The sequence below is a fragment of the Labeo rohita genome, chromosome 4 (assembly GCF_022985175.1).
Source record: "Labeo rohita strain BAU-BD-2019 chromosome 4, IGBB_LRoh.1.0, whole genome shotgun sequence".
Taxonomy (NCBI): domain Eukaryota; kingdom Metazoa; phylum Chordata; class Actinopteri; order Cypriniformes; family Cyprinidae; genus Labeo; species Labeo rohita.
In genome coordinates, this window is record NC_066872.1 from 31,207,600 (window position 1) to 31,270,144 (window position 62,545).

The following is a 62,545-nucleotide window of genomic DNA, read 5'->3' on the forward strand; positions in this document are numbered from 1 at the left end:
ACTCAGGAATGCGGCTCGTCTTGTTGCTATAGCGATAGCAGTCTCTCCATACTTTTATTTTTATCACTGTCTGATGGATTGTGTCTCAAAGCATGAGCTGTAATTGTATGAGTGTGCATCTCTGTGTATTTGTGGGCTCTATCATCAGTGCACTAGTGATGCTTTTCTGCTAGAATAATTATGGTAAATTGAGTTCTTTGAAGCAGTTCGTCTTTTCAAAGGTAATTTGCAGTGACTCTATTAGCAGAATAATAGAGAAACTATGTATAACATTAAATGAATCATGTGCCATAGAAAGATTCTGAGCAGGCATTGAATTTTGGTGTTTTTCTTTGTTCTGCCGCTCATTTTGTGTTCTTTTATCACCCTTTCAGAAGGAATATTTCCACTTTGTAAAATTTGGATTGTTTTGTAGGCACTAGTAAGGTAGCACACAGGAGCTTTTGTTGTACATGCAGTTTCTCTATTGAACAAGGGTGATTTTTGCAGCCATTTATGTGTATGTATGTGTTATTGAAAGTAGCGTGTTGGAGACTGAAAATGTATTACAATAATGGCACTGCTGTCTAATATAGTAACACTTTTCTGTATTATATATATATTAGGAGTTACTTTGGTAGTAAAATGTATTACCAATTCCAATAATATGCCTAAAAGGGTTAATAGCTGAGTTAAATCATTTAATAATCTCAATAGGCCTTTGAAATTATAATGGAAAATGTTTATTTAATTATACCTTGTTTCACAGTATAACATCAAAATATCAGATTAATAAGAGAACAATAAAAAAGATACAATCAAAGCCTTCTAATACAAAATCATTTTACCACAGTGCTACATAACAGACCAGTCCTCTGTAGGAACTTTGAATGGCATATCATATGTTTTTACAGCATATCATAATATGTAAGCATAAAGCGCCATCTGCTGTTTGGAGATCAGCTCAACAGTAGGTTTTTGTGACCAGTCAGAAGGATGCCAGATGAGATAAGAGGAATATTACTCTGACTTATATATAAACAGAACTTTACAGCACAGTTACACTTATAAAGGCTTTATGTTTGTATATATCTGAGTTGGACTGGCCACTTAATGGGAAAAACAGATTGGATATTATGTTAAACACGAAAAATGAATAACAAAATGAAAAAGATAAGAAAAAAGAATAAGAATATTAAAGAAAAGACTAAAGAAAAAAATTCCAACTCCTTTGGTCTTTCTCCACTTAGGGTAATATAAAAATTCCCAACGCTGATCTGAAATTATAATCAAAGAAATACTCAAAATAAAATATATCATAAAGTTGATAAAGATTCATGTTAATCTTCATTAAACAGTGTAGGATTAGCAGCAATTATCAAGAAAACAGGAGATTTTCTCTCCCGTAAATTTAACATATGCAAAAAATATTAAAAACACACTTACGTAGAGTGAGTCCAGTTCTAGGACGGCTCCAGATTCTCCTTTAATCTTACAGATAACAGTATAGGTCTCAATCTTCTCCAAAACACACTGATACTGCTGATCTCCCTGTTGACCCGTCACATTCACCTCACTCATACTCAAATTCAACCTATCTGCCCTTTTCTGAGAAACAGAGAGTATGGTTTGGAGGTTATGAGTTTCACATGCCGATGTGCACTGATGTTAAATTCACTGTATCCCTAAACTCACCTTAATGTTCACCTGTAGATCATTTTCCACCTGTAAGGTGGTAAATGTAGTGAATTCTGGATCAGATTCGTAATACAAATTCCCACAGTCGACACTAAAGTTCCCAACAATCAAGTTTAAAGGACAGATTTCACGATAATAATCATAATAACTGGCAGAGTGAAACCACACATCCTGAGAAAGAGAGACATTGAAAATATAACTAATACAGAGTGAAGCTATATTTAAGCTTTGAATAGAATAAATAATGTTGTGTTTGAGTTAATAAATATTGACAGTCAATGAAGTACATTTAAAGGGGTCATCGGATGCCCATTTTCCACAAGTTGATATGATTCTTTAGAGTCTTAATGAAAAGTCTATAATATATTTTGGTTAAAAATTCTCAATGGTTGTGTAAAACAACACCCTTTTTACCCTGGCAAAATGAGCTCTGCAAAAATCATCCCATTCTGATGAATTGTTCCTTTAAATGCAAATGAGCTCTGCTCACCCCGCCCCTCTCTTCTCTTTGCTGCTTTGAAAGATTGTTTACTTTAGCCGCATTTAGCATGTTTAGCCATGAAACTTGCTAACTAGCACGTTATTAGGAAAGGTGATTGCGCAGATTCATAAAAAAAATGCTCACCTCTGCTGTAAGTGAAGCTGGATCGCAAATGATTTGCGTGAACATAGACGCACTTATGTAGATCGTGAGGTGCATTCCCTTCACAAACAAATGTAATCCACTGCATCTTCAGTGGCTCAGATGTCGGGAGTAAATGACGACCACTATGTTCATTATTACATCCAGCAACACAACACCTCAATCGCTCAATCTGATATATTCTTGTCTAACTTACATTCCTACTCCGGCATTCAAACAATGGAGGTCGGACTGTTACAACTATCAATCAACTATCGTGGGAGCGGCCTCTGTGGGTGTGACGATGTGAGAATGGCTCGATTTGAAAAAGGGGATATTATTTTGACAGATTAATTAAAAACCACTGCATGGATTTTTATCATTATAGGGTAAATTTGTACATACATTGCCAACACACATTAATGTTCAAACAACATGTAAAAGTGAAGTTTGCATCCAATGACCCCTTTAACAATTATACTAGCAACATAATTAAACAATCTGCCAAACTAGAACTCATGTTAATATGGGCTGTTTGACTATTGATATCCATATGTCAGATACAGTGCTGTAAGCTGCTAGACTGGATCCTCTTTAGGGTATAGCTCATTTTTAGCCTAATGTAGGTGTAATAAGCACACGTCTTACCCCTGAGCTTGTGTTGTATTGTGTTTTCAGCACATTATGTTGTTCATATGACTGATGACTGACATTAACTGACTCAACAAATTCCAGATTGCTCCCCTGAACATGAATCTTCCTTCCACCTCTGAAGAGACATTTAAAACAATTTCTTTCAAAAAGCAGACTTCAGAATCAGGGAAGGGGCAACTCAGTAATATATGGTTTAAATAATACTATAATTAAATAGTAGTCCTTAGTATTATATATAGAAACATATTAAATATTATACAATAAATAATGTATTAAATAATATATAGTACTTAAATACTTGACATGATAGAAAAACAAATGCATGTGTACTGATCAGACAGTGGTCTGAAATGGTCTGACCTGCTCCAGGAGAATCTGGGCTGTATTCCAGTACAGCTGGGCTGGGAACTGTAAGTGATGATGCTGTTACCATGACAACGGTCGTCAGGAGTAACAACACACACTTTCACTGTTCCTTTAGTTTCACTGGGAGGAATGTGGAACCTTAAAGTGTCACTGGAGGCATTAAAAACTGGAGATCTGAAGGAAGCATTCATGCACAAATACACATCATCATTTATCTGAATCTACAAATATTCATATATACCACAAACAAACACACAGTCTCACTCTTTAGAAATGCAGTTCAGATCCCCTTGAATACGGATTTTAGTGACAGATTCCAGGTTTCTTCCTCTTAATAAAACATTGTTTCTGCCATGGAAAGAAGCCTTGTTGGGCTCCAGAGAGAAAATCTCTGTCTCCTACAAAACACCAAAGGGTGGGGATATAAGATGCAGCAAAAAGTATTTTAAAAGACATTTAACATGACCTTTGACACTTACTTCATATCCTGTCTCATAGAGCACATCATAACATGCATCCTAAACAGTGGAGAAATAGAAACTGAACTTTTTATTGCTAGGTTTTCTTGAGTCAGTGTAATGATATTCCAGATATCAACAATAAATTAACATCACTTTTTATAAACATGCATTTCCTAAACAGTGGAGAAAATAAAATTCAATTTATAAAAGTTGGTTTACATTTGATCATTAATAGGTTTTCTTGAGCCAGTGCAATGATATTTCAGATATCAAAAATCTTTTAACATTTTTGTGTATTTGAACCCTTTCTATCAATTGCTGTATGATTTTTAGATCTATCTGAGGCAACACTGAGGGCAACTGATGGGCTATTTCCAAATATACAAGGGACAAATGAACAACTATCAGAAAAAAAACAATGCATTAAAAGCCAGGGGTGAAAACTTTTGAACAACACAATATTAAGGATCTTATGTATGTAAAGTGTATGCAATATGTTTTATGAATTCAACTATTATTTTATAAATTTGACTATTATTTAAACTTGTGTCTTTTATATGAAATATCTTATTCAGGGATAAAAAAAAATAACAATCATTTTGTATAATCCCTCTTTTTTTGAACATTTTGCAGAGTCTGCAAGGTGTATGTAAACTTTTGACTTCAACTGTATACTGAATTAATGGATTGTAGGTTGCACAGTGTCTCACCTGTATGTGTAACTGCTGTCCACGTCCATGTGCCCATTCACAACTCTTGGAGGAAGAGGACCAGCGACACCCAGATGAGATACACTGCACACACCTAAATATATTTAATGTCACATTGTGACTTCAACACACACCTGAAATGTGTTTAAACCACTTTCATGGCAATTTTTAAATTAATCATTTCTTTTAAAACCCTTTTTAGTCTCTGTTTCCTACTGTGTATAAGCAGCACTTGATACATTATCTTTGATATTCAGGCAGTCTTTCAGCTTCAACGTCTCTGTGATCTTCTGATCCCCAACAGCCACTTCAGCAGAGACATTTAAACCTAAATGGATTATCAAAAAGTTATGAGAATAGCATTGTTTAAAAAGTTTTCTGGACACAGACTGTCATTACTGCAAAATAAACCCAGACAGGTTGTTCAGGACTCTTCACATTGTGCAGACATCCAAAGTGGCTTACATTGCATACAGCTGGTCTCATTTATTTTGCTTGTATTTCTTTTTAGGAGGTACTTGGAAAAAAAAACGTTTCTCAGTTTATTATAAAATATATTGGATTCAGAAGTATCATGAGGTTTACTACCATGGTTACAGTTGCTGAGAGGGTGAAAGGAAATAACACTAAGATATGTAGATATGCTCTGTGGTCTCAGAATTTATAAACAATTTTCTCCCTACAACATACACACACACGCATATTATTACATTATTAAAAAGCACACTGCACTGACAGAGAACCAACCTCTAGTATATAATTGCTGGTCAGAAAAACTACAGTAGCAGTTTGGGAAAACTGCAGGTAGATCAGACCCATCACACAGCTTCTTGGTTCCTGTGGTGAAGGTGCATGAGAAGGTGGGATTTTCTGTGCTCTCCAGACTCAAGGAAAGATGTAGAGTAATCTGTGTAGGAGTGAGATTTTTTGGTCTGGAGAAAATGTTTTCAGTGCAAAGAAAAATGTTTTTATTTGAAGCTAATATAATAATACCTTGCTGGACGATTTATCTGCCCAAACCTGAAAAGAAACCAGCTGTTTCTGAAGAGACTCTTTTGGGGTGGACACCCATGAAGATTTCGAACATTCCTCATGGGTGGAGCATCTAGACAAGCAGAAATATATCATTTAGAGTTGTTATGCAAGATTGGATATTGATTTTTTAAAATAGCTAGCATATTAAATTCTTTTTTACTTGCAACAGATAACAATCTGACCTGTGTTTGTTCACACACCAGCCGCAGAGAGGATCCAGAGCAGCTCTGCAGTCTTTCAGAGTGCTGTATTTAGCACAGGGAACCACAGACACTCTTCTTAACTACATCAAAAAAAAAAAAAAAATATTATTTTCTCTGAACTCTACACACAAAACCACAAAATGCACACAACATGCAAAACATTATGCATCTTTTGCAAAAGTAAATACTTCTTTTAAAACGTTTATATCATAAAAATTGTGTTTTTGCACAGTAACTCTATACACAAACATAAAATTATCAGCCATAAACACTATAAACTACAAACAGGTATGATAAATGTAAAACACTACTCTCTTGTATCTTTTTCTTGTACAGTGTGCAGTGGAGCGCACAGGAGTTTGTCAATTTGTATTTGTCTCTATTGTAGAAAAGCGGTGACTTTTCAGTGAGTACACTTTTATACTTAAGGTCCATATTGGAAACTTAAAGGTACCTAAAAGTTATAAATGTACCTTTTGAAAAGCCATTGAGCTTTTGTACTTTTTTTTTCTGAGAGTGTAGATATAAAACTGACTTGACGTGTATGAATATTCAGTATATATATTTACAAAGGGCTGTAAACGGAAAGGCAAGGCCTTAAGTACGACTTTTAGTGAGTAATCAATTAAAAAAAGAATTGTAAGTGTTGACACTTTATTTACTGTACAGTTTTAAACCTCACCTGTTTCCTCAGAGCGATGTAGATATGTTTGAAACCCACTGGATCAAAGTGCATTTTGGGAAGCACTGCTCGTTCATCATCAGATTTGTACAGCACTATGGGACAACCTGCTGTGAATTTCTCATCCAACATAAGCTAAAAATACAAACAGCATCATTGTCCAAACTTTAGCCAGATTTTTATATGACTATGGTGCTTTATTCATGCAATTTAATAAACATTTAAAAAAACTAGAAAAATAAAATATGAGCTAGACCTTTATTAGTTGGCCATCACTGGTTCCTATGAACAGCACAATCCAGGATTCACTCCTTATTGCTGCCACTGCTGACACTGAGCTGTACTTGAACACCACAGAGAGCGGACTAAATTCACTACCACTCTGAAACACAAACAACAAATTTAAACTTTGTGTGACTTTGTGAACAGTACATTTAAGTTTATTGTGCAACATGTATTCTATTACAAATGCTATTCAAGTCTCAGTAAGGTAAAATACTGTTTAAAAAAATGTCATTTCCAACCTCAGAACCACATGGATTTTCACCATAAGCGCAGAACCCCTTTGTACGGCCTTGAACGTTACTGATGTCGTACAGAGCCAGCGCGCTGTTCTCCGGATCCTGCTGATTCTGTGCACTGAACACACCTGCCCAAATAATGTTGTTCACTGAGGGAATAATGGTGGAGGCGACGAGCACTGGACGAACTTTATCACTGCAGCATCGTATTGTTGCACCCTGTAGGGATCTGATGATATCTCTCTTTTTATCTTTAGAGCTGTTCATCCACAGAACAAGCACTTTCCTTTCGTGGTCAGTCTTTGCGTTGAGAAATAAGTAGGATTCTGAGGGCGAAACTCTCTGGAATCCGTCAACAAACTCCACATCTCTCATGGTGCTCTCAATGCTGGCCTCTGTCATTTCTGAAATTTTTGAAAAAATCCCACCTGGTTGAGACTTTACAGTGTTCCACAGGTTAACAACAGAATATCTGTCATCTTGAGCTTTTGCGTCGTCATCCTTCTTCCCAACCAAAAGGTATCTACCTGCTATGAAGGCAACAGATTTCTCATCCTGTCGCGGTCCTACCAATATATTATTTTCATAGTAAATTCTGTTTGTAATGTCATTTATATCAAGAACTTCACAATATCCATTTTCAAAAGTTCCACATGTTATCAGGGTGCCGTTGGCATCAAAAGGTACCAGTATGTTGACTCTATTGTGGTGAGGAGCATTAGTGATGTCTTTCCTCTTCTCCTCATATAAATCGAGTGTCATTTGATGTAGTTGATGGTCAGTAAGAACGAACAACTTACTGTTACCAACTACAAAGTCCTTAATGTCTCCAACAAAGTCATGCACATCACCGCAAATGCAATATTTAAAAAGTACAAGTATTCCAAGTAAGTATCTTCCCATCTTATTAAATAAGTAAATGAGCAGTTGGATAGGCTTACTTGTGTTTTTGATGACGAGATGTTGACACAGAGATCACCTGCGCTCATATGCATGTAAGGGTGCAGTGGGTGAATGTGAAGCAGCACTGTGAGATAAGGGCGGGGGCCTAACAACAACAGATAACTTTTGATTTATAAAACGAAGACAAACTTTCCAAACAGTAATAAAATGGTAATAAAATACACAAAATTAAATAAAAAAAAAAATCACAAAACCTGTCCCCTATCCTGTATATAAATAATTCACTTTGCAGAGGAGGGAAAAAGCATACATCTGTATATGTAAAAACAAATTAGGCTGTTAGTTTTGGGACATACTACTACTTAATTGATGATGTTATATCAAGCTAAATGGACTACTTGTACTGAGCCTCGTGACGCACTTCCGTTTTGAAATCTTACGGCTCAGTTATGTACATTTTCAATGCGCTGTAATCATATAGTTGACTTATTAAACGCCTAATAAAATGAGTGTTCGCGGGATGATTTCAAATTTGTAAATTTTCAGAGACAAGAGAAGACATATTCTGATAAATACTGTGTACAGAATTTTCCAAACTCAACGGAACGTGAAGTTTTAATCCAATATAAACCGATCTGAGAAAGCGGTGGCTGGTAATCATACGTGATCGTTTTACCACAGGGTGTCAGTGCTGTATAGTGGTTAGTGATGAAATATATTTATTTATTATTCAGAATGCACATACGGAAGGGAATTATATTTATAGTAACATGTCAGCAAGTTGAAGATGATTCATGTTAACGCAGAGAATATAACTAATTGTTTTTTTTTAAAGAAATGCCAGCCCTAAAATGTAGTAATAATCTGCGTTCTCATGAGAAACTGTCTGTATGTAACATAGGTGCGCTGAACACTAACCGGAAACTCCTGAGACGTAACAAGTACGCGGAAGTAGTTGTGCGTGTAGTCCATTATTCGTTTAACTTTCTGTTTCATGCAACGCATGGCAAAAATATTTAGCAGTCTCTCCATACTTTTATTTTTGTCGCTCTCTAATGGATTGTGTCTCAAAGCATGAGCTGTAATTGTATTAGTGTGTCCCTGTGTATTTGTAGGATCATCACTCTTTATTTATTTATTTATTTTTGCCTCTCAAGTGTAGAATACTTTTGATTGTTGTTTATGGCACTGAAAAGTTGCAAACAGGACGTTTTGCTAAAGATGTAGTTTCCCAGCTGGTTAATTTTTGCATGTTTCTGTATGTACAGAATGAAAACGTGTCAAAGCAATGGTGCTAATAAAATATTACAGCTCGGTGCACAGCATCTGCTATGAATATTGGTGAAATGTGGTTGTTATTAACCACTGTGCATATGCAAGAAGTACCATATCACTTAGCAAAGAAGTGGTTTCAAAGCATTCTATGTTTGATAAAATTAGGGCTCCTCAAGTATACAAGGCATTATATGTGATACATATCATATTCTGATCTGTATGTCAAGTTTTAAAGCCCTTTAACTGTTTTGAATACATTTACGTGTTTATTATATCATAGATATTTAGATATAAATATATTTCAATATATTATATATTTATGCTAATGCAAAAAATGTACATAAAAAATGTAGACAGTAGAAGTAATTTCAGAGCCACTTAAAGAGTTCAGTCAAAAATTAAAGTTTAACATTTAAAAGCTAATAAAAAAAATAATTTACTCACTCTCCAGTTGTTCCAAACCTGCATTAATTTATTTCTTCTGAGGTAAATCAACCATTTGGCTACCCATATTCTTCAAATTATGTGTACAACATAAGAAAGAAATTCATACACGTTTGGAACAACTTGAGGGTGAGCAAATGATGACAGAATTTTCATTTTGGGATGAACTATCCCTTTAATGCACAGCTAAGAAGGCCTTTGAGCTCTAGCCTCCATTTTAGAGGTAATTTGGACAGATACAGTATTACCAATTCATGCCAACGAGAAAATGAGACTAAAACATGTAGTTATTCATAGTACAAATGCACTGTGGACACAACATTTAGACAGAACTTCATTTCCTTCCTACAACATAAAAAAAACTTTTGCAATTATAAACTTCCACATACAGCACTTTTTATGTAGCATGTAGCAGAATGAAATATCACAGTGATTGCACTAGTATAAAATACTAAGCAGTTTCTACGAATGTGGTGGTTATGTCTAGCCACAGTGCATATGTGGGAAATACAATATGAGATGGCAAACTGGTTGTAATTATTCTGCCTTTGTTGATAAAAATCATATCAAAATGACCCTTGAACCCTACTTCATATTAATCCTATCCATTGTTAATGCCATTAAAATTAAATGTTTGAATGAAATTCTGTGCTTGAAAGGGTTAATTGTGTAACTGTAGTAATAATCTGAATAGGACTTTGATGAAATTTACCATGTTAAATTGTAGAGACCTGATAAATAATGCAGTACAGTGTGTGTTGTGTGCTCTGAAATGTGTGCTTTGATGTCTTGGAGAACTAATAATGTTTGTGTGAAAAAATGTTGTGTGTTTATGTCTGTGGGTTCATTTAGAAACAAACAAGACTATAACGGATTTCATACTGTATATTTGCCATATTTATTAGTAAATATGCAGTTTAACGCAAGAGACTACATTGATAACAGTTTTCTGATTAGTAAGAGAAAATTACAATTGTGTATGTGTAATGAAAAAAATCTTACAACCAATGTCTTTGACTATTGTACTACAGTACTAAATATTTGCCCTTAGCTGTTTATGCAGTGTATAATAAATGAGTAGATAGTGACGTATTGACCTCTTATGCAGACTTACTGTAGATGTAATCAACATTGTGTCATGTTTTCTTATGAAGTTTACATATAAATATTTGCATGTGTCTGAATCACATCAAATGTCTGCTGAATAGTTAGAGCACATAAAACGTATAGTGTTAATTAAAGCTGAAAAATCAATTAAAATGTAACATAAAATGTAGAAAATGCAATAGAAAAAAAGCATATGTCCAATTTATAAATGCATAAAAAACATAAGTATAAAAACTATACAACTCTCTAGTTTTGAGAAAGGAATTCTTAGTTCCCCTTCAGTCGTACTCTACGACGTTACGTCATAACTGTTGTATTTGGGGTCTCCCTTGGGAGGAAATCACCTCTGAGTTAACTGGAAAGGGCCAATGAAATTTGGCAAGTGGATTTTGCATGCTAAGCCACTCCCCTGTACATATGGGTATATAATAGAGATGCACGATATTGGATTTTTGCCGATATCCGATATGCCGATATTTTTTCATCTCATTTTGGCCGATACCGATACCGATACCGATATATATCATTTTATTTGGAAAGTTAGTTTTTAACAATAACTTATTTGTTAGGATTAAATAAATAGTAATGAGTGGTTTACATTCAATCCCTTCTTTTTCATCAGTAGACTAGCATTATTTATGATCTGAATTTTGTGAATTAAGTTCACTTTTGCTATGTTATAAGCCGAATTTCGGATGCTTTCACTTTCGAATTCGCAATCTGAATACAACATTTCAAAACGAAAACAGAAAAGTAGAACTAAACTGGGTGACTGTGAGGGTGCTTTGCGGGACATGAACAGGACATAATTCATTGCTACAATTTCTTAATTCGTTCCTATGATTTATTAATTTATTAATTTGTAAAATGAGGGAACGAATTAATATGTAGCATTAACGAATTGTTAATTTATTCCCACGAAATATTTTATTTCCCACCCGCAATTTATCACAGTAAGAGATACGAAAACATGGATTAAAAGTGAATGACAAGAAAATAAACCTAAGAAATTAAAGGGTGAGACGGTGAGGATTTGGGAAAATAAAAATATTAAGTTATGTGGCAATTCGTGACCAACTGGCAAAACAGTACACTTTTTCTGCACAAGAATACCAACATGTTTACCTTCTCTGGTTTAACAAGCGGTCTTTTACCCTACTCGAAAACCAAATCCTCCGTCCGTCATCGTTTCCAGAATAGTCGCGTCCTTATTGCCGTCACCACCTGGCTCGTGCTGACACTACAAATACAAACCAGGCTCTACACCCGAAGCGCTCACAACGAAAACTACTCTTCGCGTGATCAGTGAAATCCTGAATATGCCACGGCTTTGTAACTCTGTAACCCGCGCTGTATGGAGCAGTGCGACCACGTCAAATTTTAACTTGCACATTTAAAAAAAAAAAAAAAAAAAAAAAAAATGTGACAGTTTTGCTCAGTCTAGAGCCCTGCAATACAAAGGCATTCAACATGGAAAGAATGTAATAGAAATGTAGTCACTAAGTCATGTTTAATTATAATTTCTAATTATTTTATACCGTGCACTGCGCTCTGACAGGGCTGCGGAACACGAACATAATTATTTCCTACAACTTGTTAATTCGTTCCTACGTTTTATTAATTTATTAATTTGTAAAATAAGGGAACGAATTAGAAAGTCGTAGTAACGAATTCTTAATTTATTGCCACGAAATCTTTTATTTCCCACACGCAGTTTACCCGCATAAATGATACGACAACATGGATTAAAAGTAAATGACAAGAAAACAAACCTGCGAAATTAAAGGGTGAGACGGTGATGATTTGTGAAAAGAAACTATAAATATTATTAAGTTTGTGGCAATTCGTGACCAACCGGGAAAACAGGACACACAACCGCTTATGGCTTTAAATGTATTGGCTCGAACGGCATGAATCCAAAAGTATGGTCGCTACTAACATTTGCCTGCTAACCAATTATTTAACTTATAAAGAATGCTTTGTACCTCACTTGTGTCATATTCACGAAAAATGTTTCATATGAGCAACAGTGTGTTTTGCCGTTGCGCCGCCGAAGAAAGAGAATTCACTGACCGCGCGCCGTAATTACTTTTTATTTTAAATGCAGATCATGTCATGTGCAAACACAGCCATTGGGTTTCAAATACAACAACAAAGAGCACCATAAAACCATTTAAAATGTGCATTTAGCGATCTAGTGACTGGATATGAAACAGGCAACAGTAAATTATCCCAAATGGAACAACGGAGCGTTTTCTCCTACAGCCACTGCTGCCACTGCACGTGCTATTGCTTATGCATCATTCTGTATGTGTATTCTCAGTTTAAATGCAGCGATCCAAAACAGTGAATCTTCTCCTCATTCAGTCAAAACTTTGCTTCAAGAATGAGCCACACTGCTGACATGATCTAATCCCTAGCACACCCTTAGCACATGTGAGTTAACATATTCATCTTATCGGCAAAACCTATCGGCATAATTTTTCATATCGGGCCGATGCCGATATTTACATTTGAAGTCATTATCGGCCGATTCCGATATCAGTCCGATAATATCGTGCATCCCTAGTATATAAGATGGCGGCGTGCATCCACTTATTCAGATTTCTGCTTCGGAGCTTCACCTGCAAAGCTGACTGGAATAGATCGCCGTTGGACTCTCAACTGCTGCGTAGCCGGCTGCTTCATTGCACCGGTAACTTTGCGATCAGCGAAAAACCCCACTCTTGCGTGCGCGCTTGTGCTGCGGTCCTTCCCTGGGCAAACCAGTGCTAAAAGAGTGATTTTCCAACGAAGCACGGTCATTGAGAGTGTCTCATGAGACCGTGTGCTTCTGGGTGCAGTAGCTTCTCTACCTCTAATGACGGATACGATCGCTGCCTTACGTGCCTGGGCCAAAAACACGCTGAGGTGGCATTCGTGGATGGTTCGTGCATTCATTGCGAGTGTATGTCCATGGCCACGCTTAGGTCCTGCCTCTCATTCGCGAAGAGGCTGCCTTTGTCTTCTACCCAGCCTAGCTCGGCGGGCCATAAGAGCTCCAGCTGAGGATTACTGTTCGGAATGCTCCATCGGGTCAGCCCCCATGGAGGTCCGAGCCCTCCACTCATGGCCCCATGGAGCTGCCGAAGGACGGCGCCGGTTCATCTCGAGATAGTTGAGAATCCGCATTCTCAACTATCTCGACGACTGGCTGATAATAGCTCACTCGCGAGATCTGTTGTGCGAGCAGAGAGATCTGGTACTTCGGCATCTCAGTCTTCTGGGGCTTCAGGTCAACTGAGAAAAGAGCAAGCTCAGACGTGGCTCAGATCGCTGCACGCCGTTCACATTCCGGGGGAGCTGAATCGTGCAGCCGATGCGCTCTCATGACAGCTTACTCTCCCCGGAGAATGGCAACTCCACCCTCAGGCGGTCCAGCTCATCTGGAGTCAATTCACTGAAGCTCAGGTAGACCTGTTTGCTTCCCCGGAATCCTCCCACTGCCAGCTATTTTACTCCCTACCTGAGGCCCTACACAGCTGGCCCCGGGGCCTTCTCAAGTACGCCTTTCCCCCAGTGAGCCTCCTTGCACAGACTCTGTGCAAGATCAGGGAGGACGAGGTGCAGGTTCTGCTGGTTGTGCCTTTTTGGCCCACCTGAACCTGGTTTGCCGACCGAGTTTGCTCCTCGCAGCAGCCCCTCCCTGGAAGATTCCCCTGAGGAAGGATCTTCTTTCTCAGGGGATGGGCACAATTTGGCACCCCCGTCCCGATCTCTGGAACCTCCAAGTGTGGCTTCTGGACGGAACATGGTAGACCTCACTGGCCTTCCCCAGGCCATGATTAACACCATTATTCAGGCTAGAGCCCCCTCTATGAGGCAGGCCTGTGCCTTGAAGTGGGGTCTTTTCGCTGATTCCTCAGAGATGTTCGGTTGGAATGGTGCTTTCCTTCCTCCAGGAGAAGTTGGAGCACAGGCTGTCCCTGGGGAAGCATCACCTGATCGCCAGGCTCCTGAGAGGTGCTAGGAGATTAAATCCTCCTCGCCCACACCTCATCCCCTCTTGGGACCTCTCTGTGGTCCTGCTAGACCTTCGGAGGGTCCCCTTTGAACCACTTACATCAGTTAAGCTGAAGTATCTGTCTCTAAAGACCGCGCTCCTGATCGCACTTACTTCTATCAGGGTGGGGGAACTGCACGCTTTCTTGGTCAGCGAAACGTGCCTAGAGTTCAGTCCAGCTGATTCTCACGTGACCTTGAGACCCAGCCCTGGTTATGTGCCCAAGGTTCCCACCACCCCCTTCAGGGATCAGGTGGTGAACCTGCAAGCTCTGCCCCCAGAGGAGGCAGACCCGGCCTTAGCATTGCTGTGTCCCAATTGTGCATTGCGCACTTACGTGGACCGCACCCGGAGCTTCAGACGCTCCGAGCAGCTCTTTGTTTGCTTTGGAGGTCAGCAGAAGGGGAACGTCTTGGTTACATTTGTAACCCTCATTCCCTGAAGGAGGGAATGGAGACGTTACGTCCTTTTGCCACAATCCTGGACTGCGCTGGGGTGCTCGGTTTTCAGCTCAGCTCCTCAGCATAAATCTGAATGAGTGGATGCACGCTGCCATCTTATATACCCATATGTACGGGGGAGTGGCTTAGCATGCAAAATCCACTCGCCAATTTTCATTGGCCCTTTCCAGTTAACTCAGAGGTGATTGGCCTCCCAAGGGAGACCCCAAATACGTTAGTTATGATGTAACCTCCCTGAAGGAGGGAACGAGGGTTACAGATGTAACCAAGACGTTTTTCAGCCTATCCTTTTTTCCCACTGGAAGATGCTGAGAATTATTTGTGTTTCCATTATTCCTTTATCCTTGGCCAGGTGTATTCTGTCGACTGAGGCAGAACTGATACGTTGTATTACTCATCCCGAGGACATAATTCCCAATCTTGATCTGAAATGAAACAAAAGAGATTTCTTTTCATCTTACCAAATTAAATAAGATTTACATTACTTACTACAACAGTGTTATTAAGTCTAGTAAATGAACTTCCATTAAGTAAGTGAACTTCCATAGAATCCATAGAAATACCAAAGAATTGAAAATATCAAAAACGCACTTACAGTGAGTGAGTCCACTACTGGGACGGTTCCTGCTTCACCTTTAATCTTACAGATAATGGAATTGGCCTCAATCTTCTCCAAAACACACTGATACTGCCGATCTGCCTGTAGACCCGTCACTGTCACTTCATTGATACTTAAATTTAACAGATCCGCCTTTTTCTGAGAAACAGAGATTCAGAGAAGTTTACCTAGTGCCATTAATGCACAGTTGCCAGCTCAAATTCTGAGGGACAGATCTTGCTCGTCTGAAGCAAGTTTTTTTTTACCTGAATGTTCACCTGTAGATCACTGGCCACCTGTAAGGTGGTAAATTCAGTGAATTTTGGATCAGACTCGTAGGACAAATACCCACAGTCTACAGTGGAGTTCCCAACATTTAACAAGAATCTAAACTGACCACGGCCATCATAAGGGTAAGAGTGAAACCACACATCCTGAGAAAGAGAGACAATGAAATTATGACTCTAACACATGTGAAGTGTTAAATATAAATATTAAAGTGATGTCATGATATGAGAAATCAAATTTTCCTTTCCTTACAGTTTCATTATGTAGTGGTTAAAGGGAACCCTGGGTATTAAGTCTTATATGGCTTAATGTAACGTAAATGTTCCCTTTTAGTCGCTCACTCTCGACGTCATGACGGTAATAATATGATCTTGCTTAAAGAGACCAATCCACTTTGAGTGTAAACTAAACAAGCAAATGCAAATTGGGATGCGATGATTGCATCCAGCTGCCGCTCGTTGCAACATGAGCATGAGCGGCAGCAGGTGCAATGCATACTCAGCTCACCCTGGTTCTCAGGGCTCCACCCTTTATTTCTGAAAGTGCATGATGAGCTCACTGAGACGTGGATGATGCCTTTTACTGCCAGAAACAGCTCCAGTGGTTTATCCTCCCTCTCCACCCTTGACGGGTACACAGAGGTCCCTCCGGTGGAGCAGTCAATAGCGATGCAAATGTGTACAAGTACTGCTTCCGCCTGGCGGGGCAAGCCATTGCTCCTCTCCCAGGCCAGTAGGCACTCGTTGGCTCTGATCGGCAGTGCTTATGTAGGCTGTGGAGAAGCTGCCTCCACATTACACGCCAAGGCACTGAAGGACCTGCATGAGAGTGCTCACAACCCCAAAGTTAGGGAGCCACGTACGACGGGTAGGCAGTGTCGGGGGTTTGGACATGCTTCCAGCTACACTGGCACATTAACTGCCTAGAGTTGCTAGCAGTACGCCTTGTCGTCGTGGCACACAGCTGGCTGCAGGGCCTGTGCAAGTATGTGTTTCCCCCAGTGAGCCTTCTCGCACAAATACTGTGCAAGATCAGGGAAGACGAGGAACCGGTCCTGCCTGTGGCACCCTACTGGCCCACTCGGACCTGGTTCCCGGAACTATTGCTCCTTGTGACAGCCCCTGGTGGATACCTCTGGGGAAGGATCTACTGACTCAGAGAGGGGGCACCCTGTGTCCAGACCTCTGGAAACTGCATGTCTGATCCCTGGATGGGATGCGCAGTTGCTTATTAGCATGCATATTAATAGGATATTGGTTGTTTATTGGTACTTATTAGGTACATATTAACGACTTATTCTGCATGACCATATTCTACATTCTTATTCCTTCCCAATACCTGAACTTAACAACTACCTTACTAACTATTAATAAGCAGCAAATTAGGAGTTTATTGAGGCAAAAGCCGTAGTTAATGGTTTGTCAATAGCGAGACCTAGACCTTAAAATAGAGTGTGATGGAAGTGTAGATTTTGACTTCTTGAATAATCCATGATCAATTTTTTCTTGTTCATTGTAACAACGTGTATACATATAGTGTATAGCTTTAAAAAGACATATAAGATTTTTTTTTACGTGTAACACTCTTAAGTTTCAGACCTCAAGATGTCCTCACTGCAATTAATTTTTTTAAACTAAGCTGCCAAAATGACTACTTTCTCAATGTGACATACCATTGTGGTTGATATTTGCATATACGCAATGCATGCTGCAAAAGTAATGAGTACATCTTACCCCTGAGCTTGTGCTGTATTGTGTTTTCAGCACTTTATTAGAGAGAGGTACAGTAACTGACTCCACTAATTCCATATTGCTGCCCTGAACATGAATCTTCCTTCCACCACTGCAAGAACAGATTGAAAAAAATTTCAGCCAGTGATACATGATATGAAGCAAAAATACAGTACAGTATTAAAGTTTTAACTCCAACCACTCACTTTTGAGCATCTGAGTTACACTTACACGGCAATGTGTAATTTTTACATCATTAGTAATTTGCTGGTCAAAAACCTCATAACTCCATTTCAGCTTGATTTTCAGTAAATGTTAATATTATAATGACACATGCAATGATTTTTACTTCAGCATGTGTTTTTTCATCTGTTAACAGTATTGCTATTATTTCAATCATTACTTTGCAAATCTTTTTTTTTCCCCATATAAACAACATTCTTGGAAATTAGATTTAATAATTAAAATGTCAGTTATTTTTGTAAGTTTTTGATGAGATGTAGAAGCTGGTCAGACAGTGGTCTGAAATGGTCTGACCTGCTCCAGGTGACTGTTGGGCTGTATTCCAGTGCATCTGGGCTGAGAACTGTAAGTGATGATGCTGTTACCATGACAACGGTCGTCAGGAGTAACAACACACACTTTCACTGTTCCTTTAGTTGCACTGGGTGGAATGTGGAACTTTAAAGTGTCACTGGAGCGATCAAACACTGGAGATCTGAAGGGAAACATTCATGTACAGATATACAGCATCATTTATCTGAATCTACAAACATTCATATACATGAAAAAACAAACAAAGAGACTCACTCTTTAGGAATGCAGTCTAGATCCCCTCGAATACGGATTTTAGTGACATTTTCCAGGTTCCTTCCTCTTAGTAAAACATTGTTTCTGCCATGGAAAGAAGACTTGTTGGGCTCCAGTGAGAAAATCTCTGGCTCCTACAAAACACCATAGGTTGCATTCAGTTACAAAAAAATAAATAAAAATGCATTATATATTTCAATAAAATAATAATATCAATTAGTATTATTTTTATTGTTACTATTATTATCATCATAAATACACATACATTTATTTACATAAATATATATACATACATTTAAAATTGTGATTGTGACAAATTGTTTCTTAAATGAAGCAGCTTCTTGTAAAGTCATATTCATTTGAAACAGTAAGACACTGAAAAAACAATATCCCCATTCTGTAAAGTTGAGCACACAATCAGCATGACACTTACTTTGTAGACCATCCCAGAGAATAGATCTTTACATGCATCCTAAAGAGCAGAGAAAGAGCAGTTGATGTACTTTCTGAGTTTGCTTCAGTCAAAATGATGATAGTTCAGCTATCAACAATGAATTAATATGACATTATTAAGGTATGCGCTTTCTCAATAAACATACTGAATCACTAGATTATAGATTACATGTCATTTCACCTGTATATTTAACTGTGGTCCAGGCCCCTGTGTCCAGTCACAACTCTGGGAGGAAGAGGACCAGTGACACCCAGATGAGATACACTGCACACACCTGCATTTAATTCATGTTTAATATTTTTAAAATAAACATTCAAGGAAGTCTTTCAAAACTCTTTTAGACTGCATTTCTCACTGTATAAGAAGCATTTGGTGAATTATCTGTGATACTTGAGCAGTTCCTCAGTGTCAGTGTCTCAGTGATCTTCTGATCCTCAATAGTAACAGTAGCAGAGACTCTTAAATCTGAACAGATTAACAAATGTTTATGATTATATACTATCATATAGCACATAAAAACTTCATTGTAGGAGAACCAACCTCTAGTATTTAGTAGCTGGTCAGAAAAACTACAGGAGCAGTTTGGGAAAACTGCAGGCAGATCAGACCCATCACACAGCTTCTCGGTTCCTGTGGTGAAGGTGCATGAGAAAGTGGGATTTCCTGTGCTCTCCAGACTCAAGGAAAGATGTAGAGTAATCTGTGTTGGAGAGGGCATTGGTTAGTGAAGAGTAGTCTTGTAAGCATTTTCAAAATGATAGACTTAGATATTGATGTCTACCTGTCTAGGAGATTTCTGTGCCATCTGAAAAGAAAACAGCTGTGTCTGAAGAGAGTTTTTTGGGATGGACACCCATGAAGTATTTGAACATTCATTTTGAGTAGAACATCTAGATAAAAACAGCATCAACCAATATATTACTACAAAACTGTTTGCACACTGCTTATCACGTCCATATAGATGATAAGAAGTTAACATGCTGTTCTACAATTAGGCATATTTAAATGCAGCCTGAAATAGATATTGTGTGTGATGTGTGAATGATCACATGTGATAAAGGCAGACTGACCTGCGTGAGTTCACACACCAGCCACAGAGAGGATCCAGAGCAGCTCTACAGTCTTTCAGAGTGCTGTATTTAGCACACTGAAGCCACTGACACTCTTCTTAACTACATCAAAACAAAGCAGAATCTAACACACAGTAAAGTATCTGACATACTGCCTGATTTAGTAACATCTACATAGTTTAATTTAGTGGTTCTCTAACTGTTGATATCTCTAAAAGATTTTTTTTTCTTTTTTGTGGATTAAAACATTGTCTTGGATCAACAAAAGTTATAAGGCTTAAATGAAAAGCAGACTCACTTTTTACTTATTTATTTTAGAACACTGTAAAAGTCATTTTTGTACATTTAAATGTTATATACAGAAACAATTCATTAATCATTTTTTTCTACTACATCAGTAGTATATATACTGAATATATTTTTATTGTTTGTTAATTGCACATTTTTAAACCTCACCTGATTCTTCAGAGCGATGTAGATATGTTTGAAATCTACTGGATCAAAGTGCATTTTGGGAAACACTGCTTGTTCATCATCAGATTTGTACAGCACTATTGGACAACCTGGTGTGAATTTCTCATCCAACACAAGCTAGAAAACAAACCAAAATGCAAATCATGAATTATGACTGTAGTAGTTCAAATGCAGAATTAAACAACAGTTTAGAGCTGTAAGTTTAATTGGAAATGGTGGGCAGATTTTTAGAAATGAAAACTTGTAAAGATTAGTGAAAAAAATGACACATGTTTATGAGATAGAGGTGAAGCAGACCTTTATGAGTTGGCCATCACTAGTCCCTATGAACAGCACAATCCAGGATTCACTCCTCATTGCTGCCACTGCTGACATTGAGATGTACTTGAACACCACAGAGAGCGGCCTAAATTCACTACCACTCTAAAAAAACAAACAACAAAATTAAACTTTCTATGACTAGTGAATAGTACAATTACATATTGTTGTTGCATGTTACAAAAGGTTATTTTATCTCATTAAAATTTTGTTCTTATTTTTAAAACATAAATACAATGTAATTTCTAACCTCAGAATCACACTGCCTCTCACCAACAGGGCAGAAGCCCTTCACTTGGCCTTGAATGTTACTGATGTCGTACAGAGCCAGTGCACTGTTCTCCGGATCCTGCTGATTCTGTGCACTGAACACACCTGCCCAAATAACACTGTTCACTGAGGGAATAACAGTGGAGGCGATGAGCACTGGACGAATTTTATCACTACAGCATTTTATCGTTGCAGTCTGTAGGGATTTGATGATTTCTGTCTTTTTTCCTTTAGAGCTGTTCATCCACAGGACAAGCACTTTCCTCTTTGAGTCAATCTTTGCGTTGAGAAATAAGTAGGATTGTGAGGGTAAAACTCTCTGGAATCCATCGACAAACTCCACATCTTTCACAGTGCTCTCAATGATGGCCTCTGACATTTCTGCATTTTTTTGAAAAAATCCCACCTTGTTGAGACTGTAAAGTGCTCCGCAAGGTAACAACAGAATACCTGTTTTGAGGGTTTGCGTCATCGTCCTTTTTCCCAACCAAAAGGTACCTACCGTCTATAAAGGCAACATATTTCTCATTCTGTTGCAGTCTTACAAATATATTACTTTCATAGTAAATACTGTTTGTAATGTCATTTATATCAAGAACTTCACAATATCCATTAAAGGTCCCACACGTTACCTAAGGTGCTGTTGACGTCAAAAGGCACCAGAATGTTGACTCTATTATGGTGAGTTGCATTAGTGATGTCTTTCCACTTCTCCTCATATAAATCGTGTCTCATTTGATGTAGTCGATGGTCAGTAAGAACAAACAACTTTCTGTTACCAACTACAAAGTCCTTAATGTCTCCATCAAAGTCATGCACATCACCGCAAATGCAATATTTCAAAAGTACAAGTATTCCAAGCAAGTATCTTCTCATCTTAAATACTATAGCTAAATGAACAGTTGGATAAGTCTAGTAATTGTATTTGACGAGATCTTGTCACGACGATCAGCTGCGCTGAGATGCAAAAGGGCGAAATAGATAGAAGTGAAAGCAGAGATGTGAGATGAGGGCGGGGGTGTAACAACAACAAGGAAATTGTAGGATGTTTCTAAAATGTTTAGTAAAAACTATCCAACTATCCAAAAAATTACTTGAGTGAACATTAAAAAAAGCTTGTTTAATAACAATACCAGTGTCATGATTATATAAGGCTCTGAACAAATATCATACCCAAATATCACAAAACTTAATAAAATGATGCACTTCAGACGACTGAAAAAAAAACCAAACATGTTATTACATATAGAAAAAAAGTACATACATATGCAAATACAATTTCATGAATTGCTGATTGGCATACAGGCCCTATCTAGCTAAATCAATTACCATGAAGGTTATAATCATTTAACTTGTCGGTTGACACAACACATAAATATATAGCAGCCTTTTTTATTATCATCACTGTCTGATGGATTGTGTCTTAAAGCATGAGCTGTAATTGTATGAGAGTGTATCTCTGTGTATTTGTGGGCTCTATTATCAGTGCACTAGAGATGCTTTTTCTGCTAATTATGGTAAATTGATGGTAAATCAATCTTTAAAGCAGCTCGTCTTTTCAAAGGTAATTTGCAGTCTTTACTCTGTTAGCAGAATAATAGTGAAACTATATCTAACATTAAATGAATCGTGTCATCGTTACATTTAGAGCAAGCATTGAGTTTTTGTGTTTTTCTTTGTTCTGCCTCTCATTTTGCTCTTTTATCATCTTTTCAGAAGGAATATTTCCATCATTCCATGTAGTTGCCTGAAAGGGTCAACAGCAGAGTTAAATCATGCAACTATAGTAATCATTTCAATAGGCCTTTAAAATGATCATGGAAAAATGTTTATTTAATTATACTTTGTTTTACAGTATACCAATAACATCAAAATATCAGATTAATAAGAGAACAATGAAAAAATACTACAGTGCTAAATAACAGACCTATGGAAGCCCGTTTCTGCCACAGAATAAAAAAAAAATAATAAAAAAAAGGTTATTATGACTTTTTATCTTAAGTCCTGTGTGAATAAATGTGCAATTGCATGTTTTTATTTTGCAGTTCTGACTTTATAACTGTCATGGTAGGTCCAAGGAAGGCAAGGAAGATGAAGGTAATCCACATATATGCTTTTAATTAGAATCCACACGATACATGGAAGGTAAATATTCCAGGTTAAACAAACACAAGTGACACTAAACAATAACCGACAGTAAACTGAACAGAAAGGACACTTAAAATAGGGTAGCTGATGAGGGCAAAACAGGTAATGGGAGTTAACTAATAATGAACTAATGAGAACAGGAACAACCAGATAAGGACAAATAGGAACTGGAAGAAACCAACACAAAGGACTAAACCAATACAGAAAACAGAACCTATTCATACCTTTTTCATACAGTATCTCACAATTCTTCGAAAAAAAAAAAAAGAATTGTGAGTTTGTATCTGCGATTTGAATGGCAATGTTTTTACAGCATATCATAGTAAGTGAGTATAAAGCACCACCTGCTGTCTGGAGAACAACAGAAGATTTCTGAGTAATTTGTAAACGGAACTTTACAGCACAATTTTACTTCTGTTTGTATATATCAGTGGGTATTGCAGTGGCCATTTAACAGAAAAAAACTGGATATTATGTTAAGACAGAAAAATGAATAAGAAAATTTATTGATTAAGATTCTTTTGTGTTTGCGTGTTAAATTTTAAACTTAACAGAGTAGCATTAATTATCAAATCAAAATATGAGATTTTCCTTTGCATAATCTATGCAAGAAAAAAAACATGCTTACAGTGAGCGAATCCACGGCAGTGACAGCTCCTGATTCTCCTTTAATCTTACAGATGATGGCATTGGTCTCAATCCTCTCTAAAACACATTGATACTGCTGATCTCCCTGTAGACCCCTCACATTCACCTCACCTGTGCTCAAATTCAACATATCTGTCTTTTTCTGAAAAACAGAAAGTGTTGCTTGGTTTGGAGGTTGTGAGTTTCACATGATGATGCGCAGAAACCCTGACTGCTCACAATAATAATTTTTATTGAGAGTTTTTAATACCCACAGATGCCACAACATGCAGACTGTACACTGATGTTAAACTCACTGTATCACTAAACTCACCTGAATGTTCACCTGTAGATCTTTTGCCAGCGGTACAGTGGAGAATCCAGTGAATTCTGGATCAGGCTGGTAGAGGAAATAATCCACACAGTCCACAGTGGAGTTCCCAACATTCAACAACAATCTAAACTGACCACTGCCATCATAGGGGGGTGAGTCAAACCACACATCCTGAGAAAGAGAGACATTGAAAATATAACAAATACATGTGACATGTAGAGAGTGAAGCTCTCTGAACAGTCAATGAAATACTGTACATTTAACAATTATATTTGCAAAGTAATTAAACAATCTGCCAAACTAGAATTAATGTGAATATGGGCTGTTTGACTATTGATATCCATATGTCAGATACTGTGACGTAAGCTGCTAGACTGGTTCCTTATGGCATAGCTCATTTTAGCCTAATGCAGGAGTAAAAAGCACACATCTTACCCCTGAACTTGTGCTGTATTGTGTTTTCAGCACTTTATTAGAGGGAAGCACAGTAACTGACTCCACTAATTCCATATTACTGCCCTGAACATGAATTTTCCTTCCACCACTAAAGGGACATTTAAGACAATTTAATCAAATTGCACACTTCAGAATCAAGAAGGGCCCAAATCACTAATATAAAATACTATATGTAAATACATAATAGTCATATATTATTATATACAATACATTATAAAATAATAAATTAAATAAAGATGGTAAGTAAAAAACTGTCAATAAAAAGTCACAACAATGATAGAAAGCAAATGCATGTGTGTGGTGGATAATCAAACAGTGGTCTGAAATTATCTGACCTGCTCCAGGTGACTGTGGGTTGTATTCCAGTGCATCTGGGCTGAGAACTGTAAGTGATGATGCTGTTACCATGACAACGGTCGTCAGGAGTAACAACACACACTTTCACTGTTTCTTTAGTTTCACTGGGAGGAATGTGGAACTTTAAAGTGTCACTGGAGCGATCAAACACTGGAGATCTGACGAGAAACATTCATGTACAGATGTACAGTATCATTGATCTGAATGTACACACATTCATATACCACTAAACACAGCATCAAAAGTATGTTGATATTGGCATCAGAAGGCACCAGAATGTTGACTCTGTTGTGGTGAGTGGCATAAGTGATGTCTTTCTTCTTCTCCTCATATAAATCGAGTGTCATCTGATGTAGTCGATGGTCAGTAAGAACAAACAACTTGCTGTTACCAACTACAAAGTCCTTAATGTCTCCATCAAAGTCATGCACATCACCGCAAATGCAATATTTAAAAAAGTAAAAGTATTCCAAGTGAGTATCTTCCCATCTTATTAACTAAGTAAATGAGCTGATGGATAGGCCTACTTGTGTGTTTGATGACGAGATCTTGTCACAGAGATCAACTGCACTCAGATGCATATAAGGGTGCAGTGGGTGGATGTGAATGAGCGCTGTGAGATGTGGGCGGGGGTCTAACAACAACAGATACATTTTGATTTCTAAAACAAAGACAAGCTTTCCAAACAGTTAATTGAGTGAAAGTTAAAAATGAATATGTATAAATAAAAAAATAATAAAATGAATACAATTAAATTAAAAAAGTATCGCCTAAACGTTTTAAAATTTAACTGTGGGATCACTCTTCATCTTGTGTTCTTAATGTTCTAATGTTCTAAAGTGTATATTAATATTGAGGGATGTTTGTGGTACTGAAACAAGAATGGTTTGCAAACAAAACGTTTTAGTACAGATGCAGTTTCTCAGCCGGTTTATTTTTGCATGATTCTGTATGTACAGAATGAAAATGTGCCAAATAATGGCACTACTAAAATACATTACATTTAAACATTTAGCAGACACTTTTATCCAAAGTGACTTACAAATGAGGACAATGGAAGCCATCAAAATCAACAAAAGAGCAATGCAATGACAAGTCTCAGTTAGCCTAACTCAGTACACGTAGCAAGTTTTTTTTTTAAATGATAAAATAAATAAAAGAAAGCAGATAGAATAGAAAAAGAATAGAGCAAGCTAGTAGAGCTTTTTTTGTTAATTGTATAATAAAAGAAAATAGATAAATAGAAAAAGAATAGATAAACAGGTGAACTTTTCCTTTAATGCACAGCTAAAATGGTGCGTGTGCTCTAGCCTCCATTTTAGGGGTAATTTCTATATATTTCTATATTTTTTTATTACCCATTCATGCTGATGAAATATATGCTGTGATGACTTGCTGTATGTTGTACTGAATGTGTGTATGTTTTGTGAATGTTAATGTACTTGTTCATTTAAGTACAGACTGGACTCTTTCTGTGTAAACTGTGTACAGCATACTGATATCATAATATATCAGATTAAGAAGATAAAATTAGAATTGTGTAGGTTTACGGGGATTACAATCAACTTTCACTATAAAAAAAAAAAAAACTGTATCACAGTAATAAACAGCAGACTTGTTTTCTTTAGGAACTTTGATTTCACTGTATAATTAATAAGACAGTGCACAGCGCCACCTGCTGTGTAGAGAACAACGCCACAGAATCTGATGTCAGTTTTCAGATTTCTGACCAGTCAGAAAGATGAAAGATGAGATAGGAGTAATATTATTCTTCTGATCTTCTATACTTTTTATATGCGTAAACGGGGCATTATATCATAAGTTTACTTACAAATTCTGTATGTTTGTATCTAAATCACAGTGGCCACTGAACAGGAAAAACAGACTGGATATTGTGTTAAATCCAAAAAAATATTTCTAATAATTACTGTAGGAAAACACCTGCTCATCTGTATGACAGTACATAGATATAACAGCTATAGAACTAGCAAATCATGCTTTTTTTCAGATTTTTGCTGTGAGAAACCAGATTTTTTTTTTCTATTGCTCTGGCCAACTTGACTTCATACTTGGCCAGATGGGTTCTGTGGACTGATGCAGAAATATTTGGTATTTTCTTTCAGTCTGAGAACATAAGAATCCCCAATGCTGATCTAAAAAAAAAAAAAAAGTATCTCATAAACTTGACTAAGATTTAGCAGCAATTAATAAAGTCAAACTACAGACTTCTCCGTTCCATAATCTACTGAGATTTAACATTTTAAGTACAATATGTAAAAAAATAAAACAAACTTACAATAAGTGAGTCCACTGCAGTGACAGCAGATTCTCCTTTAATTGTACAGATAATGGCATTGGACTCAATCTTCTCCAATACACACTGATCTCCATGTAGACCCGTCACATTCACCTCACTCATACTCAAATTCAACATATCTGCCTTTTTCTGAGAAAGACAGAAACTGATTAGTGCCATCTGGGTACAACTGCCAGATCAAATTCTTTCATTAATTTCTCTACATCCTTTATTGAAATGCATAAAAAGGGCAGAACTTCAAACAGCAATGTTTTATTCAGTCAGTTTAGTCATTCTTTACCTGAATATTCACCTGTAGATCATTGGCCACTAGAAAGGGAGTAAACTGAAGGAACTTTGGATCAGGCCGGTAGGACAAATAATACCCACAGTCAACAGTGGAGTTCCCAACATTCAACAACAAGCTAAACTGACCACTGCCATCATAGGGGGATGAGTGAAACCACACATCCTGAGAAAGAAAGGTCATGAAAATAGTACTTATAAATTAATGTGACATGTACAAAAAGCTTAATTTTAGCCATAAATACACTGTTTCATTACACATAAATAAACATCTACATCTACATACAGCATTTAACAATTATACAAGCAAATTATAGAGCCAAATGCAAACTTATGCACTATATGTGAATGTAGGCCGTTTAACTGTATTATGATGAAGTGCTTTAAGCTGCTAGACTGGTTCCTGTTTAAGTCAACACTACATTTTAGCTTACAACACAAGTAATAAACACATCTTACCCCTGAGCTTGTGTTGTATTGTGTTTTCAACACTTTATTAAAGGGACGGATAATAACTGACTCCACAAATTCCATATTGCTGCCCAGAACATGAATCTTCCTTCCTCCACTGCTGGAACAGTTATGAAATACAGTTTCATCAAAAGTAGACGTAGGAATCAGGAAAGGAGAAACTCAGTAATTAATGCAATAAAAAATACACATAACACATAAATTTTTATTATTTTAGCTGTTGACCAAAACATATTCAGGTTACAGTAATATAATGGGTTTAAAGTGCACACTCTGAGCTTTAATTTAAGGGTAGTCTCTTCAAAATTGGAGAAAAGGTTAAGGAATTACAGCTCTTTAATATGTACCACCCCCCCTTTTTCAAGGGACCATAAGTAATTGGACAGTTGGCACAAAAGCTGTTTCATGGATAGTTGTGAGCTATTCCTTCATTTTTTTCTACATCAGTTAAGCAGGTAAAAGGTCTGGAGTTTATTTTAAGTGTGCCATTTGTATATGAAAGCTGTTGCTTTAAACCCACATCATGCTGTCCAAAACGCTCTGCATGCAAGTAAAACAGACAATCAGTAGGCTTCAAAAACAAAAGAAATTGATCATAGAGATAGCAGGAACATTAGGAGTAGCCAGATCATCCGTTTGGTACATTCTGAGAAAAAAAGAACACACTGGTGAGCTCAGCAACATAAAAAGACCTGGACGTTCATAGAGGACATCCAGCCAAGTGAAGAACACTTCAGGAGGTAGCTGTGTCACTGTCAAAGTCTACAATCAAGAGAAGACTTCACAAGAGGAAATACAGAGCGTTCACCACAAGGTGCAAACAAGGCCAGATTAGACCTCGTCAAAAAACATTTAAAAAAGCCAGACCACTTCTGGAAAACCATTCTTTGGACAGCTGAAATTAAGAACAACCTGTACCAAAATGATGGGAATAAAAAAGTGTGGAGAAGGCTCGGAACAGCTCATGATCCAAAGCATACAACATCATCTGTGAAACATAGTGGAGCAGCGTGATGGCATGAGCATGCATAGCTTCCAGTGGCACTGGGTTACTGGTGTTTATTGATGATGTGACAGAAGACAGAAGTAGCTGGATGAATTCTGAAGTGTACAGGGATATACCGTCTGCCCAAATGGAGCAAAGTTGATTGGGCAGCGCTTCGTAGTACAAATGGACGATGACCCAAAATATACAGCAACAGCAACCCAGGAGTTTTTGAAGGTAAAAAAGTGGAATATTCTGTAATGCCCACATCAGTCTTTTGATTTCAACTTGATTGAGCATGCATTTCACTTACTGAAGACAAAACTAAAGGGAGAAAGACCCACAAGCAAACAACAACTGAAGTCAGCTGCAGTAAAGGCCTGGCAAAGCATCACTGAATCGCTGGTGATGTCTATGAGTTCCTTAAGGCAGTCATTTTCTGCAAAAGTTTCTCAACAATTGTCCTACTTGTCTAACTACTTGTCCAATTACTTTTGGGCCCCTGAAAATGGGGGGTCTGTGTATAAAAACGGTTGTTATTCCTTAGCTTTGTACGTTATATTTCTGTTCAACCCCTTAAATTAAAGCTTAAAGTCTGCACTTCAATTTCATCTTGATTGTTTCATATGAAATCTATTCTAGTGGCATACAGAGCTGAAATTATGAAAATTGTGTCAGTGTCCAAATATATATGGACCCGACTGTATATACTATACATAATATTAATACACATGGGTGGAAGCTGATCTGACAGGGGTCTAAAATGATCTGACCTGCTCCAGGTGACGTTGGGCTATATTCCAGTGCATCTGGGCTGAGAACTGTAAGTGATGATGCTGTTACCATGACAACGGTCGTCAGGAGTAACAACACACACTTTCACTGTTCCTTTAGTTGCACTAGGAGGAATGTGGAACCTTAAAGTGTCGCTGGAGCGATCAAACACTGGACATCTGGAGGGAAACATTTACGTACAGATATACAGCATTATTTATCTGAATCTACACACATTCATATATACCACTAGACAAACACACAGTCTCACTCTTTAGGAATGTGGCCCAGTTCCCTTTGAAGACGGATTTTAGTAACAGATTCCAGGTTCCTTCCTCTTACTAAAACATTGTTTCTGCCATGGAAAGAAACATTGGTGGGCTCCAGAGAGAGAATCTTTGGCTCCTACAAGACATACACACAAAAACGATATAACACAGCATACAGAAAGATACAGAATACCTAATCCTTCTAAAATCTGTACATCAAATATACCACAAATATTCAATAGAGAAGTCCTGATACTTAAAAACAAACATGCCAGTAAAATTCATTGTTGATTATTTTAACTTTATTTATGGGGTATAGAAGCCTAAAGATATTCATAATGGTTTAAACTAATTATGTGAAACTGAAACATTTTGCTGAGGAGCATGAGATGCAGTAAACTATACTTTTTAAGGACATTTAATGACCTTTAAAACGAAATCCTCACTACATAAACATGATATGACACAAACTCTGTAGTCTGTCTCAGAGAGTAGATGTTCACATGCATCATACAAATAATTATAATGAGCAATCAGTTTCAAAACGAGGGAAGAAAACAACAACAAGATAACTAATACTGCAAGAACAGTAATTGCGAGTGTCACATTGTCTCACCTGGATGTCTAACTGCTGTCCAAGTCCACATGTCCAATCACATTGCCAGAGGGATGAGGACCAGTGACACCCAGCTGAGATACACTGAACACGCCTGCTTTTTTTCCATGTTACACACATTCAGCATACATCAGAAATGTGTTATCACTTCTACATTATGGTCAGTATAAATCAAGGATTCAATTGTTTGAAACTTATAGACTGCAGTTTCTTACTGTGTAGAAGAAATACTTGGTGAATTTTCTGTGATACTGGAGCAGTTCCTCAATGTCAGTGTCTCTTCGATCTTCTGATCCTCAATAGTAACTGCAGCAGAGACTGTTAAACCTGAACAGGGTAGAAAAAGTACAAAATAGTTCTTACATGACTCTCTGGATACATCATCATCATCATCAGTCGGCTGCAAATATTATGGGTTTGCAGGCGTCAACAAGCTTGCACCATTCCGTTCTGTCTCTTGCTGCAGTTCTCATTTCATCGACTGTTGGCGGTGCCTCACTGTTGATCAGCGTGCCTATGTACTGCGGGTAGAGAAGTTTTGGCCTACCACGCTTTCTACATCCATGTCTTTCAATCGGTTGATAAAGAATGTACTTGTTAATCAGCTCGTGCTCTTGTTTGCGCAGACAATGACCGACGTATCTTAACTGCCTCCGCTGTATCTGGAGGTCCAGAGGGTCAATTCCAATCTTCTGATAGATTCCTACGTTTGAGACTCTGTCCAATCGTTTGATGTTGAGCATTACTCTGTAGCAGTTAGTGGCAAAACTGTTGAGGCATTGCTTGAGCTTTTCTGTTAATATCCAGCTTTCGCAGCCATACAGAAGTATAGATAGACAAGCTGCTTGGAAAATGTTTGTTTTGAGACGAATTGGAAGGGTGTTTGAGCGAAATATGTCCTTCATTTTCCAGAAGGCTGCCCATGCTAGGGCTTTTCTTACACTGATGTCGGTTTCGCTCGATTTAACCATTGATCCCAAATACTTAAAGTTGTTAACCCACTCAATCTTTTGATTTCCTAGCTCCAAGTTCTTGCTTTTATCTTGGTTGGTGAATGCTTCGGTTTTCTTTACGTTCACCACGAGTCCGACTTGCTCGGCTTGTTTGGCAATTTCATTGAGTTGGGATTGAGCTCTTTCTAGATTGCCTTCTAAAAGTGCCAGATCATCGGCAAAATCAAGGTCGAAGATTGCTGTTACTGGTTGTCGTCGACATTGCCTTGGTTGAGTGACAAAGCCGTTTTCTCCCTCGTTGATGCCGTGAATTGTCGCATGATTGAGTTCTGCGTTCTTAAGGACATAATCGATGACAATGATGAAGAGAAAAGGTGCTAGAGTGTCGCCTTGAAGGACTCCAGTTGTTATTTCAAATTCCTCTGTGAGTCCTCCTTCGACTAAGACTGCGCTTTTAGAGTTGTTGTATATGGTCTTGATTGCTCTGACCAACTTATCTGGGATTCCATAATGACGTAGGATCTCAAACATTTTCCCTCTATCAATTGAGTCGAATGCCTTCTTAAAATCTACAAAGGTGATATAGAGTGGCAGATTTTTGTCGTCGGCACTTTCAATGAGTCTGCGTATGATGTGTACTTGCTCAGTGCAACTTCTCCCTCGTCGAAAGCCAGCCTGATTGGGTCTTAAAGTCTTGTCTATGGGCTCTCGTATTCTATTGAAGAGGATTTTGTTGTACACTTTCGTTGCCATAGACGTAAGACTGATTCCTCTGTAGTTTGTCATTAGAGTGAGATCACCTTTCTTAGCAAGAGGAACTATGATATTCGTTGTCAGTTGTCTTGGCGCGGTTTCTTGATTGTACACCTCATTGCAGATTTGATGAAGGATTTCAATTATTGCCGGTCCACCGTATTTGAGCGCTTCAGGTGTTATTGAATAGTCACAGCCTGGTGCTTTGCCGTTTTTCAGCTCTTGAACAGCATCATATGTCTCTTGATATGTAATGGGACCTACATTTATGTCCAGGTCTTCTAACGCTGGTTGTATTGTACCAGTTTCTATTGAACTGGAGACGTTGTTAAGCAATTTGCAGAAATGATTTTTCCATTCCTCACGCAGGTCATTTTTGTTATTTATTCGACCTCCGTCTGCTCTTTTCATCTTATGCTGTTGTTTAGACATGTTTTTACCGCCAAGTTCATTGACAATCTCCCATGTAGTTCTTAGTCGACCAGAGGCTGCTGCTGATTTGAGCTGTTTTAGCTTGCCTTCTAGATGTTCCATTTGGTCATTTACATAGGATGATTCAAGCTGTTTGTTAAGCTCTTGCCAGACTTGTTTATCTCTCGGATTACAACTGCTTTTAAAAGTTATCTTTGCTTGATTTCTCTGCATAAGAAGGTCTGTTGTTGACTTGGAAACCCAATGCTTTGTTTTTGGTTTCTTGAGCTTGCCGAGCAGCTCGTTAGCTGTTTCTTCAACTGACCTCTCAAAGCTGTTGTATTTTGCTTGCAAACCACTGTCTCCACATTCTTCTTGGAGCGCAAGGAAACGATTCCTCACGGCTACGTTGAACTGAGCCTGAAGTTGTTCACTCGCTTTGAGCTTTGCCCAGTCGAATTTCGTTCTGGTACATTTGTTTTGTTGCTCCACTCGTAACTTGATCTTGATTCGGGCGCTGACAATTCTGTGGTCTGACCCACACTCGACCGTGTTGTAGGCTCTTATATTTTCTACCGACATGATCCACTTTCCGTTGATAAGGATGTGATCAAGCTGAGCCCTATTTCCGTCATCTTTGTCCCTATTGCTTGGATGTTGCCAGGTCCAAGTTCTTGACTTCGGATGCGGAAATCTTGCTTGCACTGGTCTCATGTTGGCCATTTCACAAAAGTCAACTAGCCTCTTACCGTTCTCATTGCTTTCTTCGTGGAAGACATGAGGCCCGATCGTTTTGGGATTGGACAAATGGTTGTCTTTGCCAATACGAGCATTGAAATCCCCCAGAATGATGAGGACGTTGTGAATGGGGATGTCTTTGGTACACTTTTGAAGATCTTCGTAGAACTTGTCTTTCTCTGAGTCGCTTTTATCCTCAGTTGGTGCATAGGCTATAATCAATGTTGTGACTGGGTTGCCTGCAAAATGCGCCACCATTATTCGCTCAGAGATCTTCTCTGTTGATATGAGACTCTTTGACAGTCTACTGTTCATTAAGATTCCGACTCCACCCTGACCTTTTGGAGTTGCAGAACAAAAGTCAAACCGCCAGATGTTTCTCTCGTCGAGTATTTCAAGATAGATGTCAACTTGTTGATTTGTTTGCCACCGATGTTCTTGTATGGCGACGATTTCAATTCCTTGTTCGATACAACCATGGATTAGCTGGTGAAGTTTGCCAGGATTCCTAAGTGTTCGAACGTTATATGTTGATATGATTGTGGCCAATTTCTTTGAAAATGGGGCCTTGATGTTTAGATCTACCTGATGTAGTTGTTGTTGGTTTTGTTTTCGACTGACCGCCGCGTCATCGAGGGCATTCGAACGCCCCGTCATAAGCTGGAATCCTTGGCGAGACCCATTGCCGCAATCAAAAGAAAACAAGTTTTTATTGCCCGGAATGGGTGCTTCATTTGTTGATTTCGAAATCCTTTATTGTTTTTACATGGACCCGGGTGATTAGCCCTGGGTCCACAACCTGGTGCAAGGAATAACTGGCTGTACCGGTTGCACTCCGACGGTAGCGACAAGATGTTAATGTCGGCCAGACATGAAATTTTGTGACTACAGTGCAGCTGTGCACATCCTGACTGTAACTACACGTATTACTACACGTCATTTCCTCTCACTCTCATCAAACTTAACCAACTCAACAGCAGTCCAAAAGAACCTACAGGACTTTTTCTCTCATAGCTATGGAATATCGCCTTAAGAATCAATCAGGTGCCACCTAAAAATAAATTAAAAACAAAATTAAATATATTTTGCAGTCAATTAGTAAGTCAATTCAAAAGTCAAAAGTAAAAAAAAAAACACAGGCAAACTCTGGATACAATTGGTTATTATATTATACTTTTTGAGGTCTGAGGCTTTTTTTGAATTCTTTTTTGCGTTGTATTTGTGATACTGTGCATCTTACATATATTTGTATTTACTTCAGCTTGTGGAAGTAGTTGCATAAATTTCGATTCTACATATGGTATTTTCTTGTAAAGTTCTAGCAACCACAGCTGCTGTGTTTTTTTTTTTACTTTTGACTTTTGAATTGACTTACTAATTGACTGCAAAATATATTTAATTTTGTTTTTAATTTATTTTTAGGTGGCACCTGATTGATTCTTAAGGCGATATTCCATAGCTATGAGAGAAAAAAGTCCTGTAGGTTCTTTTGGACTGCTGTTGAGTTGGTTAAGTTTGATGAGAGTGAGAGGAAATGACGTGTAGTAATACGTGTAGTTACAGTCAGGATGTGCACAGCTGCACTGTAGTCACAAAATTTCAACAGCACTTAACTTACAGATTAAATTACTGTAATTACACTTAAATTACAGATGCGCACATAATGAATCAGTGTTATAAATGTTCCTGAATGTGTGTAACATTAACAGATAACAAGCAAAAACCACCAAGTACAAAATTCATTGTACTGACATAGAACCAACCTCCAGTGTATAGTAGCAGGTCAGAAGAACTACAGGAGCAGTTTGGGAAAACTGCAGGTGAATCAGACCCCTCACACAGGTTCATGTTTCCTGTGGTGAAGGTGCATGAGAAAGCAGGATTTCCTTTGCTCTCCAGACTCAAGGAAAGATATAGAGTAATCTGTGTAGAAGAGAAGGCAATGGTTGGCATTAAGAGTCTTCTAAATGATAATTAGACATTGATGTCTACCTTTCTAGAAGAATTCTCTTCCATCTGAAAAGAAAACAGCTGTGTCTGAAGAGAGTTTTTTGGGATGGACACCCATGGCGTATTTGAGCATTCTTCTTGAGTAGAACATCTAGATAAAAACAGCATTAAACAATGTATCACTACAGAACTGTTTGCACACTGTTCATCATGTCCATATGATAAGAGGTTAACATATTGTTCTGCACTGATGATTAGGCATATTTGGCATAGATGCAGCCTGAAACAGACATCATGTGTGAAAATCACGTTATAAAGGCAGGCTGACCTGTGTGAGTTCACACACCAGCCACAGAGAGGATCCAGAGCAGCTGTACAGTCTTTCAGAGTGCTGTATTTAGCACACTGAACCACAGACACTCTTCTTAACTACATCAAAAACATAAGCAAAAATAGTCAGTCAACAAAATGACTTTTTGACAGATTTGATCAGAAATAACACTTTTTAATTGTTAAATTGTTTGCAACATTGAGTTACACTTTTTGTTGTAAACCTCACCTGTTTCCTCAGAGCGATGTAGATATGTTTGAAATCTACTGGATCAAAGTGCATTTTGGGAAACACTGCTCGTTCATCATCAGATTTGAACAGCACTATTGGACAACCTGCTGTGAATTTCTCATCCAACACAAGCTAAAAATAACAACAACATCATGATCCACATTTGGATGAATTAATGAAACTACTGTCTTCAGTAGAGCTGAATCAGTTTTTTTTTCCATAACTGATGAATTATGCAGCATCTGTTACTGAACTGAATCAACATTAAACTGCTGAAATACAACATTCAAGCTGAATAACAACACCGCTGTCTTTAGTAGAGCTGCTTATCAGTGAACTGAATTTGTTTCATAATGGATGAACTTTACACAGCTGAACTGAATCAACACTGAACTGACTGCAGCTGAATAATGACACTATTGTCTTTCCACAGCAGCTTTAGGTAACGCTTTAGATTACAACCCGCAAAGAACTACGTAAGTTAACTGAATTTACGGTGTATGTTTCTGTAATTATAGTGTACCTATAAAGAACGTACATGTAGGTATAAGGGAACAAAATGTTATATTTGGGTAATAAAGGGATAACAAACCAGATATTCAACCTGCAAAGAACTACATAAGTATACTGAATTTACGGTGTATGTTTCTGTAATTATAGTGTACCTATTAAAGAACGTACATGTAGGTATAAGGGACCAATATGTTACGTTTTGGTAATAGAGAGTAACAACCAGATATACAACCTGCAAAGAACTGCGTAAGTAAACTAAAGTTACGGTCAATGTTTCGTATTTATATTGTACCTACGTGTAAGTATAAGGGAACAATAGGTTACGTTTGGGTAATAAGGGGGTAGCAAACAGCTATGCAAATAATTTATAATGGATTAATTTAAAAAAAACTTAACAGGTACCTGTTCTATTAAATCGTAAGTTTGGTGTATCTATACGTAAGCTTTTTAAAATTACTGGGAAATTGTACTCTTGTTCCATGTAGTTACAGGGTAATTGTGCCCTCTGCGGGCTGTAAATTAAAGTGGCGATTGTTCCCCTCTTGTTCAACGAAGTTACAGGGTTGGTACATATAACAACGCGACGTAAAATGTGGTTCTACAAAATGTACATTTATTTACATTTTTACAAACATTAAATGTACAATACTGACATATTTACATCATCTAAACATTTAACGTTTACTTAATATGAAATTATAACATTTCATTCTGTTCTGTGTGATTTCTGTTGCCAGCTCGTTTCCAAGAATAGGTCTACATAATGTTATCATGACTACACGTTAAACCCTTAAAATAAATAATATTTCTGCAATCGTTTAATCATTCATGTAATATTAACTTCGTTTGCCGTGGTGGAACACAAAGGCGTTTTCTCTAACATGCTGTGACTAACAATAGAACCATAAAATACACCGAACACGCATCATAATTACAAATTAAACCATTTTATTTGTGTGCTGTAACCCAGATCTTGAGAATCCATACAGCAGAGGACCAGAACCAAATTCAAGGCTTTGTCCGGCGATCTTCATCTCCATCTCTAGCAGCGAGTCCAGCAGCAACAGCCATAAACCCGTGCTAAAGTGCATTTGCGACAGGAAAATCGGACGTTCATTGGCTCTCGCCTGCATTCGTCACAGATTACGACATGCCGTGTTTCTGGTGAGATGTGTTGGAATGACGCGCGGGCGCCTTCGAGGAGTGGATAAGGACAATAATCTGGATAATATTTTCAGTGATTAACAGTTTAAATTCTGCTCTCATCCTACTGCACCTCAAACCTACTGTATTCCGCCAGAGAGGACTGCGGCTGCAAACGCATCGTTATTTGGATTACTTTTTGTATGGCTGTTGACATTTTTGCAATAAATAAATGATTGTGATTGCACTTTCCTGTTTTTTATATTTTTATTACTGTTCAGTCATAGTTAACGTTAGGTTTAGAGGTAGAAGTGGGATTAGCGACTATAAAAAATATTTTTAGATATATTTTCAGATTGTGTGTTTATGTATTGTACCTACCCTGTAACTTCGTTGAACAAGAGGGGAACAATCGCCACTTTAATTTACAACCCGCAGAGGGCACAATTACCCTGTAACTACATGGAACAAGAGTATAATTTCCCAGTAATTTTAAAAAGCTTACGTATAGATACACCAAACTTACGATTTAATAGAACAGGTACCTGTTAAGTTTTTTTTAAATTAATCCATTATAAATTATTTGTATATCTGTTTTCTACCCCGTTATTACCCAAACGTAACATATTGCTCCCTTATACTTACACGTAGGTACAATATAAATACGAAACATACAGTGTAACTTCCGTTTACTTGCGCAGTTCTTTGCAGGTTGTATATCTGGTTGTTACCCCCGAATTACCAAAACGTAACATAGCCTATTGTTCTCTTATACCTACACATACGTACTAATAGGTACACTATAATTACAGAAACGTACACCGTAAATTCAGTATACTTATGTAGTTCTTTGCAGGTTGAATATCTGGTTTGTTATCCCCTTATTACCCAAATATAACATATTGGTCCCTTATACCTACATGTACGTTCTTTATAGGTACACTATAATTACAGAAACATACACCGTAAATTCAGTTTACTTACGTAGTTCTTTGCGGGTTGTAATCTAAAGCGTTACCCAGCTTTATAGCAGAATTTGAATTTGCCTAACTGTTACCTAACTGATTAATTTTACAAAGAAACCACTTGTTATGTTTGCAGTAGTTATTAATATTATGACCATGTTATACTATCGTGCACACATCCACAGGCTGGTATGCAAGGCACACCAGATCATAAGTTATGAGGCAGACCTTTATGAGTTGGCCATCACTGGTGCCTATGAACAGCACAATCCAGGATTCGCTCCTCATTGCTGCCACTGCTGACATTGAGATGTACTTAAATACCACAGAGAGCGGCTGAAGTTCACTACCACTCTGAAACACAAACAAAAACTATATGACTTTAGCAATGAGCTACAATTACGTTTTACCATGCAATGTTATCCTTGTCTCAGTAAGGTGAAACAGTTATTGAGCATAAGAATGCAATTTCCAACCTCAGAACCACATGGCTTTTCACCAATAGTGCAAAACCCGTTCACTCGGCCTTGAACGTTACTGATGTCGTACAGAGCCAGTGCGCTGTTCTCCGGATCCTGCTGATTCTGTGCACTGAACACACCTGCCCAAATAACGCCGTTCACTGAGGGAATAACAGTGGAGGCGACGAGCACTGGACGAACTTTATCACTGCAGCATCGTATTGTTGCAGCCTGTAAAGTTTTGATAATCTCTCTCTTTTTCTCTTTAGAGCTGTTCAGCCACAGGACGATCACTTTCCTTTCGTAGTCGGTATTTGCATTGAGGAAAAAGTAGGATTGTGAGGGCGAAACTCTCTGGAATCCGTCAACAAACTCCACATCTCTCACTGTGCTCCGAATGATGGCATCTGTTCCTTCCGCTATTCTTGAGAAAATCCCGCCTGGTTGAGACTCTAAAGTGCTCCACACGCTAACAGCAGAAAACAGAGAATGTTGAGGTTTTGCATCGTCGTCCTTTTTCCCAACCAAAAGGTATCTACCTGCCACGAAGGCAACATATTTCTCATCTTGTCGCGGTCCTACCAATATATTGCTTTCATAATGAATGCTGTTTGTAATGTCATTTATATCAAGAACTTCACAATATCCATCTTCAAAAGTCCCACATGTTATCAGAGTGCGGTTGGCATCAAAAGGAACCAGTATGTTGACTCTATTGTGGTGAGGAGCATTAGTGATGTCTTTCCTCTTCTCCTCATATAGATCGAGTCTCATCTGATGTAGTCGATGGTCAGTAAGAACAAACAACTTGCTGTTACCAACTACAAAGTCCTTAATGTCTCCATCGAAGTTGTGCTCATAATCGCAAATGCAGTATTTCATAAGTACAAGTATTCCAAGTAAGTATCTTTTCATCTTATTACATATCTGAATGAGCAGTTGGATTGGCAAACCATTGTATTTGACGAGATCTTGTCAAGTTAAGTTTACTCTTGTCTCAGATGCACGTTAAGAAAATGAAAGCGAACGCAGCTCATGAGATGAGGGCGGGAGTCTAAAACCTCGAAATTGTAGCCTACTATTTAAAACGCTTATTAAAAAGTCAAAATATCCCAAACGTCACTTGAGCTTCAGATAAAAAAAGTTTATTTGTAGACATATACCGTATGTATTATCATATTCGTATTGTTTATTATTCTGACACAAATATCACAAAACTACTTTTGTTTTTATCTCTCTCTCTTTGTTGGAGTGTCTCAGATATGAGCTGTATTTGTGACAGTGTATCTCTGTGAATTTGTGGGCTCTATTGTCAGTGCACTAGTGATGCTTTACAGCCAGAATACTTAAGATTGAAATCTTTGAAGCACTTCTTCTTTTCAATTAAGGTAATTTGCCACTTGTTTAGCAGAGACAAATGATATGCCATAGTTAGATTATTGAGTTTTGTAAACCACATACTGCATTTTGTGTTCTTTTATAAGTGTAGATTAATTTTTTCATGTATTATTTATTTATTTTTGTGGTACTGAAAAGGTTGCAAACAGCAATTTTTAGATGGCATTTCTCAGCTGGATGATTTTTGCATGTTTCTGTATGTACATAATGAAAATGTATCAAAATATTGGCACTAATACTGCAACTCTATGCACAGCAACCACTATGAATACTGGTAACGTGGCTGCTTTGCAATGCAGGAAATACCATATTGTACAGCAAAAAAAGTGGTAAGATGAAAGTTAGGGCTCTTCAAGTTTACAAGGCATTATATGTGACAGATATCACATCCTGATATGTACAATAAATGTAACTAAGTTCAAGTACTTTTAGAGACACTTAAAAGGGGTAGTTCACCTAAAATTAAAAATACTGTCAACCCTCAAGTTATTCCAAACCTGCATGATGACAGAATTTTCATTTTTGGGTAAACTATTCCTTGCAGCTAAATTGGCCCTTGGGCTCTAGCCTCCATATTAGGTCTAATTTCAACTGATGTAGTAGTTTATTACCCATTCATGCCAGTAACATTTAATATTAAAAAATGATGAAACATTCTGTCTGACCTTCTACAAAGACGCTATTAGAGGCTGCATAATGGAGATATACATACACAATTGTTACACACACACCTCACATACATGTTTATGGTATCGTCTAAGTATGTTTTGTTTTATGTACTGTTTTAAAAATTAATTTACAAAAGCAAACTGATATCTGTCACAATACGCTGTAGGAAGGATGCAGGTGACGCAAAGTAACGTAAACACAGTCTTTAATCAGAAAATAATAGTGGTAAAGTAGACCCGACAAGGGGAAAAAAAACCCACAGACAGAACCTTAAATACACAGGCTAATGGGCGAGGACACAGGTGCACAGAATAACTAACCAGACAACGAGAACAGAAACATGACCATATAAGGATACACACAACAAACCTTAACATATTGGCTGCGCTGTAGAAATAACAGAAGATGGGATGTGCTGGAACTTGGGAGGAGGTTTGGGTGGAGGACGACGAATGGAGTTCAGGGTGGAGACGACGAATGAAGGAGCCAAGGAGGAAAAAGGGGAACCAGGACATTCTAGACAGAGGGAGAAGCCACAAAAATGGAGAGAGGAGCCATGGAGGAGAAAGGGCTGACGACTCCAGGGGGCTGACCAATGGTGGGGGAGCATGTGGCGGAGGAGCCCGAGGTGGAGAAGGAGAGCCAATGTGCCAGGGTGATGAGGAGGATCCAGAGGGCCAAGGTGGAACAAATGGCTCTGGCAACTGAGGTGGAGCCGGAGAGATGGAAGAGCCTGACAGAGCCAAAAGGACGAGGGAGCAGAGTCGTAGGATGATCAACAACAGATCAAGGCAGAGCCGGGAGGATGAGGGAGCCTGGTGGAGCCAGTGGACTGCCGAGCCATGGCGAAGAGGAGGGAGCTAGGAGCTATGGTGGAGTCGCTGGGTCGACGGGCCAAGGCAGAGTCCTGTACTCTGAGGCTAGAGGCGGAGACAGGGGATCCTTTAACTGTAATGCTGAGGGAGACTGGTAGACCCGTGGTGCACAGATGAAGGGCTGAGGGTGAGCAGAGGGGCAGCCAGAGGAGAAGGCCGGAGCGGGTGGGAGGGTGGGCATTTGTAAGCCTCCGGGCTCTCGGGGTTGATCCTGCCAGTACTCAGGAATAAGAGCCTCCTCTGAGATGAGCTCTGGCATGGGAGCCCTCTTAGGGCCGAGCTCAGGAATGACAGTCACAGAAGGCTCCGATGAAGGTGAGAGGAGAGGGGGCAGGTCGGCATAGATGTCCATATTGAATATCCCCTCAGCCTCTAACAGTCTCCGATCCATAACCAGCTCACCCTCAGCCATGTTGCAGTGGGCGGAGCTCCTCTCCACGATCTCGGCTTTCTCCCTCGTGGTGGGCATTGTAGCCGGCTAACACACCTGTACTGATGTCATTTGCACCTCTGACAGGGGCAGAAACACAACAAAACAGATCCAGAACCCTGACAATATCATTACAGCAGGCTTGTCCTCTGTAGAAACTTTGATTTCACTGTTTATTCAGTGTATAATTAATAAGTCAGTGCATTTCTAACAGCTAAATGGGGTTTTAGGCACTCTGCTTCACTTTAATAAATTTACTGTAAGCCATGGCTTCTTGGGGCTTACTGTTTTATTAACATTCTGTGCAATTTGAAAACGGATTCTTTTGAATGTAGTGCATGAGTTTGCTAATAGGTTTGCTCGGTAGCTCACGCCACACGGCGTTGCGCTTGAGTGATGAAGAGCTTTGGTATGAACCCTGTGAAACTACGGTTCAACAAAACAGCTCAAATCTGCATATGGTAGTTTAAATAGCATGGCTGCATTAACAAACACTTTTGCATTTGTTAACACTATCGGGTAGGTTTAGGATTGGGTTTGGTGTAGGAGATATTTCCAACATGATTAACCTACGATTAGTGGCACTCCCTGAATATTTGAATTCTGAACAGCCGCAGTTATTGAGTATTGAACATGTGCTTTAGCAACACTCTTACTGGACATTTTACTTTGAGACTGCTGCAAAACGTGCAGTAAGGTATGTAATTACTGTTTTGCAGAAATTTACAGGTGCATCTCAATAAATTAGAATGTCGTGGAAAAGTTCATTTATTTCAGTAATTCAACTCGAATTGTGAAACTCATGTATTAACTAAATTCAATGCACACAGGCTGAAGTAGTTTAAGTCTTTGGATCTTTTAGTTGTGATTAGTTAGCGCAAGTTAGATTAATAGTGAATCTTACATTTTAAAAATGGATATTTTTCTTACAAAAACGCATGCATTTGCTACAGGAGACCCCCGGGAGCCGTGTGAGGCACTTTTTATTATGGATGGATGCACTTAGACTTTATTAGACTCTGATTGCATTCGTCTGAAAGAAGGAAGTCATATACACCTAGGATGCATGGAGGGTGAATAAATAATACGCTACAGTAGTGTACAGTCTTATCCTCAGCCTGCAGATCGCCAATACATGATATTATCGTGATAATTTATTTCATTATTTTACATACTTAGTTTCAATGCCCAAAACCAGCTCCAGCATAAGGCTAAAAGCAGCCTAACATCAAAAAACATCATCACTGATCAGCCTAGCCTATTCTAGTGCAAGTTTATGCATTTTAAAAAACACTCGTGTTATAAGTGAAGCTATCTACACTGTATGATGAATAAATCTCTTACTGCACACTGCATGCGATCGCGGCTTTGGCATGTGTTTTGACCCCCTGTACTGCACACGTCTGCGGCGCACTACTGCTCTGTAGCGGCCACTCTAGTCAATGCTTGTGTTTATACCCACTGCACTGCAAGTTTGGCTAATCCCCACGCCCCACCTCGTCCCTACCCACCCCCCTATAATGGACCGTGTTGTGACATCATTGCATGCGGAAAACAAACGCTGTAGTCCAAAGGAGCCTTTCGTTGTAGTTCTTGAAAAGAGATTTTTTAAAAACGAAATATCTCCCTTTGGAGTGGACTTTGAGATTTGTAACTTTGTAGATCTTTTTTATGCCTAAAGATACACAACACACAATGACTAAAATTCAAAAAGTGAAAAAGCAAAATAGCACCCCTTTAAATTTGAGGGGAGAGCATTTGAGCCGTGCGAAGAACGCAAAACTGACGGGAGGGAGTGGCTCTGGTGGAGACTGGATATAAATCTTACAGATGACACACAGCTCATTTCTCTGTCTCTCTCGCATAAATGGCAATAAAAACAGGACATTTTGGTCAGCTGGTTAATTTTTTGCATGTTTCTATATGTACAGAATGAAATGTGTCAAAGTAGTGGCACTACTAAAATATTAACACTCTGTGCACTGCAGCCACTATGAATATGGCTGTTAGATGCATCAACCACTGCATATGCAGGAAATACCATATCACACAGCAAAAAACTGGTAAGCTTTCTATGTTTTGATGAAAAGTATCAAAGTGTTATTTGTGAACATTTTCTGATCTGTATGTCAAGATTTAAAGCCCTTTTAGTGCCTTAAATATATTTCAATAGATAATACACTTATGCTAACAAATTCACAGTAATAAACACAAAAAATAAAAATCTGTCATCACTGACTCACCCTCAGGTTGTTCCAAACCTTCGATATACAGTATGTGCCGCAATGACTGGCAAAATTCAGATCCTGTGTGTTGTATTGAATGTGTATGTGTATGTTTTGTGAATTTGAATGTTCTTGTTCATTTAAATACAGACCAGACACTTTCCAGCTTTCCAATGATTTAATATTTTATGTTTATTTGTAAGTATACTGTGTACAAGAATAAGAATAAAAGAAGTCCCCTGCAGAAACCAATTTTAAAACCCATTTTTGATAAAAATTAATATCTTTTAATAAATTTCTTTATGCCCTAAAATAGTTTGAACATGTATTCAACTGAAGTAGTAAACACTACACAGTGGCAAGTGGCAATATTGGAATAATTCAGCCATATAGGTTTAAACCAAAATCTGATTCCAAAGGAAAAGAGAACACTTGTCTTTATGACAATGCATAGATAAGAAAAGCCATAGAAAAGCCATAGATTTTTTGCTGTGAGAAACTGGAAATATTTTTCTTTCTATTGTTCCTTCATACTTGACCAGATGGATTCTGTGGACTGACACAGAAATAGCTTGTAGTTTCTCCCATACTGAGAACATAAGTATCCCCAATGCCAATCTGAAAAGACAATGAAAAACGTGTCCTGTTTATAAAGTTGATTAAGATGTAGCAGCAATTATCGTCAAACTGCGAACATCTCTTTCCCATAATCTTTTGAGATTTAACATTACAGTTACCATATGCAAGAAAATTAAACATACTTACAGTGAGTGAGTCCACTGCAGTGACAGCTCCTGATTCTCCTTTAATCTTACAGATAATTGCATTAGACTCAATAATCTGCAAAACACATTGATACTGCTGATCTCCCTGTAGACCCGTCACATTCACCTCATTCATTCTCAAATTCAACATATCTGTCTTTTTCTGAAAAACAGTGAAAACAATTAGTGCCAACTCTGCACAACTGCCAGATCCAATTCTTTCGTTAATTTCTCAACATCTTTTATTATATAGCTTGAAATGGGCAGAACTACAAATAGTAACAGTTTATTCACCCAATTTAGTCATTCTTTACCTGAATGTTCACCTGTAGATCATTGGCCACCAGAAAGGTAATGAATCGAATGAATTCTGGATCAGGCCAGTAGAGGAAATAATCCACACAGTCAACAGTGGTGTTCCCAACATTCATTGACAATTTAAACTGACCACTGCCATCATAGGGGGGTGAGTGAAACCACACATCCTGAGAAAGGAAGATCATGAAAATAGGACATTAATAAATGTGAAATGTACAAGAAGCTACATTTTAGCCTTAAATACAATAAATAATATTTTGTTACAGTTAATTAAATATCTATAGTCAGCATTTAACAATTATATAAGAAAAGTAATAATAAAATCTGACAAATGAGAACTCGAGTGAATGTGGGACTCTAAGCTACTAGACTGGTTAAAGTTAACACAAATTTTGCACAAGTAATAAACGCATCTTACCTCTGAGCTTGTGCTGTATTGTGTTTTCAGCACTTTATTAGTGGGAAGGACTGTAACTGACTCCACTAATTCCAGATTGCTCCCCTGAATATGAATTTTCCTTCCACCACTGCATGAAAAGATATGAAACACAATTTCTTTAAAAGCAGACTTTAGATTTGTAACTTAAAACAAGTGTATGCAGTGTGGAAGCTGATCTGACAGTGGTCTGAAATGGTCTGACCTGCTCCAGGTGACTGTGGGTTGTATTCCAGTGCAACTGGGCTGGGAACTGTAAGTGATGATGCTGTTACCATGACAACGGTTGTCTGGAGTAACAACACACACTTTCACTGTTCCTTTAGTTGCACTGGGTGGAATGTGGAACCTTAAAGTGTCACTGGAGCGATCAAACACTGGAGATCTGAAGGGAAACATTCATGTACAGATATACAGTGTCATTTATTTGAATCTACACACGTTCATGTACATGAATAAAACAAACACACAGTCTCACTCTTTAGAAATGCAGTCCAGATCCCCTTGAATACGGATTTTATTGACATTTTCCAGGTTCCTTCCTCTTAATAAAACATTGTTTCTCCCATGGAAAGAAACTTTGTTGGGTTCCAGAGTGAGAATCTCTGGCTCCTACAGGACAGACACACAAAAAAAGGGTAGACAAATTATGCAAAACCAAACGATTTTTTTGGGGTGTATGAAATGCAATATTGCAAACAATATTGTTAAAGGACATTAACATGACCTTTGTTCCTTTAAAACTAAATCTTCAGTACCTAAACCTATGATATGACTCTTACTTTGTAATCTGTCTCAGAGTGTAGATCTTTACATGCATCCTAAAGAGTAGAGAAAGAGAACTATGAATGGTTCATTTACTTCCTTTAGTTCTTTTCAGTCAATTTTCAAAACTATAGTTGTAGAGTGAATTTCATTAAAACATATCAGGGTCACATTTCACTCCAAAATCAAAAGAATAAATATTGAGAATAATGTTTTTTTTTTTTTTTTGCATAAAAATATATTTGTTGGACTAGGCATATTTTGCATTATGACATTTATTACTGTAAATACAGGGTTTGGGAGTGTCACATTCCCTCACCTGTATGTTTAACTGTGGTCCAGGCCCCTGTGTCCAATCACAATGCTGCAGGGATGAAGACCAGTGACACCCAGCTGAGATACACTGAACACACCTACAATTATTTAACATTACACACATTCAGTAATTTTCATATTATAATAATTTTAAATAAAGGATTCAGATGTTTAAAATTCGTATAGGCGGTGCATTTTATCACTGTGTATAAGAAGCACTTGGTGAATTATCTGTGATACTGGAGCAGTTTCTGAGCATCTGCATCTCTGTGATCTTCTGATCCTCAATAGTAACTGTAGCCGAGACTCTTAAACCTGAACAGATTACCAAAAAGTACAAAATATTTACTACATGGCTCTCATGACTACAAAATAAAGTTGTAATGTTAATTGCAAAAGACTGTAAAATATTATGGTAAAAATCTGTTAATGGTAGGACACTGATGACTTTTGGTTGAAATTCTTTTTTGCTTTGTATTTGTGTGCATGATACGGTGTACTTTACAGTTTATAGGTTGTGTGTGTGTGTTTTATAGTGGCATCAGACTGATTCTTAAGCTGATGCTTTAGCTTACTATGAAAAATCAACCTTGAGGTTTTCTAAAGCTGCTGATGAGTTGGTTAAGGTTGATGAGGGTGAAAGGAAATGATGCTTAGATGTGTAGTATTAATAGTTTGAACATGCAGGTGCACTGTGGACATAATTTAGACAGAACTTCATTTCCTTACCACAAAATAGAGACACATGCATAGAGAGAGATCACAGGCAAAAATCCCTTTCTAGTTAAAACCTTATTTTAAGTCTTATCTAAAATATAGGACCAACCTCTAGTATATAGTAGCTGGTCAGAAAAACTACAGGAACAGTTTGGGAAAACTGCAGGTGGATCAGACCCCTCACACAGGTTCATGGTTCCTGTGGTGAAGGTGCATGAGAAGACAGGATTTCCTCTGCTGTCCAGACTCAAGGAAAGATGTAGAGTAATCTGTGTAGTAGAGGGCATTGATTGGTCATTAGTAAGTGCTAATATGTTTTCAGTGCAGTGACAAATGGTTTTATTTGAAGCTGATATAATACCTTGCTAGAAGATTTCTCTGCACAAATCTGAAAAGAAACCAGCTGCTTCTGAAGGGAGTCTTTTGGGGTGGACACCCATGAAAATATCGAACAGTCCTCTTGGGTGGTGCATCTAGACAAGTGCACATATATACTTGTTTGAACATTGGTCATCTTGTTGCACATACTAATGAACTTATGTTTAACTAGCTAGCTGTTAAAATCTATGCGAGTGAAATAGATATCAGGCTGATATCAGGGTGACCTGCGTGTGTTCACACACCATCCGCAGAGAGGATCCAGAGCAGCTCTACAGTCTTTCAGAGTGTTGTATTTAGCACATGAAACCACAGATACTCTTCTTAACTACATCAGAAACATGAGCAGAAATAGTCAGCAACATGACTTTTCTATAAATAGAAAGTAGTCATATGTTATGTTTGATAGAGTTTGTAAGAAATAACAATTTTTGAATGTTAAATTAGTTTCAACATTGAGTATCACTTTTTATTGAGTGCTCATTTGTAAACTCACCTGTTTCCTCAGGGCGATGTAGATATGTTTGAAATCTACTGGATCAAAGTGCATTTTGGGAAGCACTGCTCATTCATCATCAGATTTGTACAGCACTATTGGACAACCTGCTGTGAATTTCTCATCCAACACAAGCTGGAAGTAAAAACAGTATCATGATCCATAATCATGATGTAGGCAAATCATTATATTACTCAGTTATCTGTTTCATTATATAACACAAATATCTTAAAGGGAATAATTCAGGCACTTACATTAATTCTTTTAAAACTATGTATTATTATTTAAGTTCTCATCACTTTTATTTTAAGGTTATATGCCTATGTTTTCATAGCAGTAAGGTAACTAAATTGGATATAACTTCACACAAAAAAGATTAGTAAGCATTTTTCACATGCATAGTGTTTGTCTATTGGCTATACTTTTGAAACAATGCATATTTTAACATTTACAAATTATCCTCAATAATTTCTGTTGTAAATGCCTCACTGTAACCCAGAATTTCCTGTTTTCAGGGCTAATGAGATACATATGTAAAATAAATATTGTGATAAATAAAAATGTCACAACTCATGTTGAATGAGCAAAACTAGCCTAACTGAACTAGCTCAATAATGCTGTAACTTAATGTAACGATAAATTCAACAACATAAAAGCAGTTAACAGTGACAATAAAAACTAACAATGCTTATTTTGAATAATAATAATAGTAGTAAACTGCTTATAAACAAACAGCTTGAAAGTAATGCTTAGTCATAGTACCAAAATGAATACTTTCTGAATGCATTCATATAGATTTTAACCTAAAAAGTAATGTCAAAAAAAAAAAAAGGGAGAAGGGATGTTGCTAAACTGCCATGGGACAGAAGTGAGGTACGGCTATACAGGCCTCTTCTTGCGTTGTTAGGTTGGATTACCCGAACTTGCATTGCCCAAATTGTGTTCAACTTTATATAGTATTTAGAGATGTAAACTGAAGGAAACTAGTGAAAAAAGATATGAGGCAGACCTTTATGAGTTGGCCATCACTGGTTCCTATGAACAGCACAATCCAGGATTCACTGCTCATTGCTGCCACTGCTGACATTGAGCTGTACTTAAACACCACAGAGAGTGGCTGAAGTTCACTACCACTCTGAAGCACACACGCACACACACACACCCAAATAATAATAAAAAAAATCTTTATGACTTTAGTGAATAGTACACTTGCATTTCATCATGCAGTGTTATCCATGTCTCAGTATGGTGACATGTTTGATTATATATGAATGCAATTTCCAACCTTAGAATCACATTGCCTGTCCCAAGTGGGGCAGAATTCCTTCACTCGGCCTTGAACTTTACTGATGTCGTACAGAGCCAGCGCGCTGTTCTCCGGATCCTGCTGATTCTGTGCACTGAACACACCTGCCCAAATAATGTTGTTCGCTGAGCGAATAATGGTGGAGGCGACGAGCACTGGACGAACTTTATCACTGCAGCATCGTATTGTTGCAGCCTGTAGAGATTTGATGATTTCTATCTTGTTTTCTTTAGAACTGTTCATCCTTAGGACAAGCACTTTCCTCTCATAGTCAGTCTTTGCATTGAGAAATAAGTAGGATTCTGAGGACGAAACTTGCTGGAATCCGTCAACAAACTCTACATCTCTTACTGTGCTCTGAATGATGGCATATGTTCCTCGCGCTATGTTTGAGAAAATCCCACCATGTTGAGATTGTAAAGTGTTCCACAAAGTAACAACAGTAAACCTGTTATCTCGAGAATTTGCATCGTCGTCCTTTTTCGCAACTAAAAGGTACCTACCGGTACTTGCACCTGCTATGAAGGCAACAGATTTCTCATCCTGTCGTGGTCCTACCAATATTTTACTTTCATAGTAAATACTGTTTGTAATGTCATTTATATCAAGAACTTCACAATATCCATCTTCAAAAGTCCCACACATTATCAGGGTGCTGTTGGTGTCAAAAGGCACCAGAATGTTAACTCGAGTGATGTCTTTTCTTTTCTCTTCATATAGATCGTGCCTCATCTGATGTAGTCGATGGTCAATAAGAACAAATAACTTACTGTTACCAACTACAATGTTCTTGATATCTGAATCATAGTTGACTACATCACTGCAAATGCAATATTTCCAAAAAAGTACAAGTATTCCAAGTAAGTATCCTTTCATCTTGCATATCTGATGAGCAGCTGAAGTTTAGAGATCTTATCACAGCGATCAACTGTGCTCAGACACGTCCACGGGTAAAGTAGATAAAAATAAAAATGAAAACTGCAGCTCTGAGGATGCTGATGACTTCCGTGCAACGCACCAACAAATCTATCAAGTTGAGGGCGGAGGTCTACAAAGTACAAAGAAAAATTTGTTAGGCAGTGCATGTCAAACTTTTACGAAAGTTGACCTAACAAGAGTGCAAGTAAAAAATCTATTCAAGTTTAATTGTATTTAGATTCACATATTTAAAAGTAAATGCCTTAAATGTTTTAACCAATGCCTTAAATGTTTTAACCAAATTAACCAATGCAGTCAAGAAGAATGAGATTTATGGAGTTTGTAAAGCAACATATTTAATAGAATGTTTATGTTTTATTACAATTGTGTCCCCTAACTCAAAAGAAAAACAAATCTCTCCATACTTTTATTTTTATCACTGTCTGATGGATTTCATCTGAAAGCATGAGCTGTAATTGTATGATTGTGCATCTCTGTGTATCTGTACGTTCTATCATCAGTTCACTAGTAGTGCCTTTCTGCCAGAGTAATTATGCTAAATTCAATAGCTTTCCAAAACACAGGAGCTTTTGGTGTACATGTAGTTTCTCTGCTGAACTAGGTAAATTTTTGTACACATTTCTGTATGTGTTACATATGGTTACACATGTTGCAGAGTGAAAATGTATTACAATAACTACAATAGCTATTATAAAATGCTTAGTAATTGCTACACATGTAGCTCGTGGTGGTTATGTCCACTGTGCAGGTCTTATAGTGGTGGCAAGGGTGGGGTGAGGCGAGGATCTAAATGCAGCAAATGTTTATTAATGAAAAACATAATAAAAGATAATCCAACCAGGAACAAGGAACATAATCTAGACAGGGAACAGGAAGGAAAACTACGACTCACATAGACTGACTAGAACACACAACTTATTTTAGCCCTATCCCAAATGGAACACTTCATGTGCACATGCGGTCTTACAGACTTACAATGGCCACCATGTGCACATGTCCATTAAGTCCACAAGACCGTAGGGTGTCCCATTTGTCGTTTTAGCATTCAGAAGGGTGCTCGCAAGCGCCCCCTTTGCAGCCTTTATATTGATACGCACTTCTGCTGAGCCCGCACTGGGGCGAGCTCCACAGCAGACTTCTACCCATTTGGGACAGGGCCATAGTGAACGCCAAACTAGTAAATGACACACAGCTGGAAGAAATCAGATTATAGCGAGTCCGAGCAAAGGATAATGGAAAATGTAGTTTATCAGAGAATGGTAAAAAACTAGGAAGAAGTGCCCTCTGGTGGATATACAGGGTACTCCAGCTAATGATCGTGACATAGCCCCCCCTTTAAGGAGTGTATTTGAGATGCTCCTCAAAGAGTTACAGAAATCCAGGAGGGAGGTGGAGCAGAGGCGGTTCAGGGGAGAGATGGTGGAGATCCACAGGCTTGACATTACCACAGAGATTCCAGCTACTCACACCGATGTCAGTGGAGTGTCCTCCAAACTATATAATGGTATATAAACGCCTAGGGCCCCACCTTACAGACCGAGGACATTGACGTGGCATCTGTGACAACTGAAGGTTCTGGCGTGGCAGCCATGATGGTTGGAGGCTCTGGCATGGTGGCCATGACATACAAGACTCTGGAAGGACGGCCATGATGGCTGAGGACTCTACTGACTCAAATTGACAACCATTTTGTAGAGAGGCTCAGGAGTTGAAGATGCTACAAACACTGGGCTTGCGATCCTCAGTGTAGGTCATTCTGGAATCCATGGGCCTCCATGGCCACCAGAGCTTGCCGCTTACTGCCCCCTCCTAAAAAATGTCAGCCTTACTGTAAAAGGAGATTCACAAAACTGCAAATTTGATTATGATGAGTCTGAACAAAGGATAACGGGAAATGTAGTTCAGGACTAGGTAAAGGACTAGGGAGGAGTGCCCTCTGGTGGGTCTCTGGTGGCACGCCAGCTTATGGTCACGAAAGCCGGATATACTGTACTGTCACAAAAAACATTCAACATTTGTTTTCAAAGTATATTTAAATATAGATAAAATGTATATGTAGACCTGCAAATTAATAATGCAGTGCAGATTGTGTGCTCTGAAATTTGTGCTCTGATGACTGGCAGAATTAAGAAACATATTTGTGTGGGAATGTTTTGTGTTTTTGTTCATTTAAAAACAGACCAGACTATAATAGATTTCTTACTGTATATTTGTCATTTTTATTAATAAATATGCCGTTTAATGCAGCATATGGATAACAGTTATCAGATTAGTAACAGCAAAATATTATTGTGTAGGTGTACATTGAAAAAAATATATATAACCAACCCGAAGAATTCTGTTTATACAGTGTACAGTAATAAATGAGTAGATAGCACCACCTGCTGATCATCCACAGAATGACTCTGGCAGAAGATGTTTGGTGAACTATTAATTTTAAATGATATATAAAATCTGCACATTTGCATAAAACATAAATATAAAATGTATAGAACTCTTTAGTATTTGGAATATGAATTCACAGTTTTTGAGTTATTGAGATGCTGAGAATTATTTGTTTTCATTGCTCCTTCATACATGGCCTGTTATATTCTGTGAACTAAGGCAGAACAGATACTTTGCACTACTCATCCCAAGAACATAATTCCCAACCGTGATCTGAAATGACAAAATAAAGTCAGATTTACATTAAACATAACACAGCAGCAATATCAAGTCAAATTATGAACTTCCATAGAATTACCAAAGAGCTAATAGTATCAAAAAATCAAAAAAAAAAAAACAGACTTACAGTGAGTGAGTCCACTACTGGGACGGCTCCTGGTTTTCCTTTTCTTACAGATAATGACATTGGACTCAATTTTCTCCAAAATACACTGATACTGTTGATCTCCCTGTACACCCATCACAGTCACCTCATTCATACTCAAATTCAGCATATCTGCCTTTTTCTGTCAAGAAAAGATTTACAAGAGTAATTAGTCACCCAGTTGCCAGCTCAAATTTTAAGCAGTCATTTTTTACGTAAGTTACACAGGTCCTAACCTTTCCCAATGCTGCCCCTCCTTTTTTGCATCCTGATTCCTGTCAGGCTATATTGTCCTATTGCAAATGTATAAATCTTTAAGATTTTAGGTTTTATAAGGTGTAGTTGGGTAAAGACATAGTTTGGAATATTATTATTATTTTTATTTTTTTTGCATTTGGTCATCCTCTTCTCTAGCTTTTTACATATAATACTGTAAGTTTTAGACTTCAAAAAATCCTCCTTACTGCAAAACTAGCTTTTATTGAATTCAAGCTGCCAACACGACTCATTTTCTCTTCCTTCTTATTGTGACGTCATACTTTGGTTGATATGTGTAACATTTACTAACATTATAACTGAACCTCAAGGGACAAATTAGAATAACCTCAACCTCATACACCACATGTGTGAATATGGGACTTTAATACTAACTGAAGTTATAAATAGCTGACATCTGTGTCAGATACTGCAGAAGTAATGTAATCTTACCCCCGAGCTTGTGTCGTATTGCGTTTTCAGTACTTTAGCCAATGCAGTGATATTTCATGCATTAATATCATCTTAACTCTTTATGAAAGTTATGCAGTTTAGCAATACACATATACTAAAGCACTGGATTGTAGGTTACACATTGTCTCACCTGTATGTGTAACTGCAGCCTACTTCCATGTGTCCAATCACAACGCTTGGAGGAAGAGGACCAGTGACATCCAGCTGAGAAACACTGCACACACTTGCATAAATGCACATATGTGTTATTTTAAGAGATAAGCTCTGTGTTACTATTCTGCACTCTGATATTTTTCTCACTGTGTCTAAGAAGCAAACTACAGGAGCAGTTTGGGAAAGCTGCAGAGGGCTCAGACCCATCACACAAGTTTACACTTTTTTTAGTGAAGGCACATGAGAAGACAGGATTTCTTGTGCTCTCTAGGCTCAAGGCAAGATGTACAGTTATCTGTCCAGAAGAGAGAGTAATGGCTAAATGATAATTAACAAAAAACTCTTACTGTCTACCTCACTAGAAGAATTCTCTGCCATATGAAAAGAAAGCAGCTGTGTCTGAAGAGAGTTTTTTGGGATGGACACCCATGAAGTATTTGAACATTCATTTTGAGTAGAACATCTAGACAAAAACAGCATCAACCAGTATATCACTACAGAGCTGTTTATTAGTGTAGATGTAGCCTGAAGAGTGATAAAGGCAAACTGACCTGTGTTTGTTCACACACCAGCCACAGAGAGGATCCAGAGCAGCTCTGCAGTCTTTCAGAGTGCTGTATTTAGCACATGAAACCACTGACACTCTTCTTAACTAAAGTTTATAAGAAACATAAGCAGAAAGAGACATTTAGTGTCATTTAACTGAGTGTCATTTAGGTTTGAGTGACTTTTTTGTTTCTTTTTCAAAGTCCTTCTAACATGCACTTTATGCTTTCTGGTTTGCAATGAGAACAACAGTACTAAATACAGTACCAATTTTTAGAAAGAGTGAGATCAAAGGCTGAGTTTGAGACTGTTTTTACATTGCTTACTTTTTATTAAAGGGGTCATGACATGAGAAACCAAATTTCTCTTGATCTTTTCACATAGAAGAGGTCTTTGTATGCTAATACATCCTGCAAGTTTCAGAACTTAAAATGTCCTCTTCACCAGTAAAAATGCATTTATGTAATTAACTCTCAGAAAACAGCTCGAGGTGCAAGGTCTTCTTCTCACCATAGGCTCTGCCTACTTGTGTTCAGTCGCTTAACGTCTGACACTTGATTGTGCTGAATGTGAGTGTACTGTCAAAAGCAAATAGAAATTACAATCACTGCCGTTATTATAGATGCGTGTTCACTTCATCACACAGTCCACATGCTTAAGTCTGTCATCAATAGGACAAATGGAGTGAAAGAACATTCGCTTTGACGTGTTTGGTTTAAAAAGTCCATTTGCATGTTTGTACAGATATCAGAATGATCCCAGCATAAGGAACGAGTTGATAGTTAATATTTAATGGCATTCTGGATCATGTCTGAGGATTGTTTAGAAGGATTTTGTTTTGTAAACGAGGCACAGTGTCATGGAGAGTTTACAAAGAAAATTTGTTGAAAGATGAAGCGGTACTTGATCTGACTGCAGCTGCATCACAAACGGTGAGTAAATTATTTCATAATGTTTGGCTGGAAACGATAGTTTCATTTTGATCATCTTGTCAAAACACACATGTGGAATAGTGAGGGAGTGGGGCATTAATACTTTCCTATGCAATAACGTTAGCCAATCATAACAGCTCACAAGCTTTAAAGGACCCGCCCCTTAAAGGAGAAGTCCACTTTCAGAACTAAAATTTACAGATAATGTACTCACCCCCTTGTCATCCAAGATGTTCATGTCTTTCTTTCTTCAGCCGTAAAGAAATTATGTTTTTTAAAGAAAACATTTCAGGATTTTTCTCCATATAATGGACTGATATGGTGCCCCGAGTCTGAACTTCTAAAATGCAGTTTAAATGCGGCTTAAATATTACTATAAATATATTTATAGTAACATTTCAGCAGGTTGAACATGATTCATGTTAACGCAGAGAATATGATTAATTGTTTTTTTAAAGAAATGCCATGCCGAAAATGTAATAATTTGCGTTCTCATGAGAAACTGTCTGTATGTAGGTGCGCTGAACGCTAACTGAAAACTCCCGAGCCGTAACAAGTAGAACGCGGAAGTAGTTGTGCGAGTAGTCCATTATTCATTTAACTTTCTGTTTCATGCAACGCATGGCAAAAATATATAGCAGTCTCTCCATACTTTTATTTTTGTCGCTCTCTAATGGATTGTGTCTCAAAGCATGAGCTGTAATTGTATTAGTGTGTCCCTGTGTATTTGTAGGATCATCACTCTTTATTTATTTATTTTTTTTGCCTCTCAAGTGTAGAATACTTTTGATTGTTGTTTATGGCACTGAAAAGTTGCAAACAGGACGTTTTGCTAAATATGTAGTTTCCCAGCTGGTTAATTTTTGCATGTTTCTGTATGTACAGAATGAAAACGTGTCAAAGTAATGGTGCTAATAAAATATTACAGCTCTGTGCACAGCATCTGCTATGAATATTGGTGAAATGTGGTTGTTATTAACCACTGTGCATATGCAGGAAGTACCATATCACTTAGCAAAAGAAGTGGTTTCAAAGCATTCTGTTTAATAAAATTAGGGCTCCTCAAGTATACAAGGCATTATATGTGATACATATCATATTCTGATCTGTATGTCAAGTTTTAAAGCCCTTTAACTGTTTTGAATACATTTACATGTATATTATATCATAGATATTTAGATATAAATATATTTCAATATATTATATATTAATGCAAAAAATGTACATGAAATATACATGACAATGCCACATAAAAAATGTAGACAAAGTACAAGCAATTTCAGAGCCACTTAAAGAGTTCAGTCAAAAATGAAAGTTTAACATTTAAAAGTTAATAAAAAAAATTTATTTACTCACTCTCCAGTTGTTCCAAACCTGCATTAATTTATTTTTTCGGAGGTAAATCAACTATTTGGCTACCCATATTCTTCAAATTATGTTTACAACATACGAAAGAAATTCATACACGTTTGGAACAACTTGAGGGTGAGTAAATGATGAGAGAATTTTCATTTTGGGATGATCTATCCCTTTAATGCACAGCTAAGACGGTCTTTGAGCTCTAGCCTCCATTTTAGGGGTAAATTTGACTGATACAGTATTCCCAATTCATGCCAATGAGGAAATGAGACTAAAACATGTAGTTATTCATAGTTAGGACGTGCACAAATGCACTGTGGATACAGCATTTAGACAGAACTTCATTTCCTTCCTTCAACATAAAAAAACCTTTTGCAATTATAAACTTCCACATACAGCACTTTTTCTGTAGCATGTAGCAGAATGAAATATCACTGTAATTGCACTAGTATAAAATACTAAGCAGTTTCTACAAATGTGGTGGTTATGTCTAGCCACAGTGCATATGTGGGAAATACAATATGAGATGGCGAAGTGGTTGTAATTATTCTGCCTTTGTTGATAAAAAATCATATCAAAATGACCCTTGAACCCTACTTCATATCATACCTATCCATTGTTAATGCCATTGAAATTAAATGTTTGAATGAAATTCTGTGCTTGAAAGGGTTTATAGTGTAACTGTAGTAATAATATGAATAGGAATAATAGGACTTGGATGAAATTTGCCATCTTAAATTGTAGAGACCTGATAAATAATGCAGTACAGTGTGTGTTGTGTGCTCTGATGACTTGGAGAACTAATAATGTTTGTGTGAAAGAATGTTGTGTGTTTATGTGTGTGGGATCATTTAGAAACAAACAAGACTATAACGGATTTCATACAGTATATTTGCTATGTTTATTAGTAAATATGCTGTTTAACGGAAGAGACTACATTGATAACTGTTATCTGATTAGTAACAGAAAATTACAATTGTGTAGATGTATAATGAAAAAAAATCTTACACCCAATGTCTTTGACTATTGTACTACAGTACTAAATAACTGCCCTTAACTGTTTATGCAGTGTATAATAAATGAGTAGATAGTGACGTATTGACCTCTTATGCAGACTTACTGTAGATGTAATCAACATTATATCATGTTTTCTTATGAAGTTTGCATATAAATATTTGCTTGTGTCTGAATCACATCAAATAGTTAGAGCACATACAACATATAGTGTTAATTAAAGCTGAAAAATAGGTATAAAAGCTATAGAACTATCTAGATGTGAGAAAGGAATTTTCTTTTTTCCCACTGGAGGATGCTGAGTATTATTTGTGTTTCCATTATTCCTTTAACCTTGGCCAGGTGTATTCTGTGGACTGAGGCAGAATTGATGCATTTTACTACTCATCCCGAGAACATAATTCCCAATCTTGATCTGAAATGACAACAAAAGAGATTTCTTTTCATCTTACAAAATTAAACAAGATTTACATTACTTACTACAACAGTGTTATCAAGTCAAATTATGAACTTCCATAGAATCCATAGAAATACCAAAGAACTGAAAATATCAAAAACGCACTTACAGTGAGTGAGTCCACTACTGGGACGGGTCCTGCTATCTCACAGATAATGGAATACACCTCAATCTTCTTCAAAACACACTGATACTGCCGATCTGCCTGTAGACCCGTCACTGTCACTTCACTGATACTTAAATTCAACAGATCTGCCTTTTTCTGAGAAACAGAGATTCAGAGAAGTTTACTTAGTGCCTTTAATGCACAGTTGCCAGCTCAAATTCTGAAGGGATAGATCTTGCTTGTCTGAAAGTACAGGTTTTTTTTTTTTACCTGAATGTTCACCTGTAGACCATGGGCCACCTGTATGGTGGTAAATTCAATGAATTTTGGATCAGACTCGTAGGCCAAATACCCACAGTCTACAGTGGAGTTCTCAACATTTAACAAGAATCTAAACTGACCATGGCCATCATAAGGGTGGGAGTGAAACCACACATCCTGAGAAAGAGAAACAATGAAATTATGACTCTAATACAAGTGAAGTGTTAAATATAAATATTAAAGTGATGTCATGATATGAGAAATCAAATTTTCCTTTCCTTACAGTTTCATTATGTGGTGGTTAAAAGGAACCCTGGGTATTAAGACTTATATGGTAATGTTAGTCACTCACTCTCGACGTCATAACCGTAATAATATGATCTCGCTTAAAGAGACCAATCCACTTTGAGTGGAACTAAACAAGCAAATGCAAATTGGGATGCGTTGATTGCATCCAGGTGCAACGTATACTCAGCTCACCCTGGTTCTCAGGGCTCCACCCTTTATTTCTGAAAGTGCATGACGAGCTCACTGAGACGTGGACGATACCTTTTACTGCCAGAAACAGCTCCAGTGGTTCATCCTCCCTCACCATCCTTGACAGGTACACGAAGGTCCCTCCGGTGGAGTGTCGGAAGCGATGCAGATGTGTCCCAGTACCGCTTCCACATGGCGGGGCAAGTCACTGCTCCTCTCCCAAGCCCATAGGCACTTGTTGGCTCTGATCGGCAGTGCTTATGCAGTCTGCGGAGAAGCTGCCTCCACCTTACACGCCGTGGCATTACTGCAGGTTTATCAGGCCAAGGCACTGTAGGACCTGCACTACTCTGAAGTTAGGGGACCACGTATGATGGGCAGGCAGTGTCGGGGGTTTGGACGGGCCTCCAGCTACTCTGGCACATTAACTGCCTAGAGTTGCTAGCAGTATGCCTTGCTGTCCTGGCACACAGCTGGCTGCAGGGCCTGCGCAAGTATTCATTTCCTTCAGTGAGCCTTCTCGCACAAACACTGTGCAAGATCAGGGAAGACGAGTAACAGGTCCTGCTTGTGGCACCCTACTGGCCCACTCGGACCTGGTTCCCAGAACTAAAGCTCCTTGTGACAGCCCCTGGTGGATTCCTCTGTGGAAGGATCTACTGACTCAGAGAGGGGGCACCCTGTGGCACCTCTGTCCAGACCTCTGGAAACTGCATGCCTGGTCACTGGATGGGATGCGGAGGTTCTAGGTGACCTGCCCCAAGGGGTAGTAGACGTCCTCACTTCGGCAAGAGCCCAGTCCATGAGACATGCTTACGCCTTGAAGTAGAACCTTTTCATCGAGTGGTGTTCCTCTCACTGAGAGAACCCCAGAAGATGCCTGATCAGAGTCTTGCTGTCTTTCTTGCCTCAAGGGTTAGAGTTCCTCAGGGGGGGCGAAAAGGTTAAATCCTCCCCAGCCCCCCTCTGCACCCTCTTATGACTTGTCTCCAGTGCTCAGAGCACTACAGCAGGGCCCATTCAAGCCTTTGCAGTCAGTCGTGCTGAAGTTTCTATCAATGAAAACGCTGCTCCTGCTTGCACTGGCCTCCATCAAGAGGGTAGGGGACCTGCACACATTTTTGGTCGAATCGTGCCTAGAGTTTAGGCTGGCTGACTCCCAGGTAAATCTGAGGCCTGGCCCGGCTATGTGCCGAAGGTTCTCAATACTCCCTTCAGGAGTCAGGAGGTGAGCCCACAAGCGCTGCCCCCGGAGGAGGCAGACCCAGCCCTAGCTTTGCTTTGTCCCGTCCGAGCCCTAAGATTGTACGTAAATCAGACACAAAGCCTCAGGACCTCAGACCAGCTCTTTATCTGTTACAGAGGCCAACAAAAAAGGGAATGCCGTCTTCAAGCAGAGGATGGCCCACTGGATAGTGGAAAACTATGAGTATGCGTTGCACTTGCTGCCTCTTATGCTCGTGCTGTGACAAGCGGCAGCTGGATGCAATCATCACATACCAATGTGCATTGGCTCATGTAGTTTACACTCAAGTGGATTGTCTCTCTAATCAAGATCCCAAAGTTGGCCATATTACCGACGTGACGTCTCCTGTCCCTCCTTCAGGGAATGAGGGTTACAAATACTACTATTTTATTATCAGAGTTGTATATTCGAAATTCTGAACAGCAACAGGTAGCACCAGTAGCTCACCTAACTAAATTATTTCATGTCATAATGGCGCCCAAAATATGTATAAAATGACGTGGACCTTTTAATATAACGTAAATATTTCATGGGTTTTCTACTACATATTTCAGTAAGAGACATCATTTACTTTATATTAAGCCATACATGTCATAATACCCAGGGTTCACTTAAAGAAATAAAACTGCATGCTTTTGTTGGGCTTCAACTCTGCTCTTCTACAGAGATGAACAATTAAAATGTTCCATAACACTTTATTTTAAGGTCCAGTTCTCACTGTTAACTAGTTGCTTAGTAGCATGCATATTACTAGCATATTGGCTGTTTATTAGTACTTATTAGGTACACATTAACGACTTATTCTGCATGACCATATTGTACATTCTTATTCCTTCCCAGTACCTGAACTTAACAACTACCTTACTAACTATTAATAAGCAGCAAATTAGGAGTTTATTGAGGCAAAATCCGTAGTTAATGGTTAGTTAATAGGGAGACCTACACCTTAAAATAAAGTGTGATGGAAGTGTAGATTTTGACTTCTTGAGTAATCCATGAGCATTTTTTTTTCTTGTTCATTGTAACAACTAAATTTCAGCTTCTCTTCTCTGTATACTAGCAGTATATGATGTGATGTGGAAAAATAGCATATGTATATGTATGCTCAAAAATCATTACAAAAAACAGTTGAAGTCCACTGCCTTGTAGACAGCACGCCACA

General features: G+C 38.1%; 1 protein-coding gene, 1 long non-coding RNA gene and 3 pseudogenes across 4 annotated transcripts; all 5 read right to left on the reverse strand.

The window, feature by feature from the left end:
• Positions 1 to 735: 735 nt before the first annotated feature.
• Positions 736 to 7,885, reverse strand: LOC127164008 (plexin-C1-like). Its single transcript, XM_051107623.1, has 16 exons — positions 7,873 to 7,885; positions 6,935 to 7,335; positions 6,667 to 6,792; positions 6,411 to 6,545; positions 5,708 to 5,808; positions 5,484 to 5,595; positions 5,238 to 5,397; positions 4,707 to 4,818; positions 4,491 to 4,584; positions 3,799 to 3,837; positions 3,584 to 3,717; positions 3,314 to 3,493; positions 2,948 to 3,068; positions 1,675 to 1,848; positions 1,426 to 1,587; positions 736 to 1,256 (listed from the first exon to the last, which is right to left on the reverse strand). Exons 2-16 carry the CDS (start codon positions 7,331 to 7,333, stop codon positions 1,119 to 1,121), a joined length of 2,187 nt encoding a protein of 728 aa, XP_050963580.1. The 5' UTR covers positions 7,334 to 7,335; positions 7,873 to 7,885; the 3' UTR covers positions 736 to 1,118.
• Positions 7,886 to 15,380: 7,495 nt separating this feature from the next.
• On the reverse strand, positions 15,381 to 22,131 carry LOC127163840 (plexin-C1-like; annotated as a pseudogene).
• A 4,980-nt stretch (positions 22,132 to 27,111) lies between these two features.
• Positions 27,112 to 40,178, reverse strand: LOC127164007 (plexin-C1-like; annotated as a pseudogene).
• Positions 40,179 to 45,280: 5,102 nt separating this feature from the next.
• LOC127164006 (plexin-C1-like) lies at positions 45,281 to 51,255 on the reverse strand (annotated as a pseudogene).
• A 2,332-nt stretch (positions 51,256 to 53,587) lies between these two features.
• LOC127164009 (uncharacterized) lies at positions 53,588 to 62,539 on the reverse strand. 3 transcript variants are annotated; one of them, XR_007827580.1, is made up of 3 exons: positions 54,963 to 55,057; positions 54,086 to 54,245; positions 53,588 to 53,952 (listed from the first exon to the last, which is right to left on the reverse strand). It is a non-coding gene; the product is annotated as an uncharacterized LOC127164009 (long non-coding RNA). The 3 variants fall into 3 exon arrangements; XR_007827578.1 differs by lacking the exon at positions 54,963 to 55,057 and adding an exon at positions 59,670 to 62,539 and having other exon boundaries at positions 53,589 to 53,952; XR_007827579.1 differs by lacking the exons at positions 53,588 to 53,952; positions 54,086 to 54,245; positions 54,963 to 55,057 and adding exons at positions 57,593 to 59,251; positions 59,403 to 59,555; positions 59,670 to 62,539.
• Positions 62,540 to 62,545: the final 6 nt, after the last annotated feature.

Excerpts from the sequence above, each read along its gene's own strand:
- LOC127164008 (XM_051107623.1), bottom strand. The coding sequence starts at position 7,333 with ATGACAGAGGCCAGCATTGAGAGCACCATGAGAGATGTGGAGTTTGTT. Across the intron at positions 6,546-6,666 it reads GTGATGGCCAACTAATAAAG|CTTATGTTGGATGAGAAATT; the intron begins GTCTAGCTCATA and ends TTGTATTTTTAG. Across the intron at positions 5,398-5,483 it reads CAGATAAATCGTCCAGCAAG|ATTACTCTACATCTTTCCTT; the intron begins GTATTATTATAT and ends ACTCCTACACAG.